General features: G+C 40.8%; 3 protein-coding genes and 1 pseudogene across 3 annotated transcripts; 3 read left to right on the forward strand and 1 right to left on the reverse strand.

The window, feature by feature from the left end:
* Positions 1–6,321: 6,321 nt before the first annotated feature.
* On the reverse strand, positions 6,322–7,044 carry LOC101443179 (keratin-associated protein 4-3-like). Its single transcript, XM_058284238.1, has 2 exons — positions 6,848–7,044; positions 6,322–6,742 (listed from the first exon to the last, which is right to left on the reverse strand). The coding sequence occupies exons 1-2, from the start codon at positions 7,042–7,044 to the stop codon at positions 6,322–6,324; spliced, it is 618 nt and encodes a 205-aa protein (XP_058140221.1).
* A 1,886-nt stretch (positions 7,045–8,930) lies between these two features.
* LOC101443614 (keratin-associated protein 9-1-like) lies at positions 8,931–23,362 on the forward strand (annotated as a pseudogene).
* Positions 23,363–30,392: 7,030 nt separating this feature from the next.
* LOC131275134 (keratin-associated protein 9-1-like) lies at positions 30,393–30,905 on the forward strand. The gene has a single exon (XM_058284996.1). It carries the CDS (start codon positions 30,393–30,395, stop codon positions 30,903–30,905), a length of 513 nt encoding a protein of 170 aa, XP_058140979.1.
* A 6,270-nt stretch (positions 30,906–37,175) lies between these two features.
* On the forward strand, positions 37,176–37,703 carry LOC131274869 (keratin-associated protein 9-3-like). The gene has a single exon (XM_058283241.1). The coding sequence runs from the start codon at positions 37,176–37,178 to the stop codon at positions 37,701–37,703; it is 528 nt and encodes a 175-aa protein (XP_058139224.1).
* The last annotated feature ends 34,386 nt before the right edge of the window (positions 37,704–72,089 follow it).

The raw sequence follows: 72,089 nt of genomic DNA on the forward strand, positions 1-72,089 counted from the left end.
ATACCACAGTGAGTAGTTGCTGCTGTTAACCTTTAGAAGGACAAATATAAAATATTTAATTTTAAAATTTTTAATAAATCAATGAAATTATGAAGAAACAGAAACTCTTATATGTAGATGGCATAGTTGGTACAACTTCTTTAGACAGCAATTTGTCAGAATCTATCAGATTTTAAAATGCACATACCTTTGATTGAACAATTTCACATCTAGAAGCATGTTCAACAGATACACATACATATATATATATGTGCCCCAAGACATAAGTTCAAGGATGTTCTTTGCAGTATTGTTTGTAATAGCAAAAGCCTGATACTAATCATTGCAATATGGTAATGTAAGAGATTGCCCTTAAAAAGGAAATAAACACTAAGTGTCTTAAGGATTATGGGACATCATTTTGTCATAGGAACAAAGTTCTTATGCTTTTTGAACAATTTTTGCCACTTTTGCATAAATTTAAAATGATTTCAATCAAAAAAGAAATAAAGGACACTTTTAAGATATAATAGGCTATTTCTACCACACAAAGACACCAACTTTCCTTTTAGGCAGAATTATTCTGGAAGGAGGGAAGGACAGAAGGAAGTCAGCCTACAAGAACATTTTGATTGTGCTGTTTTCCTTAATTTCATTGCATTGTGGTCAGAGAAAAAGGCTTCTATTATTTCTGCTCTTTGGAATTGGTTTAGGTTTTCTTTAATGCCTGATATATTTTATGAATATTTGGAGTATACATAAAAATTATTGGAACTCTCAATTTGTTAGGGATAAGATTGCGCATTATTAGCCATTACATCTAAGTTAATACTTGCCCAACTCAAGTTCTCTATATCCTTGCTAAATTTTTTCAAAAGACTATGTTTGAAATAGTGTGTTAAAGTCTCCACCATGGGATTGTGGTTTTTATCATTTTCCCTGGATTTATAACAATTTTTAAAACTTAGTTTAAAAATAACACAGCTACTTATGGCAATAACAATGTTAATATTTTTGGATACCTAATTAATATAGCTCAGGAAAGTCACTCTCAAGGTCAAAGCAAGTACGAGTATCATAGTCTTAGGATTCTGGTCTAATAGGGCCATATTCTATGATCATTTGTTTGTTTAGAGATGTTTGGTTCTCTCTTTGAAGGCAAGGAAGACAACTTGGGGATGGGAGATGTATTCAGCTATTAGTATATGGAATTATGCTTTAAGAGCTGCTAGGTTTTAAAGCAAAAGTCATGAATAAAGGTTTGTTAATGTAAGATAGAGAAAGAAATCAAGGATCTGTTGTCTGAAGATTGCAATTGATATCATGATGGCTGATTCTTGTTTCATAGCCAAAGGTGAATGAAGTTCAGCAGCAGAAGGGTCCTTAGTAGATGGGGTATGAGCAATGTTTCAGCCACAGGTGGCCAGGTAGCAGGTCATGTAGTAACAGCTGAAGATGTAGCTAGAGAGGCATTAACAGGCCATTCTGCCACAGGTGGCCTAAGAGCAGCTGGGATGGCAACAGCTGCAGATGCAGCAGGAGGGGCAGCAGTGGCTGGACACACAGCAGGTGGTTGGATAGCAGCTGGGGAATAGCAGATCTCTTGCCAGAGATCTTGGCCACAGACCCGGTCAGAGATGGCAGAGCCACAACAGAGGTTGGCCATGTTGTCAGTGGTGGGAGGTTCTGGGTTGATTCCCAGAGAGAGTTTTTTGAATTTGAAAGTCTCCTTTTTTGCCCCATGTCTTCTTGTATCCCCTGCTGAGGAACTGTTATTACCAGCCCCAGGACTTTTATTTTGTCAGTTTGTCTTCAATTACAGGTAATTACAAACTAGTTGTTCCTGTGAAATATTATAAAAATAGTGGAAGGAAATACATTCTGTCCCTAATATGTTTTCTACCTAATCTTCATTTTTGTCTTAAAGAATTAAGAGTTGCTCTCCCTCCCCATTTTGGGGTGTGGGGAAGAGAGGATTTGCCCTAGTACCCCTAGTCCTTGATTATTTTTCATTTCTCGGTCACTGTTCTCCTCTGTAACAGGCTGGATTCTGCCTGTTAGCTGGGAATTCTTTCCCATGCATTCATTAAACATAACTCCCACTAGAGTACAATTTCCATGTGGTGGAAGCCATCCTTTCATGTGCTTCCATGGGTAAATACTTGGTTATTCTGTTGATTTACACATTGTTTTCTAGTTGTTGCTTTTCTACTTTAAAAAGCATGTCAGTATTAGGTATCTATGTTGAGTGATTGATAAGGAAATTGTTTCTTCCATCAATCCAGTCGTCATTCCTTTCTGAAATCCTCTTCTGTGTTTCCCCTTGTTTCAGGGAAGGGACTTCAATGTATGTCTTTGCCTTTCCAACAGGTTTATCCTGTGATGACTTATCACTGGTCTTTAATCTGGTCACACTCTCTTCTGTGTCATTACCCCATGATTCCATGACATGAATAACCCTTTTCGAAGTGCCCATATAGATCAGAGCCAATTTCTGTCAGGTTAAGTCAGGTTAGTCTAGAGTCAAAAGCTCATTTTTTAAACAAATATTTGACTAGTGTTAACTAAATGCATTGTGTTTTGGGAAAATGTAAAGAACAAGGACTTCGTCATCAGAGAGATGTGTACTGGACTCAGTTCAGCCACCCTATGACACCCTATGATATCAGCCACCCTATGGCATCACCCTGTGACATCAGCCACCCTATGATGACATTTTAATTGCTCTGCACCTCTGTCTTCCCGTTTATAAGCTAGAGATAATAATACCAACTTTGCAGATTTGAGAAAATTAGAAAAAATATTAGATATAAAGTACATCATTTGGGATGTAGCAGGAAGCAATTGTCTAGGAGAAGAGATAGAATGTGCATGTAAATAACTTTATTCCAAGATTGAAAGTGCAATGGACCATAAGGACATTTAAAATAAAATGTTAGAGATTTCAGAGGCAGGAGTGGTTACAGTGGCTGGAGGGCTCTGAGAAGATGCTGTGAAGGAGGCAGCCCTTGAGCTGAGCTTGGAGAGACTGATATTTGAATGAGCCTGTAAATGGGGGCTGGAAGAGGCCAGTGCACTGGCCCAAGAACTGGTTAAGCAGTTGTTCAAGTTTCACAGTTTTCAGGTTGTTCAATGCATCAGTTGTCCCTTTCTTATTGATTCACTTTCATATTTTTCACAGCTTAATTTCAAACCTTCTGTACCATTATTAGTCCCATGACCTACAGTGCTCCATAATACCACCACTGCCAGCTTTCCGGGGGCAGGGGTGATAAAGGCATGATTTTGGAGTCAGACAGACGTAGATTCAATACAGCCCCGCTGAAACCTCCATCTGTGCTCTCAGGCAAGCCATTGAACCTCGCTAAGCCTTTCTTAGCCTTGCTAAGTGGGAATGTTAACAGCCCCAATGTCAGGTTGGTGAGGATTAAAAGATAATGCTTGTTCAGAATGCAGCACAGAGCCTGCACTGGGTAGGTCCTCAGTGAATACTGGATAACAACACCATGGCGACAGCCACTGTCAAAAGGAGATGGAGGCCAACAGGCACTGCCATCTCACTGTATTTTCCTTCCGTCTTCTCTCCCAAAACCTCTTGTGTTATCGGGGTCTCACGTCAAAGTCACCATTTTATTTGTAACTTCCAGCTCAATCCCACGACCACCCCTCAGTCTTGTGCAGCATCTCAGACCCTCCATCACTTCCCTCACTAATCTTTTCATTCTCTCTCTGCCCAGTCACTGTTTCTTCCTTTTCAGGGAACACACTTCACCTAATGGGGTCCCCTCACCCTGCTCACCTCAAGTCATCCTCTGCATGCCACCCATTGCCACACTTCTCAAGCGAGTAAATGCACCCGTGACCTCAACTTATTACTCCATGCACTCAACCATAATCTCAAGTACAGCTGTACCCACAGCTGTCAAATAAAAATACTTTTTGCTCAGCATAGTATTGTGGTAAGGCATTGCACTGGATTTAAAGAGATCTGAGTTTTAATGTTACATTCTTTTAAAACCTTGGGCAACTACCTTAATCTCTCTAGGCTTCAGGTTTCTCTTCTGAGTAACTAGAATCAAAAGCTTTATTTGATTGGGTTGAGGCAAGGATTAATTTAATGAGATACCATATGTAAAGCACTTCAAACAGTGCCTGGCACAAGGCAAATATTTACCATTTAATCCCTTCCAGTACTCAATAGACATGTATGTCTTCCCTTCCCCTTCACTTTTTTTTATTTCTAATTTTTATTTTTAAAGAAGCTTTAGATTACATAAATGTTACAGAAAAATAGAGGGGATTCCTATATGCTCCACCACCTCCCCCTCCCACCCTTTCCCATATCAAAGACAACCTTCGTTAGTGGGGTGTATTTCCTGAAATTGATGAACACATATTGAAGCATTGCTCCTAACCATGGACTATAGTTTACATATAGTTTACACTCTATACCATACAGTTTTGTAGGTTATGACAAGATAAATAATGGCTTGTATCTGTCATTGCATTGTCATGCAGGACAATTCCAGTGTCCCCAAAATGCCCCATATTACACCTATTCTTCCCTCTTCCCCCCCTCAGAGCCTCTGGTGGTCACTGCCTTTATATCAATGATTGCCAGAATAACGCTGTCTATAATAGAATAAGTCTATTTTAGTCCATTGTTCATTCCCCAATCTTGAGGATTTGGGGATGGTGATGCCTACTCTGTTTCTAATTGAGAGGAGGCCTAAGTCCCATGGGGCAGATGGATGGAACTACCTTGCTTGCAGTTGCAGACACTTTCTGTTCTTTGGGATGGTCATTGTCCATCATCATCTCCATGTTGATTCTCCACTTTATGTAACTGCTGATCCCATGGAATTCTCTCCTCTCTCTTTGCTATGGGAATGAATTTTGTGCTGTATTCTTTTGTCCTCTGGTTGGCTGGAAATCATTGATGGATCACATTGGCTGAGGACACAAGTGCATCTAAACAATCGTTCCTCTACTGATTGCAAGCCACATGGCACATTGTGAGAATATGTATTCCAATTTGAATATTTACATAGGGTTTAAATGAAGTATAGCTCTTCATAGAAGATTATTTTGATGTGTTAGCCTGGCTTCCTCTAAATTAGAACTTGCCAGAGGTGCTAAAAATTCCTTGAGGGTCATTCCAAGTGTTTAAATTAATAACAAGTTGAAAATAACAACAACAACAATAATAGTAAATCCACATAAGACAGGCATTCTCAAGTGGGGTGTTGGGCAGATACCTGGAGACCAATGGAGAGATTTAGAACTAAATGTGCAGGACATAAACACAATCCAGGGCAGACTTTGCATATGCAGCAGTCCAAGTGAGCAATCCTCCATGCTGGAAATGGGACTCATATGGGAATATTATCCCTCAGGTGGAAAACAAACTGAGAAGCAATGGCATGGAATTATGGCCTATTGCCTTAATCCATCTGCTTTTCAGAGCTAGTTCAAAATATGATGGAATTCTCTGCCCCCTGCTTAGTACAGTGAATTAGAATGAGGAGTGAAAGAGAAGTTGTGGCTGCAGACACACAGAGTAATCTAATGCTCCCAATAGATGCTCAGTGCTCTCTTAGGAGCATTCTTACATCAGCTTATCTAATGGAAAAATCTCTAAGCATCCTTCCCAATAAGCAGACTTAGAAAGCTTGACTTCCAGGATAAATCCTAAGCTGAACCATATTGCTTTTACTTGCTATTTCTCCATTCATTCTTCCAAATTAAAAGGAGTCAGCCTTAAGTCTCTAGTGTTTTGGCCTGGCCCCCTTTCTTTGACCTTGCTCAGTATCTCCTTTAATATAGCATCTCTGCTCGGGAACCCACCACTCTTCTTTTTTCCCTTTCTCAATGCACAATTTTCTCTTTCTACTTGTTCACAGAAAAAAAATGACTTAAAGTCAGTATCTTTACTGTGGGAAAACCTAAATTTTATTAGCAAACAGACAGGAAGTTTGACAATTCAAAAAATTTTAGAGAAATAACAGGCTTGGCTTATTAGGAACGTTAGAATCATAACTCTCAGGTACATAATGGATTTTACAGCTTCTTGTCATATAAGTACATGTTCTTGATAACAGTATTGTAGAGGACATGAAGCCAAAAATCTTCCTCAGAAGATAAAACTGAAATTATTAATAGTTACAGACCATGATAGAGGGATAATGGATATTTGGAAAATTATACTCAGCTTGAGAGACCCTAACATGCTCAGAAATGCAGTTTATAAATTATTGTGAATAGCTAGTCTCTTAATTTTGAAAAAGAAGGCATCTCTGGGAAAGATTTTGTTGGCGAAAAAGTGAGTGTCATGCAGAACATTCAACAGCAAGAACCACCATAGGAGGATGGGTGGCAGCAGGCCGTCCTGCAGCAGGTGGTCTGGCAGCAGGCTGGGCGGCAGCAGCTGGAGATGCAGCAGCTAGGGCGGCAGCAACTTGGCTGACAGCACATGGACTGGCAGCACTGGGGCCTGGAGCAGCTGGACACGCAGCAGCTGGGGTGGCAAGAGCTGGACATGCAGCAGCTGGGGCGGCAGCACACAGACTGGCAGCACTGGGGCCTGGAGCAGCTGGTCACACAGCAGCTGGGGCGGCAAGAGCTGGACATGCAGCAGCTGGGGCGGCAGCACACAGACTGGCAGCACTGGGGCCTGGAGCAGCTGGACACACAGCAGCTGGGGCGGCAAGAGCTGGACATGCAGCAGCTGGGGCGGCAGCACACAGACTGGCAGCACTGAGGCCTGGAGCATCTGGACACACAGCAGCTGGGGTGGCAAGAGCTGGACACGCAGCAGCTGGGGCGGCAAGAGCTGGACATGCAGCAGCTGGGGCGGCAAGAGCTGGACATGCAGCAGCTGGGGCGACAGCACACGGACTGGCAGCACTGGGGCCTGGAGCAGCTGGACATGCAGCAGCTGGGACGGCAGCAGGTAGTCCTGCAGCAGGTGGTCTGGCAGCAGCTGGGTTGGCAGCAGGTCTCCTGGCAGAGGCCTTGGTCACAGCCCTGGTCAGAGCAGATGGAGCCACAACACGAGTTGACCATGGTGTCAGAGAGTGGAGGTTCTGGGTGAGTTTCCAGGAGAGTGAGGTACTTGAGTCTGAATATCTCCTCGCCTCAAGTCCCCTTTTATACCTTGCTGAGAAGCTGTTTTGCCATGTCCTGGATTACTTTTTTCTATTATCTATGTTGTTTAAAGAGAAATTATAGAACATGCTGACTGCGGTATGATGCTTAAATAATTTTCATTTAATCAGCTCTTTATCCCTAAAAGCATCATTTGCCTTCCTTTTGTTTCAGCATCATCTCATCTGTTCCTTCTAACATTTCCTTCTCAGAGTGTGTGTCATTTGACAGCCTGAGGACAGGAAGAGTCATTCCAACCATACTTCCTGGTTGTGAATGAGACACTCAGCCACATTCCCTTCTATTTGGACAATATTTAATATAAACCCAAAAATGGGTATGTTAATATCCAAAATATTAGACCCTCAAATCACCCCGGCACAGTTGTGAATTATGAAAAAGCTAAGAAATGTGGTGTGCAATGGGCTGGGTTTAAGATCTGTGGCTTCAAATTTAACTTATTCAAAATGGAATTGGTCATTTTGTCACTTCTCCAAACCAATACCTCAGTTCTCTGGTCCTATTACAACTCACTGTTAGTCCAGCTTTTCAAGCCAGCAAATTTAGTTACCCTTTATTCGGTATTCCCTAGTTCCCACTATGTCCCAGACCCATTCTCAGCATGGAGACACAGAAGCAAATAATGTCCCACCCTCTCCCTTTTTCGGCCATGATGAGGAACAGCACTGGCTTATTCAGCAAGATGAATTAGCAATGCCTTTACATATGCTGGATCTGTGAACAGGGTTTATCCTCCTGTGCAGCCAAGGTCAGGAATGCCCCAGCAGCAGAGGAACCAGAAATCCTTGGTCACAGCGTAAGTCAGAACAAATGAAGTTTATTCCTTGTGTTGAGGCTCTTCTTGCAAAAGATTAGCCAAATAGGGAAACTGCTAAACCTCCAAGATCTCATGTACCTTATTCTGGCTTTGCTCCATTGCTACACAAGATGAAGGGATTATTGTCCCTTTTGTCCCTGCACTTAACACACTTATTGACCTTTGCGTTTTTAAACTTCAGTTCCAGGTAAAATGCCTTCATTGTCAGGAAGAAACTGCATCAAACCCTTTCCCTTCACTACTAAATGGTAAATACAGTGCATGGGGGTAGGTCGGTATCAGATCTGTCAACATATCTGGAGCTCAGTTTGTAAGCGATTAGGTCAATTGTAATTGAGCTCAGTTCCCTGTTGTAAGAAATGAAATTCTCAAGTGCAGTTGCTTGCTGCTGAGAGAATTACCTATCTTGAATCTTGATTTATTTAGCACAGGTGGAAATCTCATTAAAATAAGTTATTAATTCAAAAGTGATTTGAACTGATCACCACAATTTCATCAACCACATGCTCTACCTTCAGAGGTACATCCCAAACTAAGTAACACAAATGAAAAAAATGTTGGTGGAGACAATGGTTTTGATCTTTCCCCCAAACTAGCTTGAACTTTCAAGGACTAGATGATGTACTCTGTCTTTGAAAAAAAAATGATGGTGCACAGTTGAATGATGCTATTGATTTTGGTGATGTCTCCCTATTATGGAAATAGGTTCTTAGGGGATGTCTATCAATCAGGAGAACAATGCTATTATTTGTTTTTTTAAAAAAATACATAATATTTAGGGAACAACTTCCTCCTTGGGCCATTTCCCCATGGACCACGGAAAACAACATAAACCACAACAAGGAAAAGTTCTTCTCATTGGTCCCAACATTTGGGGTCCAATGTATAAAAGGCTCAGAAAATAATGGTTTCTCAGAATCTGGGAAACTCACCTTTGAACAGGAAACTGCCCTCCACACCTGACATGATGACCCACTCGTGCTGTTCCCCTTGCTGCCAGCCCACCTGCTGCAGAACCACCTGCTGCAGAACTACCTACTGCCAGCCCACCTGCTGCCAGCCCACCTGTTGTGGGTCAAGCTCTTGCAGCTCCAGCTGCTGCCAGCCTTGCTGCCGCCCAATCTGCTGTCAGACCACCTGCTGTCAGCCAACCTGTGTGCCCAGGTGCTGCCAGCCTTCTTGTTGCACCGCTCCCTGCTGCCAGCCCACCTGCAGTGGGACCAGCACCTGTGGCCAAACATGCAGTGGGTCCAGCTGCTGCAAGCCTTGCTGCCTCCCACTCTGCTGTCAGACCACCTGCTGTAGGACCACCAGCTGCCAGCCAACCTCTGTGACAAGCTGCTGCTGCCCTTCCTGTTGTACTACTCCCTACTGCCAATCCACTTGCTGTGGGTCCAGCTCCTGTGGCCAAAACTGTGGTGGGTCCAGCTGTTGCCAACCTTGCTGCCGCTCCAGTTGCTGCTACACAACCTGTTGCCAGCCAGCTTGCAGTGGCCCCGTGTACTGCAGGAGAACCTGCTACCACCCAACGTGCTACTGCCTGCCTGACTGCCAACCCCAGAGCTGCGGATCCAGCTGCTGCCAGCCCTGCTGCTGCCCATCCTGTTGTCAGACCACCTGCTGCAGAACCACCTGCTGCCGCCCCAGTGCCTGCAGCAGCCCTTGCTGTGTGTCCAGTTGCTGCCAGCCTTCCTGTTGTTGAAGCACTTCCAGATCTACCACCTACGATAGGTCATCTATCCTCACCTATTTTGCCAAAGTTATGTTCCTGCAATAAATTTGCTCCCGACAATTTGCTGAGAAACCACATGCTGACACTTATCATTGCTGGCATCTCCTTTCTGCAATGGTTGTGAGTCTGCTGGAGAATACAGTCTACTTCACCTTGATTTTGTTCTTCTTCATTCCCTCTTGATCACTGTATCAGATACTGGTCAGTGCCATCTGAATTTCACATGGATCCAAGGTCTCAACCTCTGGAAAGTGATCATTTTTTGTACTTTACCAAAAAAAATCATATGACTATTTATTTAGCTCTCTACACTGATCAATACTGATTCTCATTTTTCATATATTTAGTATTTTTGTCTTGTTTTCACTCTTAACAACAACTGAATTGTCTTCCTAGCTGGTATTTCCCAATAAAATCTATACTTTTCTGCATCCAATGGTATGTTTTTTGCTTTTTTTTTTAACAGCACTTCCTCTATAAGTTTTTACTTTCAAATTGCATTTTATAGCTATTATCACATTCAAGTCTCACAATGGCCCGACAAGCTGGGCAGAGCAAAGATAATCACTCCCATTTTAGTGTTGAGAAAATGGTTAGATCAAAGGGTTATATGGCTAGTTCATGACTACCTCAATTCTCGGGACTCAATACAAATTTATTTTCCTTCATAACATTTAGGTCATCTAAATGATAGAAGCAAGCTCTCTGATTCCAGACTTAAAGCACTTTTATTTGCTTCTTTCTACAAGGAAAAATAATACTGGTGACTGGGCACAGGGAAGATGCTCTTTTTGAGTTGCTTCTCTAACAAAGGAAATAATTATCCTCTTTATCTATGGAATCCTTATGTATTTACAAAGCTGTTCCCAAATATCCTTCCTACCTCTATGACCAACAGAGGTTGTCTTTGAACATTCCAGTCAATAAAGGGAGGACTTACATTTTCTCTGGGTTCTGGTCAACCACTGGTGCAAGCTGTCACCAACAAACATCACTGGTGTTCCTAGCCCCACCCTTGCCTAGGAATGTGTTCTTCGACGACATGGAATTGGTACTCTGACATCATTTAGTTCATCTCAGCATAAATTGAGATTAAGAATCACCTTTGCAAGGCACACAATCTAGGACCACATTTCCTGGGCTCCCAAACTCTGAGTAAGTTTGATTCCTGACCTAAATATTATGAAGGAAAATAAGTTTGTATTGAGTCCTGAGAATTGAGGAGCCATAAAATAGGCATATAACCCTTTGATCTAATCGTAACCTCTGGATCATAAAAAGGTAGTACTTTATGAAATAAAGACAAAACAGCTAAGGGAAATTAAAATCAGATTTTTCAGGAAAAAGGGAGAAATAGTAGGAAGATGAAAGGGAGAAGGAAGGATGCATTACCCAAAGTCAAGATAGACATTAGGTCAGTTCCCAAGTGGGGAGAATCTGGATCTTCTGATGAAAAGCTGAATAAAAAGAGCAACCAAAGCACTCAGTGGTGCAAGGGTTAATGCAGCTCTGAAAGGAAAATGAGAGGTTTTAGCTGGGTCATCTTCTTAAGAGCCATCAAGGTGCTTGGTTGGGTTCATGGATAGATGCGCAAGAGATGTCATATCTTCCTAGAGGATATATCTGGGATTCTTTGCCTGGTCACTAAACTTACCAAAAGGGGGAATGACTGGGATGAATTAGGATGATTTTATGAATACCTACTATGTATTAGGTAGTGAGCTAGATGCTTTATCTACACTCTCTTTCATTCTCGTACAATCCTAAAAGATGGGGTGTGTTTTTTTTGCCCCCACATTAGTAATTAGGAAATCAGAAATGAGAGGAGTAACTTTCACAAAGTTGTGTGAATAGCACACCATTAAATGGCTTCAAAAACAAAGTTATTTTGTGTGTTATTTGTGAAATGGTAATCATATAGGCCAATGGAACAGAATCGAGAGTTCAGAAATAGATCCACGTATATTATCCATTGATTTTTGACAAAGGTGCCAAGATAATATTTGGAGGAAGTTTAATCTCTTGAAGAAATGGTGCTGAAACAATTAAACATCCATGTGCAAAAAAAAATGAACCTTGATACTTCATATTATATACAAAAAACAACTCAAAATGGGTCATGGACCTAAGTGTGAAAACTTAAAACTACAAAACTTCCAGAAGGAAACATAGGAAAGCCTTTTAGCTTAAGTTAGGCAAAAATTTATTAGATGGACACAAAAATTATGAATTCTAAAAGAGAAAATTTGGTAAATTGAATTTCATCAAAATTTTAAACTTTTGCTCCTTGAAAGAAACTGTTAAGAAAATGGAAGTAAAAGGCTCAGTCTGGAAGAAAATATTTGTAAAATACATGTGACAAAGGAATCCTATATTTATACATATAAAGAATTCTTAACTCTATAATAAGAAGACAACCCAATTTTAAAAATGAGTGAAAGATTTGAATAGAAACATCACCAAGGAAAATATATAACTGGCAAGGACAGTGCTAGTTACTAAGTTATTGGGTCTCAGGCCCAAACCCACTCTCTGTGCTGCTGAGGCTGGGATTCTGCAAATCATCTCTCTCTTTTGCCAGTTGCTTCCTGTTGGACTCTGTAATGTGGGGAGTGAAAAGTCCGGAAGATTAGCCGATCAGTAGGCTTCTTTTTTGCATCCTGTTGCTGTCAGCTTCACCCAGGGCTCAGCAATGATTCTTCACCCTGGCAGTGCCTACTGGGTCCAGTAACAGAAGTTAATCCCAGTTTGCAGTAGTTTTTAGTACTTGGAGAATCGGTGTCACCACAACCCTCAGGAATTCCAGCACCAGTCAGCCAGAGCCCCCTCCTCAGAGGCCAGAATCTCAATCAGCCCTGCAGGTCGCTCCTCTAAGCTTCTGAGGCCCCTTCCAGCCTGACAGTGCTCCTCCTTAGAGGTCTTGGTTCTTAGTTCTGCTGGGCGCCCCCTCCACTCTTCTAAAGTTTACTGATCCCAACCTCTTCCCTTTGCTCTCCCATCCCTAGTGTAATAGATGCATCTTAATGTACCCTTTTACTCAGATCTCCAATACCTAATTGATAAGTCTGTGTATTAAATTGTATTAAAGTAACTGATAGGGCTTCAGGTTTTCTGCCTGGACCCTGACTGACATAGAAAGCTTAAATAGGTTAAATATTTTCCCAGGTTCACAGCCAATGAGTATGTGAACATTAGTGCATCTAATACACTCTAGTGCTTTCTTCACAATGGAGAGCATACAGATGAAGATTTAAAAAAAGGGAGATGCTTAAAAAAAGGTCAATGAGGAAGATTCAGAAAATGGATGCTGCAACCTCAATGCATTTCACAAAGCAGCCACAGATTCAAGAGGTATCAACGAATAGCTATTCAGCGCTTCCCGCACTGCACGGGGATCTCTTTCCACTAAAATAGAACATGGTAAGATCGTGAATATCCAGGAAAAGTAATCTGAACGTGATTCTAAAAAAGAGGAGTATGTGATTGGTAAAGTCAGTGATGAGGACAGTGGGAAAGAGTGATCATCTGAAAATTCACGATGGCTGGACAGTGCCGTCTGCTCAGTGGGAAAGTGGGTGCTGGCGTGCAGAAGAAACCAACGTGCTATCATAATGAGGAGCACTGGGAGAGAAGAGGGCTAATAAGGGTAGGAACCTCATAGGAATTCCATTCGGTCACTATGATCACAAGTGATCCCAATGATAAAAAACTGCAGGAACCTGGGTAGAAGGAACTTAATATAAAAATTATCCTGAGCTTATGAATTCTAAATGCTTTAGGGATTTAAGCACTGGCTGGACAAGCATTTGGCTGGATAGTGCATCAAAGATCCAAAGCTTCTAATAATTGACAATTATTATTGAACTCTTGGAGTCTTTTCAGCTTCTAGTGTGCTTCAGAATTCCTAAACGTGCCCTGTCTTATTCAAAATTAATGGGCCATTTGCTGATAAGTTATTATACACTGAAGTCCATGAGCAAGCAAATACGTAAAAGTTTTAAAGAAACACACAGTGCCATGTTCATTCATTAGGCATTTTCTTGAAGAGAACAGGAAGACTGTCTTTCTTCAAGGCTTCCAGAATAGTAGCCACCACCTTGACAAATTTACCAGGATCTGGCCCAGAAAACTGATCTTATTTACATTTTAAGAGTGAAACCACTTTGGGACAGACTGTCTATAATCAAGCCCATAAAATAAGTATGCCAATTTATTATTAATTTACATGAGAAATAACTTGAAGAGGAAACGGGGTTTTCATAAGTCTTTTTAAACTGCTTTTTAACTGCTTTTCTTCCTGTAAGCACACCTGTATGAAAAGTTGAATCATAACCAGAAGTTTGTTTTCTGAGCAAAGAATCAGAACAGAGCATTTGGAGAAGAATGTTGAATGGCATCTAATGCATTTGCTTCAAAATAGGTCTGCCAATGAATCTGAAGGCTCAAAGTGCCTTGTCTGGCTCTCTACCCCTTGTGAAGTATTTGGCCAGGCAATGCCAGCACTTGCACTGCAGCCTCTCCTTCTTCTAAGCTGCCATGGTTCACCAACCTCACCATCCCCACTTAAAAGTCACATGTTCATTTTCAAAAACATCTTCCATCAACGTAGTGCAAATTCTATAGCCTTGATGCTGTACCTCTAGCATTCCCTGACTTCTGGTACATCCTCACTTCTCTCTGCCTCACAGGTATCTACTTTGGAATTTTATGTTTTCATTCTATTCATTTTTTATTTTTTTTAAAGATTTATTTATTTATTTATTTATTTATTTATTTAATTATTTCTCTCCCTTTCCCCACCCCCCACCCCGGTAGTCTGTTCTCTGTGTTTATTTTGTTGCATCTTCTTCTTTGTCCGCCTCTGTTGTTGCCAGTGGCACGGGAATCTGTGTTTCTTTTTGTTGCGTCATCTTGTGTCAGCTCTCCGTGTGTGCGGCGCCATTCCTGGGCAGCCTACACTTTCTTTCGCGCTGGGCAGCTCTCCTTACGGGGCTCACTCCTTGTGCATGGGGCTCCCCTACGTGGGGGACACCCCTGCGTGGCATGGCACTCCTTGCGCACATCAGCACTGCGCATGGGCCAGCTGCACACGGGTCAAGGAGGCCCGGGGTTTGAACCACGGACCTCCCATGTGGTAGACAGACGCCCTAACCACTGGGCCAAGTCCGCTTCCCTATTCATTTTTTTAATAACACTTATTGACTATTTTTGAAGTTTCAAGTCATAGACATCTGATTACGTTTTAGGCAACTCAGGGTTTCATCCTCTTTCTCTTTCTTCCAAATAAAAATATAAAATTCAACCATGCAGATATGTCCTGAGAAGCTGGCACTGGTTCTTTATTCATGGGGTGATAATATGACATCACCAGCTGGGATGTGACCCATCCTTCACATGCAGGGTCCCCACCAGGAGTGGTAATGGTAGATGTAGGACCTACAGCAATTTCCTCTTCCTATGACTCCAGCTGTGCATAAAAGACAATTCCACATACCAGTCCTCTTAAATAGATTATTATGGAAAAGACAAGGAAATACTTTCAGGAAACTCTTCTTCATCTTCTTTGCCTCTGTCCAAAGTATATAAAAAAGTTCACCTCTTTTTCTACTAGAGAATGCCTGCTCAGAATTCTCTCCACATGGAGTATGTGAAAAGAATGGTTTTAAGTACATTGACATGCGTTTTAAAGAGAAGGAATATCAGCCTCAATATCCAAACTCTGTGATAGCACTGAGAGTTTAAGAAGTATGACAGAATCCTTAGAAATGCCAATATTGGAGTTCACATCAATGTCAAACTGACTTATAGGAGGATTAACAAGCTTGTTATGTTCAGAGTTTCCTTATGTGTAAAATGTGGAGGTAGTGGAAAAAAGAATCAAAGGACAATGTATAATGACCCCACTGAGATAAATAAGTATAGAATTTTTTTCAGTGTTATAAAGGATTTTATGAATTCACCAAAATTTGGAAGACCGATAATCCTTGTATGTAAATCATTCAGAGAGATGTCCACAGTAATGGCATGATATTTTAATAACTTCTGGTAGTGAAGACCAGGATGTTGAAATGCTTTGCAAATTGGTGACAAGACAAGATCAATGTGCTCTGACAGATTTCTACTGTACCTTGCTAATTAAGAGGCAAAATTTAAAAATTTTGAAAATTCCTTGAGAATGCAGTACAGATATTGTGACTCCAGATTCAACAGGAAGTTAGGTTTTTACTTAAGTTGCTACTCACCTCCCTGTGATGAGTGATCTCCATGGCCATAGCGGAGGTGATCAAATGTTTGTCTAATCTCCAAACCCCTTTGTTCTTTTGTTGTTGTTTTTTTACAGATATGTTGCATAATAAAGCTTTTTCTTCCTTCATTTGGATTTTTTAATTAAACCTTTATTTAGAAACATGTACCCTTTACCAGTTTCCAACAACAATATCTTGCAAAACTATAGAACATCATGACCTCGAATTGGCATCAATATAATAAAGACACAGAACATCCCCAACAACACCAAGATCCTTCATGTTGCCCTCTGAAGTCACACCTACTTCCTTCCCACCCATACCACCTTCCTAATCTGTATTTTCTGCTATTTTTTTCTAAAAAATTTATAGTTTCATATTTTACATTTAAGTCCATAATCCATTTTTCATTAATTTTTGTAAAAGGTGTGAGACTTAGATCGATGATCATTTTTTGCTTATGGACGTACCATTGTACAGGAACCATTTGTTGAAAAGATCATCTTTTGTGTATTGAATTGTTTTTGCACCTTTGTCAAAAATCAGCTGGAAATATTTGTGTGGATCTGTTTCTGGATTATCTAATTAATCCATTGACATATGTGTCTATTGCTTCTCCAATAACACATAGGCTTAATTACTATAGCTATATAATGAATCTTGAAATTAAGTAGACTGATTCCTCCCATTTTTTTCTTCTTTTTCAAAATTGTTTTAGCTCTTCTAGTTCCTTTACCTTTACCTACAAAATATCTTGCTGGGATTTTGATAGGAATTGTGTTATACCTCTTTATCAATTTGGGAAGCACTGACATCTTTATTGCATTGAGTCTTCCAATCCATGAACAGTTATAGAAATCCTCTTTGATTCTTTCACCTGTAGTGTATTTTTTGCCTAAAAGTCCTGTATATATTTCATTAAATTCACACCTGAGTATTTCTTTTTTTGAGAAAGAGAGTTGTAAATGGTATTTTATTTTTAGTTTCCAGGTCCACATGTTCATTGATAGTATATAGGAATACAAAAATTTGGATATGGTTATCTTATAACTTGCAACCTTGCTGAACTCACTTGTTCTTTAAAATAATTTTTTATTTTCAATTTTTTAGACACTTTAGATTGCATAAAGGTTGCATCAGAAATATAGGGGTGGGAGTGGATGTGGCTCAAGCTGTTGAATGTCCACCTTCCACATGGGAGGTCCTGGGTTTGGTTCGCAATGCCTCTTGCAAAAACAAAAACAAACAACAAGCAAAACAAATGAAAAACCAACTCAGGGAAGCTGATGTGGCTTAGTGATTGAGCATCGGCTTCCCACATATGAGGTCCCAGGTTCATTCCCCTGCCTCCACTACCTAAAAAATAATAATATAGGGCATTCTCATATACCTCCCCACCTCTCCCTCACTTTTCCCCATTAACATCTTTCATTAGTGGGGTACATTTGTTACAATTGAGGAACACATATTGAAGCATTGCTACTAACCATGATCTATAGTTTATATTACAGTTTACACTTTGCCCCACACAATTTTATAGGTTTTGACAAAATGTGTAACGACCTGTAACCGTCATTGCAATGTCATGCAGTACAATTCTAATGTCCCCAAAATGCCCCAGGTTATATTTATTCTTCCCTCTCCCTCCCTTCAGAAACTCTGGTGGCCACTGCCTTTATATCAATGGTACCAGTTCTTCCACTGCTAGAATAATAATGTCTACTTTTTTTTTTTTAACACATTTTTAAAATTCAAGTTAATAGATCACACAGAACATTACATTAAAAAAACATGAGGTTCCCATATAACCCACTCTCCACCCCCACCCCAATCATTTTTGTAAATTGTATTTTTTGAAGATATATACATCACAGAAAATGTTACATTAAAAACCATATATGGAAACACCCCACCCCACCCACCCCACTGCTCCCACACCACCAACCTCTCCCATCATTGTGGCACACTCATGGCACTCGGCGAACACATTTTGGAGCATGGCTTCACCTCACATGGCTAATAGTTTACCCTGTAGTTCACACTCTTCCCCAGTACATTCAGTGGGATATGGCAGGATATATAAAGTCCAGCATCTGACCCTGCAATATCATTTAGAACAACTCCAAGTCCCCAAAATGCCTGCACATCACATCTCTTCTTCCCTCTCCCTGCCCTCAGCAACTATTGTGGCCACTTTCTCCACATCAATGCTACAATTTCTTCTATTACTAGTCACAATAATTTTATAGTAGAATTTCAGTAAGTCAACTCTAATCCATATTTTATTCTGACATTCTGTGGACCCTGGAATGGTGATGTCCACTCCACCTCTAGATCAAGAGGGGGCTTAGATTCCACATGTCTACTTTAATCCATAGTTGCATTCCCCCTTATGTTTTTAACTCACTTTATTTCTTATCTAGTAGATGGTCTATCCTGGAGAATGTTGTGTTTTTATATAAGAAGAATGTGTGATAGATTGTATATTTTATAAATATGTATAATAAAATAGTTTTTTTTTTTAAGAAGAAAGTGTACTCTGCTATTGTTGTATGGGGTGTTCTACAAATACCAATTAAATCCTTTGGTTGATGGTAGTGTGAGGTTCTTCTATATCTTTGTTGATTTTCTGTCTAGTTTCTTACCAATTGTTCAGAGAAGAATGTTCAGGTCTCCAACTATAATTGTGGATTTGTCTGTGTCTCCTTTTAGTTCCAGCAGTTTTTGCTTGAAATACCTTGCTGCTCTGTTGTTTTATGCATACACATTTAGAATTGTATCTTGACAATTTTAACATTATAAAGAGTCCATCTCTGTCTCTGATAATTTTCTTTGCTCTGATGTCTACTTTATTGATATTAATATGGCCACTCTTTTTTCCTTTGATTAATGTTTGCATGGTCTATCTTTTTTCATCTTTTTACTTTCAGCCAGCCTATATTGTTATATTTGAAGTTTATTCCTTATATACAGTATATAGTTTTGTTTTTTTAAAATTCACCCTGCCAATTTCTCTTTTTCAATTAGTGCATTTAAGCCATTTACATTTAGTGTAATTATTGATATGTTAGAGCTTAAGTCTAACATTAAAAATTTTTTTTGTATGTTCTATTTTTTGTTTCTCTATTTTGTTTTTCCTGTTTTTATGTGGGTTATGTGAACATTTTTTAAATTTCATTTTTATTCATATATAGTATTTTTAAAATTTATCTCTCTGTTTAGCTTGTTTATTGGCTTTTCTAGGTAGTACATCAAATATACATAACTTATCACAGTCTGCTGGTATAGTCATTTTACCTTACTTCTATTATTTCCATTTGCCCACATATGTAATTGTCTTAAGTATTTTCTTTACAAACCTTTAAAACCATAGCAGACAGTATTGTAATTTTTGCTTCAATTGCCAAACATAATTTAGAAAACTGAAGAGGAGAAGGAAAGTCTATTATATTTATCCATATTTTTTCTTATTCTATTATTTCTTTCTTTATGATATCCTGAGGGTCCTTACTTTATAATTTTCTTTCTGTTGAGAGACCTTCCTTTAGCCTTTTGGGTAAATATGGTGGCAACAAATTCTCATAGGTTTTTTTAAAATCTGAGAATGATTTTCTGTTTGATTCCTAAAGGATATTTTCACTGGGTAAGGGAGTCTAGGTTAGTTCTTTTATTTCAGTACTCAAAAAAAAAAAATTGTTTCATTGCCTTCTAGGTTCCATGATTTTTCACAAGAAACCTGCTATCATTCTAATTGTTTTTCCTCTAGAGGTAAAGTGTCATTTTTCTCTGGCTTCTTTCAAGATTTTTTCCTTTTGTCTTTAGTTTTCAGAACTTTAATAATGATGGGTCTTGGCATGGATTTTTTTTTCTTGAATTCGTTTAATTATTTTCTTGAATTTGTCTTAATATATTTTGCCAAATTTGGGAAATTTTCAGCCATTATTTTTTTAGTATGTTTTTCAGACCTGATCTCTTTTTCCTCTCATTCTGGGACTCTGGCTGTATCAGTGTTGGATCTTTGTTATAGTATTATAGGTATCTGAGGCTCTGTTAATGTTTTTCAGACTATTTTCTCTCTGTTGTTCACATTTGGTAATTTCTCTTGTCCTCTCTTCCAGTTCACTGGAAACCCATTTGCTGAGCTTTTTATTTTGGTTATTTCATTTTTCAGTTCCAAGCTTTACATTTTGTTCTTCTTTATATCTTCTATTTCTTTGCTGAGGCATTCTATTTTCTCATTTTTTCAAGAGTATTTGTAATTGCTCATTGAAACATTTTTATCATGGCTGCTTTGAAACCTTTGTCAGATAATTCTAACATCTCTATCACCTTGGTGTTGGAATTTATTGTTTTTTTAATTCATGGAAAATATTCCTGGTACTTGTATGATAAGTAATTTTTATTAGTATCTGGACATTTTTGTATTATGTTATAAGACTCTGGGTCTTGTTTAAAACTTTTGTTTTAGCTGACTTTTTCTAACTCCATTCCAGCAGGAAAATGGGGAGGGGGAAGGCACCACTTATTGTTTTCTCAGCTCACCCTCTGTTGACATTCAAAGCAAAGATGCTCTTCATTATTGGTGGGCAACAGTTTGGTTCCTTCATGAGATTTTTACTGATATCAGTGGAGTGGCTTTGTTACCACTGGGTGATGTTGATAGTCCTAACCCTTCCTTAGACCTCCTCTGACAACACCCCAGCAGGGGCCTTAGGAGGCCTCATTATACCTTCACAAGGATGGATATCTAGCCTCCTCACTGGGCCTTTACTGACATGGGTGGAGATGGCGTCACAGTCTTTTCTGTTGTGTTTGATTACAGTAGAATAATTATTGTCTAAAATTTTCCTTCTTGCTGGGTTTCCCTTTTTCTGGTCCTTTGGCAAGAAAGAGAAGACTTTTGTTAGGACATTTTTTTCTCTTAATCTGTTGGAAATTTCTGGGTTGCTGGCTTCTTTCAGCTCAAAAATAAAACAAAACAAAAAATCCAGGAAAGTCACCCCCATGTTGTTCCTCAGGTCATGAGGTGCTTACTGTGTCTGCCTTCTCTCCATCATGCAGAATCTTCTCATTTTTGTCTTACACATAATTTCCAGGGACTTTATAGAAAGATCTTCTCTGTCTTCCCAGTCAGAAATCTTCTATTGGATTTTAATTAAACCTTATAAACATATTGAAAGACACAAGGAAACTATTAGCAATATAAACAAATACAAGAAAATATTAATAAGAACTAAGCAGGAATTATATCATTGTATCAGTTTTAATATTTTGACTTTGGTCATTGAACTAAGGATTAAAGAAATACAATACTGAAGTATTTAGGGATAAAGGGATCTTTAGGGATAGAAAGTACATCTGAAACTTACTCGCAAATGATTCAGGAAAATCCAACAATAGAAACATGTCTACAAAGAGTTGAAATGTTCAATAAAGTATGGTAAAATGCTAACATTTGGAGAATCTGTATGCTGTATGAAGCATACAGTAATTTTTGTATGTTTTTGCAACTTTTCTATCAGTCTGAAATTATTTCAAAATGAAGAGTTAATAAAATTAAATTTATGGTGGGGGCAGAGAAAACAAAGCATATTACTAGGTACAAAGTAAAGAACATATAGTCATTATAGTCCACAATAGATGGAATAAATTGTAGAAGATATACTGACATGGAAGACCAAACCTGAAAAATTAATAATGTAAGGTATAGAATGTGTTAACTGAATGACAGAAAAATATTACATATCAAAGTTTTGGGATGCTATAAATTTATAGCCTTAAATACTTAAATTAGATCAGATTAAAACCTCAAAATTAACTAAGTGTCCATCATAATGAGTTAGAAAATAAAAATAGAATTAACCTCAAATTCAGAAAATGTAAATTAATGAAATAATTAACAAAGATACAGTAGAGAAGACCAACAAAGCCAAAATTTGTTCTTGTTTTTACTTTTTTAATTAAACAAATTGATCAATCACTGTCACAGGTGTTCAAGAAAAAGAAAGAAGTCATAACTAATATTAAGGATGAAATAAGGACTGAATTAAGAATAAAGCATAGAATGGTCATTGATCAAAGCTGGAACCAATGTATCCACATGGAAAAGATAAAATGGTATTCCAGCCATACATAATGCACAAAAAGTCAATTCTAGGAGAATTAATGACTTACAGATAAAAAACAAAACCTTAACACTCTTATTAGATAATTTATTGAATGACTTTTGATCTTGAGGTGGGGAGATAGCGCTTGACCAGGAATAAAGAGAAAGATCTGGGGAAAATGTGGGCTTCACCTCATGAGTTTCTCTTGTTCAAGAATTGTACTCCGAAAGTGATTGCTGTCCTAAAAATAGTTGTTTTAAATATTTCCCCAGCTTTTATTATTATTTACGGCAGGTGGGTAAATCCTATACTAGCTTCCACATTACAGGTGGAATCTAGAGCCTCCCTAAACTTGGTTTTAACTCATCATCTTCATCACCCTCTCTTCAGAGATTCTTCCCAATGTAACTACCACCAAGAGAAAATAGATGCAGACTGACACTTGTGACACAACAGGTTTATCAGTGCTTAATGATGGCATCTCTCATTTCTGAAAAACAGTCTTATTTTTATCTATTAGTTAAGAAACAAAAAATCAATTGCCCTGAGAAAATTCTTAACACTTAAGGAATAACTTCTTCCTTGGTTCACTTCCCCATGGTCCACGGAAACAACATAAACAACAACAAGGAGTTCTGCTCATTGGTCCCAACATTGGGGGTCCAGTGTATAAAAACCCCTGGAGAGAAGGAGTTCTCAGAAACTGGAAAACTCACCTTTAAACAGGAACCTACCTTCCACACCTGACACCATGACCCACTGCTGCTCCCCTTGCTGCCAGTCAACTTGCTGTAGAAACACCTCCTGCAGGACTACTAGCTGCCAGCCTACCTGCTGCATGTCCACCTGTGGCCAGCCTTGTTGTCATCCATCCTACTGTGGATCTAGCTGCTGCCAGCCTTGCTGCCACCCACTCTGCTGTCAGACCACCTGCTGCCAGCCAACCTGTGTGACCAGCTGCTGCCACCCTTCCTGCTGCACCACTCCCTGCTGCCAGCCCACTTGTGGCCAAACGTGTGTTGGATCCTGTGGCCAAACGTGTGTTGGATCCAGCTGCTGCCACCCCAGTTGCTGCTACACAACCTGCTGCCAGCCAGCTTGCAGTGGCTCCGTGTACTGCTGGAGAACCTGCTACCATCCAACATGCTGCTGCCTGCCTGGCTGCCATCCCCAGAACTGCTGATCCAGCTGCTGCCACCCCTGCTGCCGGCCAATTTGTTGTCACACCACTTGCCATAGAACCACCTGCTCCCACCCCAGCTGCTGCAGCAGCCCTTGTTGTGTATCCAGTTGCTGCCACCCTTCCTGCTGTTGATCCTCTTGGTGAAGACTCACCTCATGCCATATTCCAACTTTTGACCAAACATCCCTGGTCCTGCAATAGAATCAGTTTCTAGCTTTCACCATCACCAAATTTTCTAATAGTCATCTTGTAAAATATCTTGGAGTCTCTGTGATGGGATGCAGCCAACTTTATTCTGATTTCCTTCTTTTTTCTGGTTGATCAATGTTCTTGCTCCTGTCCTGCTTTGTCTGTTCCTTGACAACGTTCTCAGACAGGAAAAGGTAATCTTCACCTTTCTCCCCAAGTAACCTAAATACATACACAAACAATAAGCTCATGGCTTTTTTCTTAACTCTCCTTAATGGTAAATAATTAATGTTTTCTCAATGTACTTATTGTTCCTTTGGTGTGCTTTTCATTTTATGTTCACTTTGAATTGTCTTCCTAAATATAGGGCCTCTTTCCTGTTTATTTCCTAATAAAAGGCTTACTATTTGGCACCTTTCCCTTCATTTTTTCTACAAGATTTCCTTTGTAATAGCTGACACTCACACTGCATTTCAGCTCTATCATTTCTTCCTAACTTCACAATAACCTCCCAAGGTGGTGAAAACCAAGAGCATCTTTTGCAACAATCTTTGTATATATGAAAAAATTTAATTGCTTAATGTCCTCATGCCCAACACCTAAGTCTTCTTAGTTTAACTCTAGGGTGCTTTCATTTAATTCTTACTGCAAGTGGAAATAATACTGATGCCAGAGCATGTGGAAGATGTGCAATTTGTCTGTCTTTAGCTTCCTAGAAGTGGAAATCTTAATACATTTGCACACAGGGCACTTTTCTGTGCATTCACAGAGGAATGAGAGAGCAAGACAAGAGGATGAACTGGACCCCATCAGAATCCGTGTGTGATAGGGAGAGTAATAGAGGGAAAGCCGGGTATTCTGAAGAAAGTGAACAATAAAGAGCACACTCAAGCATCTGGACTTTTGAGGTTTGGTGCTGCCTCTAGGTAAAGAGCATTTCAGAACTAGGGCATCCCCTGGATCAAAATAATCGAGGGAAGAAGTATCATTCTTTTGGCCTGGGTCTCCAGGTCTCTGAGAGCCTGCCAAGGTATCCAACCAGCTACCCACTAGCACTCCAGGTCTTCATAGGAGAAAAGAGCTTGAATTACTGAATTATTACTGAGCATCTAATAGATGCTGAGTTTGCCCTGCAAGGGAGGTCTTACCATACCCACGTTAAGCACCCTCATGGAGGTAAACTAACATGCACCATCCCACACAGCTGCACAGTTTATAAACAGCTTGACTGTCTTCTAAAAACCAGTCTGTTTCCCCTGCACTGCTTTATTGTAATGCCATCTAAGAGACAGGATATTACTTTATGGCCAACAAAGCTTTTCACATGAAAGCAAATGACTTGGGTGTTTTCCTATTTATATCTTTTAATTATCAATGGTTGGAATTTGGAGACAAAGAATGAGAACTAAGAGGTTTACAGTTTGTAGATTAAAAAGGCCTTTTTCCTTCACCATCTAGGTATTGTGCCCTTACAGTGGACCAGTTACTGTGTTCATGCCGGGGATACAGAAGTCAACAATATGCCCAAGAGCCAGCCTTCATTAGGTTGGCTGGGTGTACCAGTTTGATATGGTTATGAATTCCAAAAGTAGATATTGGATTATGTTTGTAATCTGATCTGTACCTGGGCATGACTGAGTTATGATTAGGGCATTGAGTCCCCACCCACCACAGATAAAAGGCATGGCAAAGAACAGATTTAGAGGTTTCTGATGTTGGCGTTTTGAAGTTGGAGTTTGATGCTGAAAACTTAAGCTGGAGCCCTGGGAAGTAAGGTCACAGAGGAGAGAGAAGGCAACCCCAAGAAGAAAGGAACCTTGAACCCAGGGAAAAGCAAGCTCCAGGAACGTTGGAACCCAGGAAGCCTGAACCCTTGCAGCCATCGGCAGCCATCTTACTCCAAATAGACTTTGGTAAGGGAAGTAACTTATGCTTTATGGCCTGGTATCTGTAAGTTCCTACCCCAAATAAATACTCTTTATAAAAACCAACCAGTTTCTGGTATTTGGCTGACTAATACACTGGAGAAGAGCAGAAAAAGAATTTCTATTCTCCTGGGACTGGGGACAATATACCCAATTTCAGTTTAAGGTATAACACTGAAGAGAGAGAAAAAATAGGAAAAAAACTTCCAGACTCACCCCCATGATCCACATTCTATATGAAACAATTAGTATAAAACAAGCAGAGAGATTCCAAAAATTTATAAAATAAATCAACTATAAAAGGGGCTTGAATACATTAAGTAGTTTTCCTAAGAACTCCTGCCAATGAGTGGCAGAATAGCAAGGTGAAAATGCAACCATCAGATTCTGATTTCCAAGCCCCAAAGATATATGCTTTTGTCACTTACGTCCCCAAAGGGAAACAAAAAAATGAAAATAAAAAGAGACTTATAGATGGACAGGGATTGGAAGTCACATCACTGGAAGTGATGTATCAGTTATAACCAACTGGCAGATTGTATTCAATTTCTATGAGTAAGTTATAATCAGGAGTCCTTATCTACAGGTATCTTCCTTTCCTAATTACTCCAATTACATTTAAGATATACACATTCATTTTTCAAACAAATCCTGAACCAGACTAGAGTAAATTTGCTAATCTTGAAGCCATTCTTTTTCTTTAAATTGCCTGTACATATTTTGGCTCTGCTCTCTTTTATGATATTTTTAAGAGTCACACTCCAAGGATAATCTTCTCTCTCTTCTTGTGTGGTTTTATAGAATTTTCAGAGTACCAGAGTGTGACCTATCTAAGATGTTAGTATAAGCTTTCATTAGGTTTACTTATGCCATGTCTTTTAAGAGCCAATTAGGATATTACACATCATATATGTTTAATGATATATTCAGGTAACTCATGATACTTCCCACGTCTTACAAATTCTAAATGTAAAACTCAGTGAGGTAGGAATGTATTTTGAAAGTTGCCTTGACTCTCAAATTTTGTGTGTTTTTTTCTAAGCTGATCATCTGGAACCATTGGTTTGTAAGGAGTGATCTACCAATTGCACTTTTTCCTAGTTTCCCTTCTTGTGCTGATGTTACTGGTCATGAAGTAATTTTTTCTGTTGATGATTTGAGCTGAGTGATAAGGACAACTCTTCATTAATGTTCTCTAGAAAAATATAAAATTTTTGTAGATGTGATCAAGATTTAATTTCAGAAAATTGAACCCAAATTTGTTGCCTCTGTTAATGAGGAAAACAAAACTCAACTATTTGGTTACAAGTTTTTCTGTGGAATTCCTCCAAAGCAGTGCATCAGAAAGTAAGCCTTGAGCTATTGTAATGTACCCATGTGACAGAAGACTGTTGCACACTGAGCTAAAACTTCAATAGCATTACTAGTTTATGTGCCTTCAGAAACATCAATATAGACATTAACACTGAAACCAAACTGAATCTCAGGAGAATGGGGAATCTTGCCACAATCACAACTAACTCATTTAGAGAACACCAAAGAAGAGAGTAACAACAGGAGAATAAATTCAAATGATTCCCAATTCAGTGAAAAAGTGTACAAATTTCACCACTATTATGAAAGAGAACTGAGATTGTTGTTATTTAGTCTTATGAATTCTGATATTGAATAACTTGTCAGAGAAGTGTGTGGACAAATTGCATCACATTTCAATATTTCTTAGACTCTCTCTGGAGGAGAGAAATAATCAAGAATACCCAGCCCAAGAGCCTCCACTCTAAATATCATGAAGGCTTGAGAGGTAAAATCTGACAAGTTCTTCATGATGCTGCAGAGACTATGCAGACTCACATGGATGCTATGTTTTTCATGGGAGGAAAAGGAATGATTAATTACCTCTAACCCCTTATCCTCAGGGTTTTTTGGAGGTAATCATATACTTGACTCTTCCTTATAACCCCATTGAATCTCCTGTTTACACAAATATAAGCTTCTTTTAAATTCCTTCTTCCTTTTTTGAAATTGATTTTAAAATAAGACATGTGAGTTCACCAAAATATAGATGTTATTAACAAATGAAATAATAAAACATGGAAAAGAATCAAGCTCAGTATTTTGTATAAACATTGGTAAAAATAAGTCCAGAAAAGAAGGGAAAATCATAGAAGAAATACAACCAAGGAAAAAGGTACTGACTTAGATGACTCAGCAATGAGGCATATAAAGAATGAACAAATAAAATAGAACATTTTCATAATGAGAACACTGAATATCAAAAATTCATGGTATAGAATCAGATCATATGTCTTTAAAATATAAACAAATCAAAGTTGGCATTATATGCATACGATAACCACATTTGCTTTTTCTGAAATGCAAGGTTGTTTTATCTTTTGAACATTAATCAGCTTTTCGTCACATTTATTGAAAAAAGTAGAATAACCATGAGATTATCTCAATAGGTAAGGAAAACATATTTTATAAATATCATCACATTTTGAGGACAAAAGATGCTAGTGAATTAGAAATGGAAAAAGTCTACTTATTCTGATTTTTTAAAAGCTACAAAAGAGAAAGCAAACATTGTACTGAAATGTGCAATGTTGAAACTTATCCTTCATTTCAAGAATAATGCAAAGATGTCCACGATACAATTCTGTTCAGCTTTGTGCTGGAGGGCCAAAGAGTATATGTGATGGCTTGGAGTTACGGGCAACCAAAAATGTTTTAATATGAATCCATCCCTGTTGGTATGAACCCACTGTAAATAGGACATTTCGATGGGGTTATCTTTTTTATAATAATTAATTTTTTTTATTTAAGAAGCTTTAGATTACATAAATGTACATAAAAATATAAAGGATCCCCACATGCCCTATTCCCTCCACCTCCCACACTTTCCCACATTAACAACATCCTTCATTAGTGTGGTACATTTGCTACAATTGGTGAACACGTACTGAGGCATTGCTACTAACAATGGACTGCAGTTTATGTTATAGTTTACACTTTGTCCCACATAATTTTGTAAGTTATGACAAAATATACAATGGCCTATATCTATCTGTCACTGCAATGTGATGCAGGACAAATCCAATGTCCCAAAAATGCAAATGGGGTTTTCTTTAAGGTGAGGTCAACTGAATCAGGATGGGTCTTATCCTATTACTAGACACATTATAGAGAAGCCACAGAGAAAAAGCCTTGGGGGAAGCAAGAATTCAGAAGTCAAAAGAGCTTGGAAGAGAAAAGAGAAGACATGGCCAAGTGCTTTGCCATGAAACAAAAAAGCCAAGGACCACAGGCAGCCAGATCCAGAATGCCACAGTTGGGGGAGGAAGCATTGCCTTGCTGGAGACCGAGTCTAGATTTTCTCCGAGGATCAAAATCGTGAGCCAGTAAATTCCCGTTATTTAAGAAAACCCATTATATGGTATCTGATATTTGTTTTAGAAAACAGAGCTCTAAAACTGTAGGCTAGAATAAGGAAAATTTAAGAGACAAAGAGACTGCTGTGAAATGCATGAAACTATCATATTTTGTAGCTTATATGACTGTGCAGGTTGAAATTCCAAAATGACTTATTGATAAACTATTTGAAAGAACAAGAGAGTTTGAACATAAAATCTTATATATAAATGAATTCTATAATACAATAAAAAATAAAATACATATGAAAAAATCTAATGTAAGATGACACAGACTGCTAGAAGACAATATAAAACCACGTTTTGACAAAGCAATGTAACTCTCATCAGAAATGTTTATATATGTTCACCAAAAGATCTGGACAATAAATATTCTAGCACCACTATTGTCAGTAGTTCTAAACTGCAAATAACCCACAAGTCTAATGACTATAGAGAGAACAAACAAATTGTTATATGGATACAAGGGAATATTATACAGCTAGGATGATGAGTAAATTATGATGACTGTAAGGACAAATCTCATCACAACAGTGTAGTGAGAAAGAAGTCAATTCTATATCACTTCTCTTACAATAACTGCAAAATCAGCCAAAACTTAGTTACAGTGTTGCAAGTCAGTACACAGATTAATTTTGGGGGTGAGGTAAAATTTGAAGGCAATAGTGGTAATAGTGACATGGTTGTGTTATCTTAGGGAGAATCCTTGTGTAAAATATGTTAGACCCCAAAGATATCTTGTGTATAGGATCTAATCTGATTCTCTCATGAAAAAATAAAGTGCAGGTTGGGGTGCAGGTGCTTCACCTGAGGTGAGAGTGATGGGACTAAGGGCCAAAAATTAGGGTGGAAAGCATCGGGCTGGCTCAAAACTGTCTGGGTTTTATCACTGCAGCCCCACATTGTGGGGAACCCCACAGCCATGGTAAAACAAGGATGGTGGAACTCCACGATGCAAACGGATTGAAACTTTCTGAATACCAATGTAATTCTCCTGCTTCAATCCTCCTGTTTTGCTTGTGAATTTCCATATGGAAGAAGTTCTGCTGAACATTCTCCAAGCAAATATCTTTGATATTTGATACAAGCAGAGGTGGGTGCCACAGAAAAAAAAAATGCCTGTTGTTGTAGCTTTGAATCAGGCTTTGTGGGTGAACAGATTTGGACCCAGGCAGGGATCCCGTTTGTCACAGGGAACGTATCAGCATCATGCACACCCCCAGGTGCACCTGGCAATCTGACAGTCAAATGAATAAAACTGGGGAGAGAAAAAGGTAAGACCCTCCTCAGGCCAGCAGGAACTATCACATGACAGATGATGACTGGGGCAGGAAGGATGGTGAGGATGTGACCACCTTCTTCATAAACGAAAAATATTTCTATAAATGTCCCAATTATGAAAATGATTAAACACTTACTTTGGAAAGATTAATAACACTTTGCAGGAAAACATCCTCCTTGATAATTTGCCCACTATTTATGAAAACAATGTCAATAATAAGGAAAAGACCTGCTGATTGGTCAAATATTGGGGCTCAGTGTATAAAAGATGCAGAATTAAAGGAGCCATCAGATTCTGGGAAACCCCTCTGAACACGAACCCTCTCCACCCACCACGCCATGACCTCCTGCTGCTCTCCCTGCTGCCAGCCCACCTGCTCTGGGTCCAGTTCTTGTGGGTCCAGTTGCTGCCAGCCTTGCTGCCGCCCACTCTGTTGTCAGACCACTTGCTGTAGGACCACCTACTGCCAGCCAACCTTTGTGACCAGCTGCTGCCAGCCTCCCTGCTGCACCACTCCCTGCTGCCAGTCCACCTGCTGTGGGTCCAGTTCCTATGGCCAAACCTGCGGTGGGTCCAGCAGCTGTCAGCCTTGCTGCCGCCCCAGTTGCTGCTACACAACCTGCTGCCAGCCAGCTTGCAGTGGCCCCGTGTACTGCAGGAGAACCTGCTACCACCCAACATGCTGCTGCCTGCCTGGCTGCCAACCCCAGAGCTGCAGATCTACCTGTTGCCAGCCCTGCTGCCGCCCATCCTGCTGTCAGACCACCTGCTGTAGAACCACCTGCTGCCACCCCAGCTGCTGCAGCAGCCCTTGCTGTGTGTCCAGTTGCTGTCAGCCTTTGTGCTGCTGATCAACTCACCAAAAACCACCAAGTGCACAGACCAGCCTTCTATCAACTGACCCGTCACTCCTGGGACAAAATCACTGCCTAGACTTTACTGATACCCAGCTTCACTCTCAACAAAATGGAGTTATTTATCTGTATGTTTAAAAGCTTGTGAATCCATTTGATGGAGTGCAGACTATTTCACCTTGATTACCTTCTTCCTCATGTCTTCTGGATCATGTATTGCTTCTCATAGTCACATGACTTAATGTCCTCAGCTTTCACTCTGAAGTCAAGAAATTCACCCACTAACTCCAAGTAACTGAAGCAAACAAGTGCTCATAACTCTTTCCATGGGTTTCTGTGATTGATCTATAACCTACCTAATCATTTTATTTTTAGTATACCCATGACCCTTGTGCCATGTTTTCTTGTTTTCATGATAACTTTGAGTTGTCTCCCTAGAGGCAAGGAGTCTTATCTATATGTTTCTAAATAAATTCTCTACCATTATTCATCCATATCATGTGCCCCTCTTGTTGCATGGCCTTTCTGACATAGGGATTTTTATACAAATCCCTTACCATAGTCATTATCTATTCTCTGCCTCTTAAAAACCACCTAGTAAATATTGCCCCTCTCTTCAGATTAGAAAATTGACTTGTGTAGTCACATATGTAGAAATGCACAAACTCAGATCCAGAACTGGGTCCTCTAGCTCTGGTGGAGGTCTCTCACACTTCCATCTCAAGGTAAGGAGAAATGGTGCTGCAAACCAAGCATTAGCAGGGGAACAAGGACTTTTGAATTCCATTTTAGCAAAGAAATAATAACTCTTGTATATCAGTTAATGCTTCCACATACAAAGCTCTTTCCAAATCAGTTTCCAACACCTCAGTGATCAACAGTGATGTGAAAGGTATCAGTGGCTATATGTAACAGATCCCCTTAACACAGGGACAGGTTTTTGTCTCAGGCTCTTTCCACACATGGATGCCATTCACCAGCATCACATATTTTGAGACTCCACATTGTGTGAAGTTAGGAATGCTCATCTAAAGGGACCTGCTCCTTGGTCTCATGCAAAAATTCAGTGTGACCTTCTAGCACATGTCAATGGATAAAAGGAAATAAATAAATCTGATCCTAGACAAGATATTGTGCTCCACCAACTTCCAGTCAATTTGTCTTGATCTAAGTATTACTACGAAAATTAAGTAAGGACAAACCTTGACAACTGAAAACAGTACAATGGACATGTGTGACTTTGATCTATTCACAATCTCTACACCATCTAAGGAAACTAAACCACCACCTCTGTTTTCTTGAGGTAAAAAGGAAGTATCTGAGGGAAATAAAAGTTCATGTTTGCATGGGGAACAGATATATTTGAGGAGAAAATGTAGAAAAAACTGTGCATTCATCAGAGTTATGACAGACAGAAGACTGGTGCTTTTAGTTGTGAAGAAAAGATGCTACGTAAGCATTTATTAGGGCAAAGCCTGATACTGACTGGGGTGTAATAGAAGGGCTAGAGACTTTAGAAGTACCTCTGATGAGCTAACAGTATGTACATGAGGGAAGCACAGCAGAATCCAAAATGTGTCTGGAAGGCTTTGAGGAGACAGCCAAGAGTCTGAAATTTCTACCAGCTGATTCTCAATGAGGAATGGGGTGAATGAGATGAAGAATTAAAATATTCTGGTTTGTCCACTGCTCACAAGGTATTGGACTAGATGCTCTGTATAGATTATCTCAAATTCTTGAAGAAGCTAGCAAGGTAGGCATTAATACCTTCCTTTTAGAGATGAGGAAATAAAAGCTAAGAGAGTTAAAGTAATGCCATCATATGGTTTGGTTTCTCCCATGTACAATGCCAAGAAAAAGATTCAAGTGAAAGTAGTTTATTAGGGAAGTATAAATTGCACTGTTAAGAATTGGGAAAGTGGCACAGGGAAAATTACACTATCAAGCAGGTCGTCACAATGGACAAGTGAAGTTTAAACTTGAATGGAACCTATCAGGTATATAAACACAATGTTTGAATTATTCTATTAAAGGAATGAGGGAACTGGGGTCTTTAAAGCCAAATCTCCAAAATTATGGGTTTAGTGTTTTTCTCAGCAAGATATGCACAGAATACATGACTTTCTCCACTTGCTTAATAGAAGCTGTTAGGAAGAGACATTCAGATATTGGTAGATGGAAATCAATCTGACTACACCAGGATACAAGATGCATGGGTGGGTGTTTAAAACTTAATGTAGAATACAACCTTTCCTCTGCAGAGGTTGAATCACACGTCATGTTAAGCTTACTCCAATCTGTTTTTCCTATTCAAATTCATATACACAATTTTTTAAATATATGGGGTAAAAAGTGGAAGAAGATGAAGAGGAGGAAAAGGGGAGGAGTAGAAGAAATAGACAGAATTGGGGACAGAGGGAAGGTGAGTGGGAAAAAAGATAGATCAGAAAGAAGAAGGAAGGAAGGAAGGTAGGAGTATTAGTCAGCCAAAGGAGTGCTGATGCAAAATATTAGAAATTGGTTGGTTTTTATAAAGTGTATTTATTTGGGGTAGGAGCTTACAGATACCAGGCCATGAAGCATAAGTTACTTCCCTCACCAAAGTCTATTTTCAGGTGTTGGAGCAAGATGGCTGCCAAAGTCTATGAAGGTTCAGGCTTCTTGGGTTCTTCCATTCCTGGGACTTGCTTCTGTTTCCTCTGTGAGCTTACTTCCCAGGGCTCCAGCTTAAGGCTTCAGCATCAAACTCCAACATCAAAATTCCAACATCAAAATCCCTCAACTCTGTCCTTTGCCATGTCTTTTATCTGTGGGTCCCCACCCCTTGTCAACACCCTACTGGCACAAGAGGTTTACATAATTACTTAATCAAGTAAACCTATTAATGCAATATAATCTAATATGCCCAGAGGAAAAGATCAGTTTACAAACATAATTCAATATTTCTTTTGGAAATTCATCAATAATATCAAACCGCTACCGAAGGGAACATGAAAGAAGAGAGTAACAGGAGGATAAATTGAAATGATTCCAACTTCAGTGAACAAGTGTACAAATTTCATCCCTAAGATGAAAGAGAACTGAAATTATTGTCATTGTGTCTTTTGAATTCTGATATTAAATAAATTGTCAGAGATGTGTGTGGATGAATTCATCACATTTCAGTAATTCTTATTCTCTCTCTGGAGGAGAGAAATATTCTAGGACTACCAGTCTGAGAGCCTCCACTCTACAACTTACATGAAGGCTTGAGAGGTAAAATTTGACAAGTCCCTCATGATGCTGCACAGAGACTATGCAGACTCACTCACATGGATGATATAATTTTCACAGAATGAAAAGGAATGAGTATTTCTCTCTAAATTCTTATCCTCAGGTCTATTTCAGGGGTAATCATATCCTTGGCTCTTCCTTGTAAACCCATCAAATTTCCTGTTTACAAAAATACAAGGTTCTTTTAAGCTCCTTTTTCCTTTTTTGAAAATGATTTTAAAACAACAAAATGAATTGAGTAAAATATACAAGGGATGTTATGAGCAAATGAAACAATAAAACATGGAAAAGAATTAAGTTCAGTATTTGATATAAACATGTATTGAAATCCACAATAGATGGGGAAATCATAGAATAAATTAAACCAAGCAAAAAACGTACTGACTTAGATGATTCAACAATGAGATATATAAAAAAATGAACTAAATAAATAGAACAGAATGATAATGAGAACACTGAATATGCAAAATTCATGGGATATCATCAGACCATATACTTTAACTAATACAGAAAAGCAAATCAAATATCATATACATATATATATATATAAAATCATAAACACATTTGATTATTCTGAAATGCAAGGTTGGTTTAATAGTTATACATTAATCAACTTTTTATTACATATACTGCAAAAAGTAAAATAATCATGAGATTATCTCAACAGGTATGGAAAAGGTATTTTAAAATATCATCACATTTTGAAGACAAAAGATACTAGCAGGTTAGGAATAGAAAAAGATCCCTTATTTTTATATTTAAAAAGACTACAAAAGAAACAGACAACATTGTACTGCAATGTAAAATGTTGACATTCTCCTTCATACTGAGAATAATGCTAAGCAGTCCATAATATCACTCTGTTCAACCTCGTGCTGGAGGCCAAAGAACATATGTGATGGCTTTGAATTATGTGTATAAAGAATCAATGCTATTCTGTTCTGTGGGCATGAATCCACTGTAAATAGAACATTTTGATGGGGTTATCTTTAATTTGATGAGGTCAACTGAATCATGATTGGTCTCATCCTATTACTCAATATATTATGTATAAGCCATAGGGAAAAATTCATGGGAAAAGCAAGAAGTCAGAAGTTAAAGGAAACTGGAGAGCAAAGAGGAGACATGGCCAAGGGCATTACCACAAAACAAAAAAGCCAAGGACCAAGGATCACAGGCAGCCAGACCCAGAAGGCCGCGGTCATGGGGGAGGGAGCCTTGCTGAGGCCTGATTTTAGACTTCCCCACGGTCAATATCGTGAGCCAATCAATTCCTGTGTTTAAGCCAACCCATTGTACAGCACTGGAGATTTGTTTTAGAAGCCAGAACTCTAAAAGAGATGACTGAGATGAGAAAAAGTTAAAAGATAGAGACTGCTATGAAATGAATGAAACTATCATAATTTGTTGATGACACATTTTGCAAGTTGAAATTCCAGAATAACTTATTGGCACACTATTCAAAATAATAAGGTAATTTGAACACATAATCCTTATTAATGAATGATTTTATCACATGTCCAAAATAGTTTTAGAATGGAATTTAAAAGAATAGCTCTTAAATATAATTAAAAATACAATAAGTATGAAAAATCTAATGTAAGATGATACCTCTAGAAGACAATATAAAAACCCATTTTGACAAAGTATTGCAATTCCCAGTACATAAGAAACATTTATATATATGTTCAAAAAAAGATCTGCACAATAAATGTTCTAGCATCTCTATTTTTGATAGTCCTAAACCATAAAAAAGGTGCATGTCTAATGACTATAGATGGAACAAATAAATTGTTATATGGATACCGGGAATACTACACAGCTAGAATGATGAGTAAATTATGATGAGTATGAAGACAAATTTCAGAATGATAATGCAGTGAGAAAGAAGCCAATTCTATATTATTTCATTTAAAACTGTCAAAAACTGTCATAACATATTTGTAGTTTGCGATCAGCACATTGATTATCTTGGGAGTGAGGGTGGTAGTATAATTTGAAGGCAGTAGGGTTAAATTCTGCTTTTTAACCTGATAACAGTGACATGGATATGTTATCTTTGGGAGAACATTAGTTTAAAATATGTTAGACTTCAAAGAAACATCAGGTATAAGATCTAATCTAATTCCTTAAGAAAAAACAGTGCAGGTTTGGGTGAAGGTATGTCCCTTGAGGTTACTGAGTGGTAGGACACAGGTCAGGACTGGACTGGAATCTCATCTGGTTTGCTTGAACCAGTCCAAGTTTGATCACCAAACCCCAAATCATGGGGAACCCACAGCCCTGGTGAAACAAGGATCGTGGAACCCAAGGATGTTAATTGAAACCTTCTGAATTCCAGGTTAATTCTTCTTCTATCCACTCGTTTTGTTTTTGATTTGCCATGTGGAAGAGATTATGCCAAACATCCTCTGTCCAAATAGCTTATAAAATAAGGCTCCCTATTTTATCAGCTATTTGGGTAGAGGAGCAACTATGGAGAAAATAAATGCCTCTTGCAGCCTTGAATCTGGCTTCTGTGGGTGAACAACTTCATTCCAGACAGGGATCCAATTTATCACTGGGAAGATCATCAGCATCATGAAAGCCCCCAGGTGCACTTGCCAATCTAAGTACAGCCAAGAAACAAAGCTGGGGAGCTAAGACTGTTAGGACCCTCTCCAGGCCAGTGGGAAATATCACATGACAGATGATGATGGGGCAGGAATGATGCTGAGGATGTGACCACCTTCTTCATAAATGAAAAAAAAAGTTTCTATACATCTCAATTAACAGAATGATTAAATACTTATTTTAAAAGACTCATGACACTTTGGGGGAAAACATCCTCCTTGGTAATTTGCCCATTATCTATGGAAAACAATGTCACTAATAAGGAAAAGACCTGCTGATTGGTCAAATATTGGGACCTAGGGTGTAAAAGGCACAGAATTAAAGGAATCATCAGATTCTGGGAAACACCTCTGAACACGAGTCCCCTCCAACCCTGACACCATGACCTCCTGCTGCTCTCCCTGCTGCCAGCCCACCTGCTGCCAGTCCACCTGCTGTGGGTCCAGTTCTTGTGGGTCCAGCTGCTGCCAGCCTTGCTGCCGCCCACTCTGCTGTCAGACCACCTGCTGTAGGACCACTTGCCACCAGCCAACCTTTGTGACCAGCTGCTGCAGCCCTTCCTTTTGTAGCACTCCCTGCTGCCAGTCCACCTGCTGTGGGTCCAGTTCCTATGGCCAAACCTGCGGTGGGTCCAGCAGCTGTCAGCCTTGCTGCCGCCCCAGTTGCTGCTACACAACCTGCTGCCAGCCAGCTTGCAGTGGCCCCGTGTACTGCAGGAGAACCTGCTACCACCCAACATGCTGCTGCCTGCCTGGCTGCCAACCCCAGAGCTGCAGATCTACCTGTTGCCAGCCCTGCTGCCGCCCATCCTGCTGTCAGACCACCTGCTGTAGAACCACCTGCTGCCACCCCAGCTGCTGCAGCAGCCCTTGGTATGTGTCCAGTTGCTGTCAGCCTTCCTGTTGCTGATCAACTCACCAAAAACCACCAAGTGCACAGATCAACCTACTGTCAACTGACCCACCATTCCTGGGACAAAATCACTTCCTAGATTTTACTGACATCCAGCATGCTCTCAACAAAATGGAGTTATTCATCTGCATGTTTAAAAGCTTATGATTCAGCTTGATGAAGTGCAGACTATTTCACCCTAATTTGCATCTTCCTTATGTCTTCTGGATCATGTGTTACTTCTTATATTCACGACATGACTGAATGCCCTCAGCTTTCACTCTGAAGTCAAGAAATTCACCCACTGCCTCCAGTAACTTAAGCAAGCAAGTACTCAGAAATCTTTTCAGCAATTTCTTTAATTGATGCATAATCTTCTTAAACACATTTTATTTTTAATATACCCATGATTCTCTGTCCTGTTCTTTTCTTTTTATGTTCACTTTGAGTTGCCTGCCTAGAGGCAAGGAGACTTATCTATATGTTTCTAAATAAATTATCTACCATTATTAATTCATGCCTTTTTTTTCTTTTTATTGTACAGCCTTCTTGATATAGTGATTTATGTACATATCCCATAGGCTTTGTCTATTCTCTGCCTTATAAAAACCACCCAATAAATATTGACTCTCCAGTCAGATTAGAAAACTGAATGTGTAAAGTCATGTATGTAGAAATGCACAAACTCAGATCCAGAACTGGGTCTTCTGGCTCTGGTGGAGGTCTCTTACACTTCCATCTCAAGGTAAGTAGAAATGGTGCTGCAGACTGAGCATTAGCAAGATGCAGTATTGAACATCATCTTTAAAAAGGGAAGCACTATCCCTTGTATATTCAGGTAATCCTGAGGTGCGCAAAGGTCTTTACAGATCAGTCATCAGCAATGACGGCTTCATCTATCAGTGTGTATATTTACAAGATGTCCCAAGAACAGAAGACTTTCCTTGTCTCAGGCTCCTTCCTGTCTGTGATGCAATTCATCAGCTCAAATGTTTTGAGCCTAAGCACAGAAAAGTGATATAAAGGGACTTCTCTTTGGTCTGATGCAAACCAAATTCTTGTGTGACCTTTTTTCCAGCATGTCAGCAGATAAAAAGGAATTAAGTAAAACTAGCAAAACCTACTTGAGATGTTATGCTCCACCAACTTTGTCAGTTTGTCCTGATCAAAATATTATTTAGAAAATTAAGTAAGGACAAATCTTTAGGAGTCAAATTAGTGCAATGGTCATAGATGATTTTGATCAATCCGCAATCTGCTCCACCCAGGGAAAATATATACCTTCCTCTGTTTTTCCAGGTTAAATGAAAGCCTCTGAGGAAAATAAAAACTCAACTTTTCCATGGCAGCAAGTAATGGAGAAGAAAATCGACAAGAACCTGTGCATTCATCAGCGTTATGACAGATAGAAGGCTGGTGCTTTTAATTCGGAAGAAAGGGTGCTGCATAAAAATTTATTAAGGTAAAGTCTGATATACCTTGGGGGGAATGGAAGGGTTAGAGACCTTGGTCCCTCCTTGAAAGCAAAAGAAGTACCTGTGGTGAGATAACAGTAGTACAGATATGAGGGAAGCACACCATAATCCAAAGGCATGTGTCTGGAATTTTGAAGTCACAGCCATGAATCTGTACTTTCTACCAGCTGATTCCCAATGAAGGATGGGTGAATGAGATGAAGAATTAAAATTTCTGGGTTCAATCAATAAAAAATGCTTTTATGTGCCTCTAATGTATACAGATATATATACAGACATATTTTAAAGAAGCTTTAGATTACATAAATGTTATGTCAAATATATAGGAGATTCCCGTATACCCCACCTCCTCCCCCTTCCACACTTTCCCTGTTATCAACATCTTTCATTAGGGTGGCATGTTTCTTATCATTGGTGAATAAACATTGAAGCATTGCTTCTAACCATGGACTATACTTTACATTACACTTAACACTTTACATGCGCTATTGTATAGGTTTTGATAAAATCTATCCATCATTGCAATGTCATGTAAGAAAATTCCAATGTCCCTCAAATGCCCCATGTTACACCTATTCTTCCCTCTCCCTCCCCTCAGAATCTCTGATGGCCACTGCCTCTATATCAATGATATAAGTTCTTCCACTGCTAGAATAATAATAAGTCTGTTTTAGTTCATGTTTGCTTTCCCCCCTTATGTTTGCTAATTCCTCAATCTTGAGAATTTGGCATGGTGATGCTCACTGTTTCTGATTGAATGGGAGCTTAGATCCCATGGGGCAGATGGATAGAACTATCTCAATGGCAGTTATAGATACTCTCTGTTTTTTGGGATAGGCATTGTCCATCATCATCCTTTTGTTGGTTTTCCTGGGCAAGTCAAATGAACTGGAGTGTAGGTATTGCAACATTGGTGAAATTGAGGACTCAAACAGCATATGAACAGACCAAAGATTTAAGTCTCTGGGATATATATTTAACAAGTACAGTGCAAATTATAGGTTCAAATAAAAGGGAAAGAAGAGTCATGTGTAGGGAAATTATAAATGTGTCTAACTCTATTACACTGGGGAGCATATATTCTAAAGTAAGGCCGCTGACAGGGTGCTGAATTCCTGAGATTGTCTGCCCTGCCTATTGTGCCTATGCATCTCTAGAGTCCCCAGGAACCCCATTGTTTGAAGCCCTGTTTACTGTGGCAGTCAAAGAGATCTGCTGAGACAAGAATAAAAGTAACCTCTAGAATATCCTCCCAAATCACTTGGAACTCTTGAGACATAAAAATCACTTGTATTTAATATTTCCCCCTTTTGGCCAAGGTCTTTTTCCAAATGCATCACTAGTTGACAAATGTTAATATTCCTTTGGTCCCAGGGAGTCTTATCTCTGGGAGTCATGTCCCATGTTTCAAAGAAGTTTTAGTTACAGAAAAAAGGACATAGAAAATATCATGATAACCATATACTCAACCCCTTTCCTCTTTCCATTCTCCCCTACTGATAACAGTTTATATGTGGATGGTACATTTGTTACAATTGAAGTATAAATATTGAGTATTGTTACTAACCATGGTCAATGGGTTTACATTATAGTTTACATTTTGCACCATACATTTTTATAAGTTTCAGAAGTGGATGTGGCTCAACTGACATATAGGAGGTCCAGGGTTCGATGCCCAGGGCCTCCTGGCCTGTGTGGTGAGCTGGCCCATGCACAGAGCTGCCATGTGCAAGGAATGCCACGTGTCCCTTGTGAAAGGAGTGCACCCCGCAAGGAGAGTCACTCTGAGTGACAAACATAGCCCGCCCAGGGGTGGAGCTGCTCACGCGGAGAGCTGACGCAGCAAGATGATGCAACAAAGAGACACAGATTCTTGGTACTGCCTGACAAGAATGCAAGTGGACACAGAAAAATACACAGCAAATGGACACAGAGAGCAGACAATTGGGGGTGGGGGGAAGGGGAGAGAAATAAATAAAACAAATCTTTATAAGTTTTGGCAAAATTTAAAATAGCCTGTATCCATCATTGCATGATCATGCAGAACAATTCAAATGCCCTAAAAATGCCCTATCTTCCATCTGTTCTATTCTTCCCTCTCTTTTCCCTCGGAATCTATGGACACCACTAAGTTTCAATTTTTGATGAATAAGGCTCATAGTTTCATGTAATAAAATTGAGAGCTTGACATATTGGTCTGTATTCTTTTATTAGGGACTGGCTATGTTCTCCGGAGATTCTTGCCCTTCTAATTGAGAACATAGCAGTTCTCCCAGGATAGGAGTTTAATATTGTCTTGTTTTTTGTGGGGGTCTCTACCCACTGAGATAACACACTGATGAGATGAACACTTTCATATTCCTGGAAGCATGCCCCTAGATGTGCTCCCTCCAGCATATCCCCCACCCTGATGACCCGCACCATAACCCTCCCCTGCCATATTTGCCAGAAGAACATTCCAGCCATTGTAGTTTTAACCACAGAACTACTCATACCCAGAGTTTACCTATTCCTTCCTCTAGCCCTCCCTCCAGTTCCATGGATAGTCCGACCCAGTTCCCCACCACTCCCCTTCACATTCCAGCACCACTGAACCCAATCACATCACTGCACCACTATCACCCCCATCTACTGTCCAACTACCCCCCTTCCATGTTATCATAGATTTTGCCCATATTGAGCATCAGCTCACCACCCTCTACTCGCTTTTATCTCCTGATAACCTAGCTTTTTAAGTCTGCTCAATGTGCTTAGGTCATATCAGTGAGGCCATGTAATATTGGTTCTTCAGTGACTGGTTTACTTCACTCAATGTAAGGTTTTCAAGATTAATCCATGTTCTCCTGTGTGATAATACTGCTTTCCTTCTTAAAGTTGAGTAATATTCTGTTGTGTATATATACCAAAATTTGCTTATCCATTCATCTCTTGATGGACACTTGAGTGCTTCCAACTTTTGGCAATAGTGAATAATGCTGCTATGATCATCAATGCACATGTATCTGTTTGTGCCCCTGCTTTCAATTCTTCTGGGTATATACCCAGAAGTGGGATGGCTGGATCATATGGCCACCAAACAATCCTCCACAATGGCTGCTCCATGCTACTTTCCCACCAGCAGTGTATGAGTGTTCCCTTTCCTCCATATTCTCTCCAATACTTGTAGTTCTGTTTTTTTAAATAGCCATTAGTCTAATAGCTGTAAGAAAATATCTCTTTGTAGTTTTTATTTGAATTTCCGTAATACCTAGTGATACTAAGCATCCTTTCATGTCCTTTTTAGCCATTTGTATTTCCTCTTAGAAGTGTCTATTCAAATCTCTAGCCCATTTTTTAAGTGGGTTGTTCATCTTTCATTTTCAAGATATAGGATTTCTTTATGTATGCTGGATATTAGGCCTTAATCGGATAAATGGCTACCAAAACGCTCAGTGGTCAAAACGGTGTGGTATTGGCAAAAGAAGACATATTGAACAATGGACCTGAATTGAGAGTTTTGATATAAATCTTAGCACATATATCAATGGATATTCAACAAGACCACCAAGACAACTCAACTGGGACAGAATGACCTCTTCAACAAATGGTGCTTAAAGACTTGAACTGGATATCTATATCCAAAAGAATGAGAGATGATCACCATCTTATGTACTATACAAAAATTAACTCGAGTGGATCAAAGACCTAATAATAAGAGCCAAGACTATAAAGCTCCTAGAAGATAGTATAGGAAAGCATTTAAGAGATCTTGGAGTAGGAAGTAGTTTCATAAACTACACCCAAAGGCAAGCAATGAAGATAAAATAGATAAATGGGATTGCCTCAAAATTCAAAATTTTATGCTTCAAGCTTCTTGACAAACTTTTGTTTGTCAAGAAAGTGAAAAGACAGACTACTATAATGTGTTTTAATCTCATCCACTGTGACTTTCATTCCCATATGGTATACATCAAAGATGTACTATTTAGTATCCCTCAGAGGACCCACCCATACCCCAACCTGCACATTTTTTTCCATGAGAGAATTAGATTACATGTTTTACCTCAAGTTTTTTAAAAATCTAACATATTTTAAACAAGATTCTCCCAAAGGTAACACACCCAAATCACTATTACCAGTTTAAGAAACAGAGTTCAACCCTACAGCCTTCAAATTATATGACCTCCCTCAGCCCCAAAATTAATCACTGTACTGACTTGCAAACTGTAACTAAGTTATGACTGTTTTTGACATTGTTATAAGTAAAACAAATAGAATTAACATCTTTCCCACTGCATTATCATTTTGATATTTGTACTCATCATAATTTATTCACCATTCTTGCTGTGTAATATACCCTTAGATCCATAAAATACACTTTATGTGCTCACTCTATAACCATTAGACGTGTGGTTTGTTTGAAGTTTAAGACTATTAAAAATAGTGATGCTAGAACATTTACTATGCAGCTCTTTTAGTAAGCATATAAAAAGGTTTCTATTGTATTGGGAGTAGCATTGCTTTTGTCAAAATGATGTTCTATACTGTCTTCTAGAAGTTCATATCATCTTATATTAGGGTTTCATATCTTTCTTATTTTTTATTGCATTATAGATGTCATCCTTTTAAATTCCATTCTAAACTTTTTTCTGACAATTGAAAAATTCATTTATACATAAGGGTTTTGTATTCAATTTCCCTTATTATTTCTAACAGTTTATCAGGAGGTCATTTTGGAATTTTAACTTGCACAGGTATATCATCAACAAATTATGATAGTTTCATTCATTTCACAGCAGTCTCTTTATCTTTTAATTTTTTTCTAATCTAGTCACAGTTTTAGATTTCTGTCTTCTAAAACAAGTATCAGATACCACACAATGGGCTGGCTTAAACTACATGAATTTATTGACTCATGATTTTGACATTTGAGGAAGCTTAAAATCAGACTTTAGCGAGGCAGAGCTTCCTCTCCCAAGACTGTGGTCTTCTGGGTCTGGCTGTCTGTGATCCTTTATCCTTTAGCCTTAGCCTTTTTTTTTTCCATGGCTAAGCACTTAACCATGTGTTTTCTTCTCTTTTACAGGTTCTTTTTTTAAATTTAATTTTCATTTTTGAATTATCTTTTTAAAAAGTTAATAGATCACACAAAATGTTACATTAAAAAATATAAGAGCTGGAAACGGACTTGGCCCAGTGGTTAGGGCGTCCCTCTACCACATGGGAGGTCCACGGTTCAAACCCCGGGCCTCCTTGACCCGTGTGGAGCTGGTCCATGCGCAGTGCTGATGCGTGCAAGGAGTGCCGTGCCACACAGGGGTGTCCCCTACGTAGGGGAGCCCCACGTGCAAGGAGTGTGCCCCGTAAGGAGAGCCGCCCAGCATGGGAAGGAAAGTGCAGCCTGCCCAGGAATGGCGCTGCCCACACTTCCCGTGCCGCTGACGACAACAGAAGCAGACAAAGAAACAAGATGCAGCAAATAGACACAGAGAACAGACAACCGGGGGAGGGGGGGCATTAAATAAATAAATCTTTAATATATATAAGAGTTTATATATATTATATATATATATTATATATATAATATATATAAGAGTTTCCCATATACCCCACTCACCACCACCCCACCTCAATCTTTTTTAAAAATTTCTATTTATTTCTCTCCCCTTTCCCCTCCCCACACCAGTTGTCTGTTCTCTGTGTCCATTTGCTTTGTGTTCTTCTGTGTCCACTTCTATTCTTGTCAGCGGCACCAGGAATCTGTGTCTTTTTTGTTGAGTCATTTTGCTGCAACAGCTCTCCATGTGTGTGGCGCCACTCCTGGGCAGGCTGAACTTCCTTTCATGCTGGGCAGCTCTCCTTACAGGGGACTCTCCTTGTATGTGGGGCTTTACACAGGGGACGCCCCTGCATGGCATGGCACTCCTTGCACGTATCAGCACTGTGCGTGGGCCAGCTCTACACTGGTCAGAAGGCCCTGAGTTTGAACCCTGGGCCTCCAATGTGGCTCTATCCATTGAGCCAAGTCTGCTTCCCTCAATCATTTTTTAAGCGTATTTTTTTGAAGATACATATCACAAAAAATGTTACATTAAAAAATATAAGAGGTTCCCATATACCCCACACCACACCCCACTCCTCCTACATCAACAACCTCTTTCATCATTGTGGCACATTCATTGCATTTGGTGAATACATTTTGGAGCACTGCTGCTCCACATGGATAATAGTTTACATTGTAGTTTACACTCTTCCCCAATGGCAGGATATATAATGTTCAGCATCTGTCCCTGCAATATCATTTAGGACAATTCCAAGTATCAAAAATGCCCCCACATCACATCTCTTCTTTCCTCTCAGTTCCCTCAGCAACTATGTGACCACTTTCTCCACATCAATGCTACAATTTCTTCCATTACTAGTCACAATAGTTCCATAATAGAATATCAGTAAGTCCACTCTAATCCATATTTTATTCCTCCATCCTGTGGACCCTGGGATGGTGATGTCCACTCCACCTCTATATCAAGAGAGGGCTTAGAATCCAGATGGATGGTGGATTCAATTCTCCTGCTTGCAGTTGTATGCACTCTCGGTTCCCTGGTGTGGTGGTTGACCATCTTCACCTCCCTGTTAGCTGACCTGGATAAGTCCAACAAATCAGAGAATAGGATTTGCAACTCTGCTAAGGTTCAGGGCCCAGCTGGCACATGGCCAGTCCAGAGATTCAAGTCTCCTGAGTATACACCAACCCTAGTACCAACCAGAGGTTCAGTAAAAGTGACAAAAGAGGTGTGTGTAGAAAGGTCACATCTGAGTCCAACTCCATCACACTCAGGAACACAAATTCCAAAGTAGGGCCCACTGACACGGCACTGAACTCCAGAGCCTTCTGCCATGGCCATAGAACCTGTGGGTCTCTGTAGCCTTTGGGAGAACCAGTACCTGGGTTATATCTACTTTGGCTGTCTCTGGGTTCCTGCTGAGGAGTGCATAAGTGTGACTCCTCCAATGATCTCCCAACTCTTTTTTGAAGACTCTTGGTCATATAAACTCATTTGTCTTTGCCATTTCTTCCTTTTATTCAAGGTCAAAAGGCAGTTTTTAACACGTGATCCTACATGTAGGCTAAGATACTCCCCTGCTCTGAGTTGACCCTTTTATTCAAGGTCTTTTTCTAGTTACATCACCAGTTAGTGATGGGTAGTAATCCCTTGGCACCAGGGAGGCTCATCCCGGGGAGTCATGTCCCATGCTGGGGGGAAGGTAATGTATTTACATGCTGAGTTTGACTTAGAGAGTGGTCACATTTGAGCAACTTGGAGGCTCTCAGGAGGTAACCCTTAGGCACCCTGCAGCTCTAGGCCTAGTTTATATTTCAGGCACACAGGCTCCTAAACATAGTCATCAGTATCAAAGGCTCATTATTGGACCATGCTTCCTTTTTGGTCTTTGCCGTTGCACTTGGGGGATTATTGTTGTTCCATTGGGGAATGTGACAGAGCTCCCTTGGGTAGGAACTCAGCACTCCTTCAGTTGTCATTTGTAACTCTGACTACTATGAAAATACCCAACATACATCCAAACATTTTTATGTACCCTATATACATGCCCTGGAAATCTCCCTCCCAACCACGTGCCCCCATCAATAACACCCACACCAGTGTTCCTCCCCTGCCATAGTTGAACATCTCTGTGTGTCCAAAATTTCTTCAAAAATGAAGCCTAATATATTGCCACATTCAATTAATAGGGAAATGAAATATAGTGATATGTTTAAATATTAGAAATAGAATACATACTAATTTAGAAAAACTAAAATAAAATTTAAAAATTGGGGTATTAAAAATAAAAAATATTATAAAACTTTGTTTTTGACATTTTGCCTTTCATCACTGTAATAGATGTTGCTCTGCATGTACAGTGACAAGGCACTTTCTTTCATTTCTTCCTCAGTGTCTACATCCTTTATTATTTTTTTTTCTAATTTTTAATTTTATCTTCAAAAAAGTTTTGGATCACAGTAATTCACATACACAATATATGGGACTCCCATATATCCAATATCAAACCCTTTTTCCCCTTCCCAAGCAATGATCTTTTTACATGTTCATGTTGTATTTGCTGCAGCTGATGTACAGATATTGAAACACAGCTATCAAACATGGTTCCCTTTTGGTTTACATTATGGTTTATATTTTAGACTGTACAATTTTCTAAAATTTAATTACCTTATGTTTTACATTATGATTTACATTTTATTCTATAGACTTTTATACATTTTTTATGTAATTTAACATGTCCTATATCCATCATTGCCTGATCTTGTGGAACACTTCCCTTGCCCCTCAGTTACCTTGCTTCCATCTATTTTCTACCTCTCTCCCCCTCCCCACAGGGTCCACAGTAACAATTAATCTTCACTATTTGAAGGACCAGATTTATAGATACTTGCAACAATGCTGAGTGCTTGACATACTAGACTACCCTAACCCATTAAGAGCCACCAATTCTCTCAAGAGACACAATTCCCCCTGTTTGAGAACATCAGGCCTCCCCAGGATATGGAGACACCTTCACACTCATTGTATGGGTCTTCATTCAATGATGTAACACATGATGACAAAATGAGCACTCACACACTCCCTAGAAGCCTGCCCCTGTGCCAGAAGCCCTCCCTTAAGCACCTTAAACAGGTAATCCTTACTTATTATATTTTCTAAAGAGTTTTCTCAACATTATAGTTTCAACCACATACCTGACAATCTCCCATGTTCAACTATTTCCCCCAGCCCTCTCCCCAATTCCTTGGGCCATCTGACCCATCCTCCCAACCCTAGCCCCGCTCAATCCCACAAAGCCCCACCCAAAGGTTTTGACTTCTGACTTCTTGCTTGTCCCATGGCTTTTTCTGTGAGGCTTCTCTATAATAGGATATTTACATCCTATTATAACAGGATAAGACCCTTCCCTATTCAGTTGGCCACATCTTAATTAAAGATAACCTCATCAAATACTCCTATTTACAGTGAGTTCATATCCACAGGAATGAATTAACATTGAGGTTTTTTGGTGCACTTAACTTCAAGCCATCACATTTATTCTTAGGCCCTCCAGCATGACATTATACAGAACAGTACCATGAAGAGCCTAGCATTATTTTCAATGTGAGGTATAAATTTCAACATTTTGTATTGCTATGATGTTGGCTGTTTCTTTTATAGTCTTGTGGGGAATTTTTCTATTCCTAACTTGCTAGGTTCTTTTGTCTTCAAAATATGATGATATCTCAAAATAACTTTTCCCTACTTATTGAGATCACCTCATGATTATTTTACTTTTTGCAGTAAATTTGATAAAAAGTTGATTAACGTTGAACTGTCAAACCAAACCAATAGTCAATGTGTTCATGATCATATGTATTTGATGCTGGATTTGATTTGCTTTATTATTTAAGATATATGATCTGATTATCTCCCATAAACTTTGGTATTCAGTGTTCTCAGTATCATTCTGTTGAATTTATTTGTTCATTTTTATATGCCTCATTGTTGAGTCATCTAAGTCAGTATTTTTTCCTAGGCTGCATTTCTTCTTTGATTTCCATCTACTGTGGATTTCACTATATGTTTATACCAAACCCTGAGCTTGATTCTTTTCCATATTTTTTGTGTTTCATTTGTTCAGAGACTCCCTTATATATTTTAGTGAATTTATTTGTCTTATTATAAATCAATTTCCAAAAAGGAAGTAGGAATTTAAAAGAAACTTATATTTTTGTACTTAGGAAATTTGATGGGGTTATAAGAGTCAAGCACATTATTACCTTCAAAATAACCCTGAGGTTAAGGAGTCAAAGTGAATTAATCATTCCTTTTCTTTCCTGTGAAAAACATAGCATCCCCTTGAATGAGTCTGCATAATATCTATGTAGAATCAAGAGGGACTTGTCAGATTTTACACCTTTCAAGCCTTCATGTAAATTACAGAGTGGAGGTTCTCAGGCTAGGTAGCCCTAGATTATTTCTCATCTCCAGAGAAAGTTTAAGAAGGTATTGAAATGTGCTGCAATTAGTCCACAATCATATCTGACAAATTGTTTAATATAGAATTCATAAGACTAAATAGCTATAATCTCGGTTGTCTCTTATACTAGTGGTAGAATTTCTATACTTGTTCACCGAAGTAGGAATCATTTGAATTTATCCTCATTCTCAGTGTTCATTCAAGTTCTCTAAATGAGTTTGCTATGAATGTGGCGAGATTTCCCATTCTCCTGTGACTCAGTTTGGTTTTGATGTTACCACCTGTATTGATGTTTCTGAAGATGCTCATGTGCCCATAAAATAAACTAGCAGTGCCACTGCAGTATGTGGGCTGGGGGAGCAACTGTTCTTTTACTCAGGTTCATTAGTGCACCTTGGAGCATTTCCAAGGAAAAAACTTACTAACAGATTGCTGATTTCACTTGTCTACTTTGAACTGAGGCAACAAAGTCCATACCAAATTTTTAAAATTAATATCCATTTCTATAAAAATACTATATTTCTCCTAGGAAAATAAATTAGTAATTGTCTTTATTCCTCAGCTGAAATAATAGAAAGAGGAACTTATGAGGACATGTAAGCATCAGCACTCTCATTGAAGGGAAGCTTGGGGAACATGTGCTTATGGATCACACGTTACAAACTGATGACACCAGATTATCACCTAATAAATAAACACATAAAGCTTGAGAGCCAAGGCAACTTCCTCAAGACAGACCTTCCCCACTGAGTTTTACATTTAGACTTTGGGAGTAAGAGGTGAGAATAATCCTGAGTTAATTGAAATTATGACTGTATTTCTGTGATGTGTCATATCCTAATTGGCTTTAAATGTCATTGCAAAAATAAATCCAATGAAAGCTTACACCAATATCTAGTATATGCCAGATTGAGTACTATGAAGGTGTTCTAGAGCCCAAAAACAGGAGAGAGAAGATCACCCTTGGAATGTGAAACTTAAAAATGATGTATAAGATTTCTTAGTCTGCCAAGGCATTGGGCTCAAGTTCATTCTTGCACACTGAGTTCCAGGATTGCTGAGCTAACTTTCCTTCCTTTTAGAGTGCTCCACAAAATGCTGAAGCTCGGCTGTGCATTTCTGTAATCTTTGCACCCAGATCCTTGCTGCTCCTTGTTCTGTTTCTTTTTGTTGTTAGGGAAGTTGTGGGAGAACAGACTAATCATCATAAAATATAGGATTCCCATCTGTCACCCTATTATTAACACTTTGAACTGATGTGTAAAGTTTGTTAAATTGATGACAATACAATTTTACAAATGTACTGTTAACTAAATTAGGGTTCACAGTTTGTGTAGGGCAGTTCTATGGGTTTTTAAAAATTCTATTACCATCTATATGACCCAACATTTCCCCCTTTTAACCATATTCAGAAATATGTATCAGTGCTCTCATTAATTCTCTGAATAGCAAGGATCGTGATATGTCAAAGATAGTTCCCAGTGCAGATTTTTAGGGGCTATAAGATTTGGGAGATAGAGAAGCAGATATTCAGAACCTGGGAAACACAAAGAGACATACACTTTCAATCAAAGTAGAGTCAACTTTTTAAAAAAGAATAACTGGATAAAGTTTTTACAAGCTTCTTAAGGAGGAACTAGATATGACATCAAGAAACCTACTGTAAATAACGTGAAAATTTTAAAAAATTTATCTGAAGTTTATTTTTAATAGACTTTTTCATTTATTTTTTAAAGATACAAAGATCATACAAAATGTTAATTAAAAAATATAAGAGGATCCCATATACCCTCATTCCCCACCCCACCCCCACTCCTCCCACATCACCAAACTTTTTCATCAATGTGGCACATTCATTGCATTTGATGAATACATTTTGGAGCACTGCTACACAGTATGGATTATTGTTTACATTGTAGTTTATGCTCTCTCCCAGTCCATTCAGTGAGTTATGGCAGGATACATAATGTCCTGCATCAGTCCTTGCAATATCATTCAAGACAACTCCAAATCCTGAAAATGCCCCCATGTCACACCTCTTCTTCCCTCTCCCTGCCCCAGTAACTCTCATGGTCACTGTCTCCACATATGATACAGTTTCTTCCATTGGTAGAGTCACAATAATTCTATTGTAGAATACCAGTAAATCCACTCTAATTCATATTTTATTTCTCCATCCTGAGGTCCCTGGGATGGTGATGTCCACTCTGCCTCTAAATCAAGTAGGGGTTTAGATCCCACATGGCTGATGGATGGAATTCTCCTGCTTGCAGTTGTAGACTCTCTTGGTTCCCTGGTGTGCTTGTTGACCATCTCCACCTCCCTGTTAGCCTACCTGGGCAAGTCCAATGACCCAGAGAGTAGGTGCAGCAACTCCGCTGAGGCTCAGGGCCGAGTCAGCACAATTGGTCCAGAGATTCAAGTCTCCCAAGCATACACCAACCCCACCACCAAACACAGGTTCAGTAAAAGTGACAGAAGAGGCATGTATAGAGAGGTCACATCTGAGTCCAACCCCATCACACTTAGGAGCACAAATTTCAAAGTAGGCCCACTGGCAAGGCACTGAACTTCAGAACCTTCTCTCATGACCATAAGACCTGGGTGTCTCCATAGCTCTCAGGGGCACCACTACTTGGGGTTGTATATACTTTGGCGTTCTCTGAGATCCTGCTGAGATATGCATAAGCACAACCCCTTTAATGACCTCCCAACTCACTTTGAAATCTCTTAGCTATATAAACTCTGTGTCTTTATCATTTCCTCCTTTTATTCAATGTCATTTTCTAGTTGCATCACCAACTGTTGCTTGGTAGAAATCCCTCAGCGCCAGGGAGGCTCATCCCTGGGAGTCATGTCCCATGCTGGGGGAAGGTAATGCATTTACATGCTGAGTGTAGCTTAGAGAGTAGTGGCCCCCTTTGAGCAACATGGAGGATCTCAGGAGGTAACTCTTAGGCACCCTGTGGCTCTAGGCCTAGTTGAAATATCAAGCACACAGGCTTATAAGCATAGTCATTCATATCAAGAGTGCATCATTGGACCATCCTTCTTCCAATGGTCTTTGCTCTTGCATTTAGGGGATTATAACTGCTCCATTGGGGAGTGTGACAGAGTTTCCCCAGAATGGAAACTCAGGACTCCCTCAGTTGTCATATGAAACTCTACCCATTATGTCAATACCCAATGAACATCTGAACATATATACCCTATATGCATGCCCTGGAGAACTCCCTCCCACCCATGTATCCCCCATCAATGACACCCTCCATCAGTGCTCCTCTCCTGCCATAGTTGAGCCCCTCTGTGGTCCAAAACATCTTCAAAAATAAAGTCTAATATATTTCCAAATTCAATTAATAGGAAAATGAGATAGTAATGATAGGTTTAAAGATTAGGAATAGAACACATAATAATTTAGGAAAACTAAAATAAAGTAAAAAATAAATTGGGGTATTAAAAAAATGAAAAATATCATAAAATTTTTTTTTATGTTTTGCCTTTCATCACTGTAATTAATTTTGCCCTGTATGTACAGTGGCAAGGCAATCTCTTCCATTTCTTCCTCAGTGTCTACATCTTTTTTCTTTTTTCTTTTGTCTTCAAAAAGGTTTTAAGTCACAGTAAAGTCACATATAGAATATAGAGGACTCCCTTATACTCAACATCAAACCCTTTTCCTCCTTCCCCAGCAATGATCTTTTTACATGTGGATGTTATATTTGCTGCAACTAATGTACAGATATTGAAACATAGCTACTAACCATGGTTCCATTATAGTTTACATTTTAGACTGTACACTTTTATAAATTTTTGGATACATTATGGTTTACATTATGGTTTACATTTTAGACTATATATTTTTTTAATTTTTTAATTCATTTTTTAAAAATGTTACATTAAAAAAATATGAGGTCCCATTCAACCCCACCGCCCCCACCCCCCACTCCCCCCACAGCAGAGGACTATATACTTTTATAAATTTTTGGTCAAATTTAACATGGCCTGTATCCATCATTGCAGGATCATGTAGAACACCTCCATTGCCCCCCAGTTACCCCTCTTGCAACTGTTCTATTCCTCTTACCCCCTCCCCTCAGGATCCACAGTGACAACCATGTTTCACTCCTTAAAGGACAAGATTCCTAGATACTTACAACAATGCTGAGAGCTTGACATATTAGCCTGTCCTCCCCCATTGGGAGGCACCCATGCTCTCAAGAGACACCCTCCCCTCTGTTTGAGAATATCAGGCCTCCCCAGGATGGGGGTATAACACTTTCCCACTCATTGTATGGGTCTCCACCCACTGATATAACACACTATGACATGAAGAGCACTCACACACTCCCTAGAAGTCTTCTCCATGTGCACCCTGTGCTGGATGCATCCCGTTGAACACCTTAAACCAGTAACCTTTCCTTATTATATTTTCTAAAAGGTTTTCTCAACATCAGAGTTTCAACCAAATACCCAAAAATCTCCCAAGTACACCTGCTCCCCCGCAGCCCTCCCCCCAATTCCGTGGACCATCTGACCATTTGACCCATCCTCCCAACCCTAGCCCCTCTCAAGCCTGCAAAGTCCAACCCAATAGTATCCCTATGCCCCTTCACTGCACAACTACTTACCTCCACTTTATCATAGATTTCACCTGTGTGGGCATTGGTTGGCTTCCTTCTTCTATCCACCCCCATTTCCTGTAAGCCCATCTTCCAGTCTCTGGCTCTCTGAGACAGCTTGATTTTCTTAATTCATATTAGAGAGGCCATGTTGTATTTTTATTTTTATTAAATTTTCTTTTTAAAAAAAGATACATAGATATTTTTAAAAATTTTGCATTAAAAAATATAATAGGTTTCCACATGACCCACACCCCATGCCCCCACTCCTCCCACATCAACAACCTCTTTCATCATTGTGGCACATTCATTGCATTCGGTGAATACATTTTGGAGCACTGCTGCACCACATGGATTATAGTTTACATTGTAGTTTACACTCTCCCCCAATACATTCAGTGGTTTATGGCAGGCTATATAAATGTTCAGCATCTGTCCTTGCAATATCATTTAGGACAAGGTCATGTAGTATTTGTCCTCAATGCCTGGCTTGCTTTACTCAACATAAGGTCCTCAAGATTCATCCATGTTATCACATGTGTTAGTACTGTATTCCTTCTTACAGTTGAGTAGTATTCCATTGTATGTATATACCACATTTTGGTTATCCATTCATCTGTTGATGGGCATTTGGGTTGATTTGAACTTTTGGCAATAGTGAATAATGCTGCTATGAACATTGGTGTGCATACATTGGTACATGTCCTTGTTTTCAGTTCTTCTGGATATATACCCAGCATGGAATTGCTGGGTCATATGGCAAATCTATAGCTAGATTTTTGAGGAACTGTCATACTGTCCTCCACAATGGCTGGATCCTTCTACATTTTTATTAGTAGTAGATGAGGGTTCCCATTCCTCCACATCCTCTCCAACACTTGTAGTCCTCTGTATTTTTAATTGCTGCCAGTCTAATTGGTGTAAGATGGTATCTCATTATAGTTTTTTTAAATCATTTTTAAAATTAAAGTTAACAGATCACAAGGAATTTTACATTAAAAAACATTTTAAAAAAATGAGGTTCCTATATAACCTATTCCCCACCCCTACCACATCATTTTTGTAAATTGTATTTTTTTGGGGATACATACACCACACACAAAAAAGTTACACTAAAAAATATAAGAGGTTCCTGTATACCCCCCACCACCCCATTCCACTCCTCCCACACCAACAACCTCCAACATCATTGCAGTACACTCATCACATTCGGTGAACAGATTTTGGGGCACTACTGCACTATACAGATAATAGTTTACCCTGTAGTTCGCACTCTCCCCCAGTATGTTCAATGGGTTATGGCAGGATATATAAAGTCCAGCATCTGACCCTGCACTATCATTAAGGACAACTCAAAATCCCAAAAATGCCTGCACATCACATCTCTTCTACCCTCTCCCTGCCCTCAGCAACTACTGTGGCCACTTTCTCCACCTTGATGCTAAAATTTCTTCTATTACTCGTCACAATAGTTTTATAGTAGAATATCAGTAAGTCCACTCTAGTCCATATTTTATTCCTCAGTTCTGTGGACCCTGGTATGGTGATGTCCTCTCCACCTCTAGATCAAGAGGGGGCTTAGATTCCACATAGATGATGGATGTAATTCCTCTGCTTACAGTTGTAGGCACTCTTGATTCCCTGGTGTGGCAGTTGACCATCTTCACCTGCCGGTTAACTGACCTGGGTAAGACCAATGAACCAGAGAGTAGGAGTCGCCACTCTGCTGAGGCTCAGGGCCCAGCTGGCACATGGGCAGTCCAGAGATCCAAGTCTCCTGAGTATGAACCATCCCTAGCACCAACCACAGGTTCAGTGAAAGTGACAGAAGAGGCATGTGTAGAAAAGTCACATCAGAGTCCAGCTCCGTCACATTCAGGAGAACCATTTTCAAAGTAGGACCCTCTGACATGGCACAGAGCTCCAAATCCATCTTCCATGACTACAAGCCCTGTGGATCTCCATAGCCTTCAGGAGAACCAGTACCTAGGGTTGAATCTACTTTGGCTTTTTCTGGGGTCCTGTTGAGGTGTGCAAAAGAGTGACCCCTCTGATCACCTACTGACTCTTTTTGGAAGGCTCTTAGTCATATCAACTCATTTGTCTTTGCCATTTCCCCCTTTTACTCAAGGTCAAAGAGCAGTTTTTAACATTTGATCCAACATGTAGGCTGAGATATTCTGCTGATCTGAGTTGACCCTTTTATTTGTGGTCTCTTTGTAGTTGCTTCTCCAGTTAGTGATTGGTAATGATCCCTCAGTGTCAGGGAGGCTTATCCCCAGGAGTCATGTCCCACATTGGGGGAAAGGTAATGCCTTTACATACTGAGTTTGTCTTAGAGAGTGACCACATTTGAGCAACATGGAGGCTCTCAGGAGGTAATTCTTAGGCATCCTACAGCTCTAGACCTAGTTCATATTTCAAGCACACATGCTCCTAAGCATAGTCATCAGTATCAAGGGCTCATTATTGGACCGTCCTTCCTTGTTGATCTTGGCTGTTGCCCTTGAGGGATTATTGTTGTTCTATTGGGGAATGTGACAGAGCTCCCTGGGTGGGAACTCAGCACTCCCTCAGTTGACGTTTGTAACTGTAACTACTATAAAAATACCCCCACATATATCCTAACATTTTTATGTTCCCTATATACATGCCCTGGAGAATTCCCCCACCGACATGCCCCCCACCAGTAACACCCCACACCAGAGTTCCTCCCCTGCCATAGTTGAACCTCTCTGTGGTCCAAAATTTCTTCAATAATGAATCCTAATATATTGAAATTGACATACAGTGATGGGTTTAAAGTTTAGAAATAGAATACATAGTAATTCAGAAATACTAAAATAAAAATAAATTGGTGTATTAATAAAATGAAAAATATTATAAAGCTTTGTTTCTAAAGTTTTGCCTTTCATCACTGTAATAGGTATTGCTCTCTCATTGTAGTTTTGATTTGTACTTCCCTAATAGCTAGTGATGCTGAGCATCTTTTCAGGTACTTTTTATCCATTCGTATTTTTTCTTTGGAGAAGCGTCTGTTCAAATCTCTTGCCCGTTTTTAAAATGGGTTGTTCGCTTTTTTATTTTTGAGATATAGTATTGCTTTATATATGCTAGATATTAGGCTCCCATCAGATATATGGTTACCAAATATTTTCTCTCATTGGGTAGGCTGTCTTTTTGCTTTCTTGATAAACTCCTTTGAGGTACAAAAGGCTTTAATTTTGAGGAGGTCCCATTTATTTATTTTTTCTTTCACTGCTCGTGCTTTGGGTGTGAAGTTCATGAAGCCACTTCCTATTACAAGGTCCAGTAGTTGCTTCCCTACATTGTCTTCCAAAGTTTTTATGGTCTTGGCTCTTATATTTAGATCTTTGATCCATCCTGAGTTGATTTTTGCATAAGGTGTGAAATGATAATCCTCTCTCATTCTTTTGTATATGAATATCCAGTTCTCCAAGCAACATTTGATTAATGTGAAATTAACTTTGCATTCTCTGCTTGAATCAACATTTTAGTAAAATGTATAGATTAAGAATTGAATGTGCATTTAGTCATTTAAAATTATTTCTGTAGTTGCAGTTGTATTTCATTAAGTCCTAAACCAAAAGATCCCTGAAGTTGTTACTACAGTTGGCTAACCAAACTGTACACAGAGAGTATCTTTGACTCTTTCAAAGGGAGATTTTGGACCTAGAAGAGTACACAGTCAAAGAGTTGTGTTTCTTAGAAAATGCCACTTTAGGTTGATGTCTTTAGTTTTAACTTCCTGTAAAGAAAAGGTCAAATTATTTGATATGTTAAAATAATGAATTAGTTAAAAGCAACAGAACCAACTATGAGACCCCTGAAGGGTGGGACCTTGAGCTCTTAATTAGGGCTTTGTTTTTGATTCTGAAAAACGTTGCTTCCTGGCATCCAGGAGTTAGAGAATGCTCCTTTCATCTTCTTTGTCAAAACTAATTTTTGATGCCTACTTAAATGAGAAGTTGTAGCTGAACGAGAGGGTTTCGTCCTCGCTCAGGCCCAAGAGTCGGGGGGGCTTGCTCCTGCCGAACCACCGGCGGGGGGTGCCCCAAGAGGGAGCACCGGTTCTCCAGGTGTGGGGGACGCGCGGTTGGGGAAAAACCACGGAGACCGCTTGAGCGCAAGAACAGGTCTGCTTTATTGCGGAAGTACACTTAGCTATATAGGGTTGGGTAGAGGGAGGGGCGTGATGAAGGGAGGGTTGGCTAAGGGGTGGCTGTGGACAGGCTGAAGCTGATGGATAGACCTGAGGTAAGCAGTTACTGGGGAAGAGGGCAGATTGTGGGTTGGCAATATGGGCGGGACTGGCAGGAAGGGCGGTTGGGGGCTGAAAGGGGAGGAGGGGCGGAGAAAGGCGGCAACAATTGCTCCTTTTGTTTTATTTATTTATTTTTTTTTTATTTTTTATTTTTTATTTTTTTTATTGACTTTGTAATAATATTACATTAAAAATATATATGTGAGGTCCCATTCAACCCCACCCCCCCCACCCCCCCTCTCCCCCCCCCCCCAACAACACTCGTTCATCTTTGGGCACCTCTGCACCTCATATACATTGGTTCACATCATGGCCCATACTCTCCTCTATTCCATCATGTAGGCCCTGTGAGGATTTACAATGTCCGGTGATTACCTCTGAAGCACCATCCAGGGCAGCTCCATGTCCCGAAGACGCCTCCACCTCTCATCTCTTCCTGCCTTTCCCCATACCCTTTGTCCATTATGTCCACTTTTCCCAATCCAATGCCACCTCTTCTATGTGGACACTGGATTGGTTGTGTCCATTGCACCTTTATGTCAAGAGGAGGCTCAGATTCCACCTGGATGCTGGATGCAATCCTCCCATTTTCAGTTGTAATCACTCTAGGCTCCATGGTGTGGTGGTTGTCCTTCTTCACCTCCATCTTAGCTGAGTGTGGTAAGTCCAATAAATCAGATTGTAGGTGCTGGAGTCTGTTGAGGCTCAGGATCTGGCTATCACATTGTCAGTCCAGAGATTCAAATCCCCTAAATATATCTTAAACCCCAACATTAACTGCACCTCCAGCACATTAGCATGAAAGTCTTATGGAGGGAGATCCCATCTGAGTCCAGATTCATCACACATAAACACCATTTCCAAAGAGGGGCCATCTGCCCTGGTAGTTAACCCCATCGGCCATGACCATAACTCCCATGGGTCTCTTTAGCCCTCAAAGGAACCAATATCTGGGGGTTGTATCTGCTTTATCTGTCTCTCTGACTCTGCTCAGTTGTGCATGAGGGCAAACCTTCTGCCAGCCTCCAGACTCTTTTTTAGAAACTCGTAGCCATATAAACTCATTTCTCCTTTCCATTTCCCCCTTACTTTAGGTCAAACAGCATTTTAAAGTCATGGTATTTTATGTAGACATGGATATTCTGCTGATCCGCATTGAACCTTCCGTATAAGGTCATTTTCCAGTTGCATCATCAGTTGGTAGTTGATAGTGGTCCCTCGTTGCCAGGGAGGCTCATCCCCGGGTGTCATGTCCCACGCTGGGGGGAAGGCATTGCATTTACATGCTGAGTTTGGCTTCGAGACTGGCCACATTTGAGTAACATGAAGGCTGACAGAAGGAAATTCCCAGGCACAAAGTTGCTCTAGGCCTTGTTATTATTTTGGGTTTATCAGCTCACAAGCATAGTCATTAGTATCAGGGGCTCACTGTTGAACCCTCACTCCCTCCCGGTCCCCACCACTGTACCTGGGAGACTGTCGCTGCTCCCCTAGGGACCACGACAGAGCACCACTGGCTGGGATCCCAGTACCCCCCCTACTGTGGTTTTTAATTGTTGCCACTATGAGTATATCCCAACATTACCATGCACCCTGGACATATGTTCTGTACAGCTCCCTGTCAGTCATATATCATCTGTCATTGGTATCCCATACCAGTATCCCTCCATTGCCATTGTTGAAACACTCTGTGATCCAGAACTCCCCGAAATTTGAAGCCCAATATAATGTCATGGTCCCTTACTAGGGAATGGCATATAGCGATGAGTTTAAAGGATAGATAAAGAACTTAGATAAAGTTAGATAAAGAACTTAGATAAAGAATGTTGACTTGAAAAAATTCCACATCCTATTTTTTTCTTTTCCCCCCCCCCCCCCCAATTATTCAGCTTTTCTTCACAGGAGTCCTAGACCACAGCAATGTATATATATAATATACAGCACTCCCACACATCCACCAGAAAACCTTTTCCCTTCCACAGTGATACTCTTACGCCCTATTCATATCATATTTACTTAAAGTGATGTACAGAGTCTGAGACATTAGCTTTCTAACAAGGTGACATCTGTATTTACATTATGGTGCATACTTTAGGATACACAGTTCTTTACATTTTTAGTTATCCTATGTTTTACATTATGGTTTACATTATCAGTCTGTCATCTCCTATATGTTATGGTGTAATATTACATGTTTTATATCCATCCTTGTGTACTCTCAAGAAACTCCTCTCTTACCCCCCATTTACTTTGGTTCCACACATTTAACGTCCATTTTCCCTTCCACCTTAGTGCCCTCAGTGATAGCCAACCTCCGTTTCCTGAGGAGCCACTTCCAGAGATAGATGGAATAGTGTTCAGGGCCTAACTTACTCAACTGCCCCAATGCCCTGGGAGCCACCCTTTCTCTCGAGGGATACAGTTCCCTCTATTGGATGGCATTAGTCCTCCCCAGGATGTGGGTCCACCCCCACTCTCACTACTTGGGTTTCTACCCCATGGTGTCACCCACTCTGGCAGAATGAGCATTTAGACATTCCCCAGGAGCCCGTCCTGCATCAGACCCTCCCCTCCGAGCATTCTAAACAGGTAACCCTCTTTATTATATTTTGATATGATTTTCTCGGCATTTTACTCTCCACCAACACCTGACCCTCTCCTGGTTCGTATGCTACCCCTCCCTCCCCCCACTTTTGGGCAACGTTACCCACCCGTCCCTCCCCAGCCACCCTCAAACCCGCAAAGCCCCAAGCAAAGGCAACCCCTTGCCCCCCTTTTATCTCTTCTTTGTGTTCATACTTACCACCATCTCGTCTTAAATTCCACCCCTGCAGACATCGGCTCATATCCTTCCTCCACCCTCCGATTTCCTGCAAGCCTATCGTTCAGTCTCTTGCTATCTAGGGCAGCTTGTTTATTTCATATCATTGAGGTCATGTAGTATTTGTCCTTCAATGTCTGGGTTGCTTCACTCAACATAAGGTTCTCAAGATTCATCCATGTTATCACATGTGTTTGTAGTGTGTTTGTTCTTACAGCCGAGTATTATTCCATTGTGTGTATATACCACATTTTATTGATCCACTCATCTGTTGATGGGCATTTGGGTTGATTCCAACTTTTGGCAATAGTGAACAATGCTGCTATAAACATTGGTGTACATATATTGGTTTGTGTTCTTGTTTTCAGTTCTGCTGGGTATATTCCCAGCAGTGGTATTGCTGGGTCATATGGCAAATCTATGGCTAGTTTTTTGAGAAACCGCCATACTGTTCTCCAGAATGGTTGGATCCTTCTGCATTCCCACCAGCAGTGGATGAGTGTTCCCCTTCCTTCACATCCTCTCCAGCACTTGTATTCTTCTGTTTTTTTCATAGCTGCCAATCTTATGGGTGTAAGATGGTATCTCATTGTGGTTTTGATTTGCATTTCCCTGATAGCTAGAGATTTGGAACATTTTTTCATGTGCTTTCTTGCCATTTGTATTTCTTCTTCGGAGAAGTGTCTGTTTAAGTCTTTTTGCCATTTTTTAAATGGATTGTTTATCTTTTTATTTTCAAGATGTAGGAGTTCTTTATATATGCAAGTTATAAGTTTCTTATCAGATATATGATTGCCAAATATTTTCTCCCACTGTGTGGGCTCCCTTTTTACTTTCTTGACAAACTCCTTTGAGGTGCAGAAGGCTTTAATTTTGAGGAAGTCCCATTTATCTATTAGTTCTTTTGCTGCTCGTGCTTTTGGTGAGATATTCATAAATCCATTACCTATTACAAGGTCCTGTAGATGTTTCCCTACACTGCTTTCTAAGGTTTTTATGGTCTTGGCTTTTATATTTAGGTCTTTGATCCATCTTGAGTTGATCTTTGTATAAGGTGTGAGATGGTAATCCTCTTTCATTCTTCTACATATGGCTATCCAGTTCTCCAGACACCATTTGTTGAATAGGCCACTCTCTCCCAGTTGAGAGGGTTTGGTGGCTTTATCGAATATTATGTGGTTGTATATGTGAGGTTCTATATCAGAGCTTTCAATTCGATTCCATTGGTCTATATGTCTCTCCTTATGCCAATACCATGCTGTTTTCACCACCGTAGCTTTATAGTATGTTTTGAAGTCAGGTAGTGTGATTCCTCCAATTTCGTTTTTCTTTTTCAGTATGTCTTTGGCTATTCGGGGTCTCTTTCCTTTCCAAATAAATTTCATAGTTAGTTTTTCTAGTTCCTTAAAGAAGGCTGCATTGATTTTTATTGGGATTGCATTGAATGTGTAGATCAATTTTGGTAGGATAGACATCTTAATAATGTTCAGTCTTCCTATCCATGAACAAGGAATAGTCTTCCATTTATTTAGGTCTTCTTTGATTTCCTTGAACAATCTTGTATAGTTCTCAGTGTATAAGTTCTTTACCTCTTTAGTTAAATTTATTCCTAAGTATTTGATTTTTTTATTTACTATTGTGAATGGTATTTGTTTCTTGATTTCCTCCTGATCTTGCTCATTATTGGTGTACAGAAATGCTACTGATTTTTGCGCATTGATCTTATAACCTGCGACTTTACTAAACTCATTTATGAGTTCTAGAATCTTCGTTGTAGATCTCTCAGGGTTTTCTATGTACAGGATCATGTCATCTGCAAATAATGAAATTTTGACTTCTTCCTTTCCAATTTGAATGCCTTTTATTTCTGGTTCTTGCCTCAGTGCTCGAGCAAGTACTTCTAAGACAATGTTAAATAGGAGCGGCGACAGTGGGCATCCTTGTCTTGTTCCTGAGTTTAGAGGGAAGGAGTCTAGGATTTCTCCATTGTAAACAATATTGGCTTTAGGTTTTTCATATATACTCTTTATCATGTTCAAAAAATTTCCTTGTATTCCAATCATTTGGAGTGTTTTTATCAAGAAAGGGTGCTGTATTTTGTCAAATGCTTTTTCTGCATCAATAGATATAATCATGTGATTTTTTTCCTTCAATCTGTTTATATGGTGTATTACATTGATTGATTTTCTTATGTTGAACCATCCTTGCATACCTGGGATGAATCCCACTTGGTCGTGGTGTATAATTCGTTTAATGTGTTGTTGAATACGATTAGCAAGTATTTTGTTAAGTATTTTTGCGTCTAGGTTCATTAGAGAAATTGGTCTGTAATTTTCCTTTCTTGTGATGTCTTTGTTTGGCTTTGGTACTAGGGTAATGTTGGCATCATAGAAGGAGTTGGGTAATGTTCTTTCTGTTTCGATGGTTTGGAATAGTTTCAGCAGGATTGGTGTCAGTTCTTTCCGGAATGTTTTATAGAATTCACCTGTGAAGCCATCTGGCCCTGGGCTCTTCTTAGTTGGGAGATTTTTAATAACTGATTCTATCTCTCTGCTTGTGATTGGTTTGTTAAGATCATCAATTTCTTCTTTTGTCAATATGGGCTGTTTATGTGTTTCTAGGAATTTGTCCATTTCCTCTAGATTGTCATTTTTGTTGGAATATAGTTTTTCAAAATATCCTCTTATGATAGTCTTTATTTCTGTGGGGTCAGTGGTGATATCGCCTTTCTCATTTCTTATTTTGTGTATTTGCATCTTCTCTCTTTTTTTCTTTGTTAGTGTTGCTAAAGGTTTGTCAATTTTGTTAATCTTCTCAAAAAACCAGCTCTTGGTCTTGTTTATCTGTTCAAGTGCTTTCTTATTTTCTATTTCATTTAGTTCTGCTCTTATCTTTGTTATTTCCTTCCTTCTTCTTCCTGTTGGGTTACTTTGTTGTTGTTTTTCTAATTCCTTCAAATGTGCAGTTAGTTCTTCAATTTTTGCTCTTTCTTCTTTTTTGATATATGAATTTATGGCTATAAACTTCCCTCTCAGTACTGCTTTTGCTGCATCCCATAAATTTTGGTATGTTGTGTTATCATTATCATTTGTTTCAAGGTAGTCATTGATTTCTTTTGAGATTTCCTCTTTGACCCACTGTTTTTCTAAGAGTGTGTTGTTTAATTTCCAAATCGTGGTGTGAAATCTGGGCTTCTTTCCCTTGCAAATCTCCAGCTTGACTCCACTGTGGTCAGAGATAATGTTTTGTATGATTTCAATCTTTCTGAATTCGTTCAGCCTTTCTTTGTGGCCTAGCATATGATCTATCTTGGAGAATGATCCATGTGCGCTTGAGAAAAATGTATATCCTGCTGTGTTTGGGTGTAGCGATCTATATATGTCTATTAGATCGAGCTCCTCTAATATACTATTCAGATGTTTTGTGTCTTTGGTGATTCTCTTTTGAGATGTTCTGTCCAGAATTGATAGTGGTGTATTAAAATCCCCCACTATAATTGTAGATGTATCTATTCTTTCACTTAGTTTTTCCAGCGTTTGCCTGACGTATTTAGAGGCACCCTTGTTAGGGGCATAGATATTTATGATTGTTCGATCTTCTTGACAGATTTTCCCTTTGACTAAAATGTAGTATCCTTCTTTGTCTCTCACAATTGTTTCACATTTAAAGTCTATTTTGTCTGATATTAATATAGCTACTCCTGCCTTTTTTTGGTTATTGTTAGCTTGTATGATTGTTTTCCAGCCTTTCACTTTCAATCTCCATGCGTCTCTGGGTCTAAGATGTGTCTCTTGTAGACAGCATATGGATGGGTCATATTTCCTTATCCAGTGTCCCAGTCTGAATCTTTTGATAGGTGAGTTTAATCCATTGACATTCAGTGTTATTACTATCAAGGAATTATTTGTGTTAGCCATATTTTGATTGGATTTGTGTTTGTCATATTTTGTTTGTATATTTTTTTTTGTCTTTTTTGTTGTTGTTGTTGGTCTTATACTCTCCTCCAACTTTGCCTTTCCTGTTTTTTCCTTTCTTCCTGCAGAACTCCCTTTAGAATTTCTTGAAGGGGAGGTTTCTTGTTGGTATACTCTTTCAGTTTCTGTTTGTCTGCGAATATTTTGAACTCTCCATCATGTTTGAATGCTAGTTTAGCTGGATAGAGTATTCTTGGTTGGAAATTTTTTTCCTTTAGTACCTTGACTATATCATACCACTGTCTTCTTGCCTCCATGGTTTCAGAAGAGAAATCAGCACTTAATCTAATTGAGCTTCCCTTGTATGTGATGGTTTTCTTTTCTCTTGCTGCTTTTAGGATCTTCTCTTTGTCTTGAGCATTGGATAATTTGACAAGTATATGTCTTGGGGTGGGCCTGTTGGGGTTTATGACTTGTGGAGTGCGCTGTGCTTCTTGGATATGTACATCTGTCTCTTTCAGTAGATTTGGGAAGTTTTCAGTCATTATTTCCTGCAACACTCTTTCTGACCCCTTTCCCTTCTCTTCACCTTCTGGAATGCCTATAATACGTATGTTTGAGCGTTTTGCATTGTCATTCAGGTCCCTAAATCCTAATTGGATTTTTTCTATCTTCTTATTGACCCCTTCTACTATCTGTTTGATTTCTGATGTACTGTCTTCCACATCACTAATTCTCTGCTCTGTCTCTTCTAGTCTGCTGATATTTGCTGCAAGTGTATTTTTGATTTCTTGAACTGTGGTGTTCATTCCCATCATATCTGTTATGTTTTTGCGTATGTCTGCAATTTCCCCTCCAAGTGATGTCTTCATGTTGTTAACCTCTTTCATTACTGCATCAAATTTGTCGGTGATAAATGTTCTGAGATCTTTCATTGCTTGTGCCAAGTTTTGCTCCCCTTCGTGATTATTGGTTTGTTGATTGGATTCAGCCATGTTTTCCTGATTATTGGTTTGGTTCGTAGATTTTTGTTGCTTTCTGGTCATCTCTTTATTTTGACGAATTTAATCAGTTCCTTAGCTTCTTTGTCTGCTCTTGGAGGTTAATTAGTTGTTATTTTTGCACAGGTGTTATATCTTCTCTTTGTCACTTTTTTCTTCTTATTCTAGTTACTTGTTGTTGGTTAAGTTCAATTTAGAGGAAAGTATTAGTGTTGGGGAAAGGCAATTGTGTAAGCAAGGGAAAAGTGTAAAGTTGTATTGGTGATGTATGTTAATAAAGCAGGAATATGAGATCTGGAAGGATGGAGGTTAGATTCATGTAGATTGTATAGAGTTATAGCTGTAGGTAGAGTACCTTTTATGAAGTTGATGACTGAATTTGGGAGGAATATGGTATGAACTACACAGCTATTGTTTTCATGAGAGAGGGAAAAAGAAAAGAAAGGTAATAGTTTCAAGAGTGGATAATAGACAGAAAACAGAACAAAGGTATTAGAAATTAAGAGTTAGACACTTTGTGGATCAAAGAACGGGAGGTGGGGGGTGGAATATAGGAGAGACAGTAGATGATAGTGGATATCAAGATGCAGGGGAAGGGGGATAGTGTAGGTAGCCTAAATCAGTTCACACAGAAATGGGGCAGTGGAGGATGGGAAAACCCAGCAAATGTGAGGTGTTCCCTGTAGCACCTATTGTATACTTGAATTAAAGTAAAAATAAGTGGAAGATGAGGGACAAGAGGGAAAGAGAAAACCGAAAAAAAAACAAACAAACAAAAAAAACAAACTAATTATAATAAAGAAAAAAGAAAGGCAAGAAGAAAGGAAGAAAGAAAAAGAGGATGGGCAAACGGTGGGGAACGGATAGGGAGAAGAGAGATACAGGTACACACGTGTCACAATTGCAACACTATCTAAAACAACAACTTCCCCCCGCTTTGCCCTAAAACCCCCCCGTCTGTCTGCCCAAATGGGTCTGCAAGCACCTCCCTTCCCACAAACCCCCAATAGGCCGCCCAGGGCCCACGAACTCCCCAGTACTGCAGATGCTCAAAAAAAAAAAAAAAAAAAAAAAAATTAAGTAAAAACCCCTCCGCAGGCCCGGCTCCGCCCGCCGCGGAGGCTTGGACCGGCTCTGCCCGGCTCCTCACGCCGCCTTGGCCTGGCCTGGCTCCGCCCAGCTCCGCTCGCTACAGCGGCCCAGCCGGCTCCGGCATCCACCTCCCGCCACCGCGGCCTGGACCGGCCCTGCCCGGCTCCGTACCCGCCCCGGCCTGACCCGGGCCTGCCCGGCTCCAAACGCTACCGCGGCCCGCAGCCGGGGCCTGCACCGGCCCCGCCCGGCTCCAAGCGCTACCGCGGCCCGCAGCCGGGGCCTGCACCGGCCCCGCCCGGCTCCAAGCGCTACCGCGGCCCGCAGCCGGGGCCTGCACCGGCCCCGCCCGGCTCCAAGCGCTACCGCGGCCCGCAGCCGGGGCCTGCACCGGCCCCGCCCGGCTCCAAGCGCTACCGCGGCCCGCAGCCGGGGCCTGCACCGGCCCCGCCCGGCTCCAAGCGCTACCGCGGCCCGCAGCCGGGGCCTGCACCGGCCCCGCCCGGCTCCAAGCGCTACCGCGGCCCGCAGCCGGGGCCTGCACCGGCCCCGCCCGGCTCCAAGCGCTACCGCGGCCCGCAGCCGGGGCCTGCACCGGCCCCGCCCGGCTCCAAGCGCTACCGCGGCCCGCAGCCGGGGCCTGCACCGGCCCCGCCCGGCTCCAAGCGCTACCGCGGCCCGCAGCCGGGGCCTGCACCGGCCCCGCCCGGCTCCAAACGCTACCGCGGCCCGGCCCGGCCTGGCTCAGCCCCACCGAGCGGGGCTAGATGCCTCGTCTCCGCCTACCCAAGAAGGGAATCCTCTGCAGGTAGCTGGGATCTCCGTGTATATTTCACAGACGAATCCTCTCTGTTACCTTCCCTCCAAATCGATGTCCAGACACCTCCGGACCAGCAAAAATCCCGAAACAATCCGGTCCCAAAGAGTCTCCAACGCCGCCCAGCCAATTCCCTGCAGAAGACTCTAACAGGGATGTTCACTCAGCCGCCATCTTGCCCCCGGTTTGCTCCTTTTGTTTTAAAAAGAAATAGAGGCAACAAGTTTTGGTGCGCACTGTGGGTGTGAATAACTCGGCGTGCGCAGCAACAAAAGACAAGGATTATGAGGAGGAGGAGGAAAAGGAGGTTATAAGGACGGGTACTGGAATAGGACGAGGGGTGGGGGGAGACCACGAGGACCGGCTGGCCGTGAGCGGACGACATAGCATCTGGCCAGGACGCATGTGCCCGCCATTAGGGTCGGCGCACGCCGGTGCCTGGCGGGTGCCGAGCCTTGCCAGCGAAACGGGCTCGTGATGTCCCCGGACCCCCCGCCCGAGGGGGAGGAACAGTTGGGGAGAAGTGAGGGGAGGAAGACAAGAAGCTATAGGCGTGCGGTCTGGAGTAGGTGGTGCGGGCGGAAGGGGCGAGGTGGACAGCTGGGGGGGGACTCAGCGGTGGCGAGGTGTTGGTAGTGGACTTGTACAAAGGAGCTGAACACTGCATTGGCTTGATCTTTGGCAAGGTGGACTATCCTTCTGATGGCCCAGGGGCCCACAGTGAGGGCTAAGAGGATAATGATAAGGGGGCCTAGGAATGGGAGCAGGTACGGGTGGAGAGAGATAGGTAATATCTTGATCGACCGCCTGCCGGAGGGCAAGGGCGGCAATCCCCGTGCCTGCTCCAGCGAGACCTAAAAGGGTGGCGACGGGAGGGGGCTGGGGTACAGAGTAGGGGGTAAGCGAGGCTTGGGGTTGTGGGAGCTAGGGAGGCAGTGGCGAGGGGGGTGCCGGGCGAAGGAGCGGGCGAGGTGGAGCGGGGCAGAGAAGGGGGCTGTGCCTTTGGAGGATTGAAAATCTGATTTGGGCCCACTGGGGTGGAACGTGTGGGAATTGGCTCCTTTTTTATAGTGATAATGGCACCGTAATCGTAGCCTACTGCATACAGGTGGGCTCCCCACATGCGGCCTCGTAACCAGAGGTCGGAGTTGGGGTCTTTGACTGTGAGTGTGATGGTGTTCCATCGAGTAGCATTACGCTGGAGAGTGAGGTATGGGTCTTTGTTAGGGGCGCTGGGCCATCCGTGGGCGATGGTTTCGCACCCCCAGGAAGGACAGTAATAGTGCGTTGGGTCATGGCATCCTCTGGCGGAGGATGGGCACATGTAGAAACCTGTGGCAGCGGGGTTGTGTCCCCCCACTCATAAGACGGAAGGTTCGTGCGTCCAGTGAGGTTGGCAACATCAGTAGTGAAAGAGGGGGCAGAGGCGGTTACGTTCGAGGCGAGGAGCCTTTTTTGTTGCCAGAGGGAGAGGGTCCAATTGAAGGGCTGGTGACTCGGGTTGGCAGTGGCTGGGAGAGCGAGGGAAGCCAGGACAAAGAGAATGGCTGCGAGGCTGTGTAGAGGCATCATCTGACGGTGCGGCATCTGTGGAGAAAACTCCTCGCTCTCCACACTTGGCGAGCGGGCAGCATGAGGGGGGTAAGGAGAGCGGGGTAAGGGTCTGAAACGTTTTAAGAAGGGGCGTTCCTTGATGATGGCTGGTGCTGGATCCGGGTGAACGGGGCGACCTCTGGGCCGTATCCACTGTCAATGTTATCTCTCACCGAAGGCATAGGGTGCTGATCGTTCGGTGGAACTAGTGGGTCAGTGGCAGGCCAGATGCAGCGCCCAGGAATCCAGAGCGGCTGCGACTCAGACTCTGGAAAGACACAAGCAAAGCCCCTCCCCTGCGCTAGGAGGGGAGCTGGATCTTGCCAACGATTTGTGGCAGGGTCTTTCCAATGGACAAAGGGAACTTGCGAGGGCTGCCACATGGGTCCCCAGTGCTTATGGGTGTGGGAGAGTCCATGGTCATCGAAGGTTAGGAGATTGTGATGAATGAGGCAGGCAGTCACGACGTCGGCGGGGGCCTTGTGGGGAGAGGAGGCCCTTTCTTTTTGAATGAGTAGCTTGAGCTGTTGGTGAGTGCGCTCGACGATTCCTTGCCCCTGTGGATTGTATGGAATGCCAAAATGATGCATGATGTGATACATCTGCACGAAGCTGGCGAAGGCGGCACTGTGATATGCTGGTCCGTTGTCTGTCTTGAGATCCCATGGAATTCCCATGAACAAAATAGCTTGGCGAAGCACCTGGACGCAGTGTTTAGCACTTTCCCCTGTAAGGGGGACTGCATAGCACAGATGTGAAAAGGTGTCAATTGCCATATGAAGATATTTGAGGCGGCCAAATGCACTGAAATGAGTGACATCTAATTGCCACCTTGAGTTTGGGCGGAGGCCGCGGGGGTTAACACCCTGAGGCTGCAAAGGCCCAAGTGGCAACAATGGCGCGCAAGTCTGGCACGCACGCACAAGGTGTTTGCAAGTTTCAATGGGTAAGTCGGGGAAGAGCTTCCGGATGGACCGCGCGGAGAAGTGGAATTGGGAATGCAGGAGCTTGGCTTGATTAACAAAGTCTCCAAGTCGCGGCCCGTCGGCAGGGCTTTCATGGAGGAGGACTGGGTTTACCTGGCGGCTGGACACAGAAGCATCAGCGAGGTCATTCCCTTGAGCCAGCGGTCCTGGTAGGCCAGAGTGGCTTCTGATATGAGCAATGAACCAAGGCTGCTGCCTCGCCTCAAGCAGTCGCTGTACGAAGGCGAGCGCTCGGTCAATGTTTGAGTCACTCGGTAAGAAGGTGGCAAGCGGGGGAGGCTGCGGCACACTTGAAGGGTGTATAGGCTGTCAGTGAAGATGTTGAGAGACTGGTTTGGGTGGAGGTTAAGGACTGCAGCGACGGCTAGAAGCTCACCTACTTGAACAGAGAAGTCATTTGTGAACAGCAGTTGCTGTGGCTCAGGATTTCCAGGAGTGTATATAATGGCTGCAAATGCCGTTTTTGAGGCATCTGTGAAGGCAGTGATGGCTGAGGGGATTGGGTTCCGCGCGGGCAATGGATGGAACGGGTTGGAAAACGCCAATTGAGACATTCCCTGCAGCAATCGGTGATGAGGATAGTGGTTGTCAAAGGAGCCGCGAAAGAGCTCTATTAGGCTTTGCATTTGGGCATTGTTCATGATGAGAGAGGTAACTTCTTTGGCATCTAAAGGCCAGACAATGGTGTGTGGCGGAATACCATACGTTTGTATGGAGAGAAGTACTAGGTCAGTGGCCAACGCGATCCAGGCTCTTATGAAAGGGCAGATTTTTGGGAGCTTGCTTTTTGACGTATGAAGAAAGAGGAGGGGGCCATCTTGCCACAAGAGACCCGTGGGAGTGACCGGCGTCGGCAGAACTAAAGCCAAAATTAGAAGGTCAGGGGAGAACCGCTCTAGGCAGCATTGCTGCAGAGCGGCGCTGACCTGTTGGACGGCTTCTCGGGCAGCGGGGGTGATGGTGATGCTGCGAGTGGCTGCAGTTGGTGGGCTATCCTTGGTCTGCAAGAGCTCGAAGAGGGGCTGCATTTGCGCTGTTGTGATGGGAAGCGCCGAGCGAAGCCAGTTGATTTGCCCGCAAAGTTGCTGGAGCTCGGTTAGCGTCATCCTAATCAGAAAGGTGGATTTTTGGGCTTGCGGGTTAGATGAACCGATGAAAATGAAAGCCTAGGAATTGAAAAGGAGGCTGGAGGTTTATTTTGTCAGGCTGCACGGTAAGCCCGAGGCTGGAGAGGTTTGTTATTATTGCCGAGAGCAGATCATTGAGGAGCGCACTGGAGCTCGCTGCTAAAAGGAGGTCGTCCATGTAGTGGAGGATGTATGTGTGCTCAGGATTGAACTTGGAGCGCAGCGGCTCAACAGCATGGTTGACATACAGTTGGCACATAGTCGGGCTGTTGCGCATGCCTTGAGGCAATACTCGCCACTGAAATCGCTGAGCTGCGCCTTGGTTGTTGATGCGCGGAACTGTGAACGCGAATCGTGGACAGTCCCGGGGGTGAAGAGAAATAGAGAAAAAGCAGTCCTTGATGTCGATGGTCGCCGCGTGAAAATGCTGGGGGACTGCAGTGGGATGCGGGCATCCTGGCTGAGGTGATCCCATTGGCTTGATATGCTTGTTGATTTCGCGGAGATCGTGGAGAAGGCGGTATTTGCCAGTGCTCTTTTTGCTGATGACAAAGACTGGTGAATTGTAGGGACTAGTGGATGACTCTATGTGCCCTGCTTGTAGCTGCTCTTTGACGAGGGCAGAGAGAGCCTGCAATTTGTGAGCTGGCAAGGGCCACTGCTCGA

This window comes from Dasypus novemcinctus, chromosome 21, assembly GCF_030445035.2.
Source record: "Dasypus novemcinctus isolate mDasNov1 chromosome 21, mDasNov1.1.hap2, whole genome shotgun sequence".
NCBI lineage: Eukaryota > Metazoa > Chordata > Mammalia > Cingulata > Dasypodidae > Dasypus > Dasypus novemcinctus.

Coding starts and splice junctions, on each gene's coding strand:
- LOC131275134 (XM_058284996.1), top strand. CDS start 30,393: ATGACCTCCTGCTGCTCTCCCTGCTGCCAGCCCACCTGCTCTGGGTCC.
- LOC131274869 (XM_058283241.1), top strand. CDS start 37,176: ATGACCTCCTGCTGCTCTCCCTGCTGCCAGCCCACCTGCTGCCAGTCC.
- LOC101443179 (XM_058284238.1), bottom strand. CDS start 7,044: ATGGTCAACTCGTGTTGTGGCTCCATCTGCTCTGACCAGGGCTGTGAC. Junction 6,743..6,847: donor TGTCGCCCCAGCTGCTGCAT/GTCCAGCTCTTG, acceptor CAGATGCTCCAG/GCCTCAGTGCTGCCAGTCTG.